At 39.5% G+C, this 72,089-nt stretch overlaps 1 protein-coding gene across 6 annotated transcripts; it reads right to left on the bottom strand.

Annotated features, from left to right (window-relative positions):
* Positions 1 to 15,270: 15,270 nt before the first annotated feature.
* LOC133135165 (nephronectin) lies at positions 15,271 to 51,115 on the bottom strand. 6 transcript variants are annotated; one of them, XM_061251970.1, is made up of 15 exons: positions 51,062 to 51,102; positions 50,840 to 50,910; positions 49,718 to 49,806; positions 42,886 to 42,986; positions 40,122 to 40,172; positions 38,280 to 38,372; positions 29,301 to 29,420; positions 27,816 to 27,935; positions 26,003 to 26,137; positions 25,432 to 25,554; positions 23,515 to 23,904; positions 19,730 to 19,810; positions 18,865 to 18,963; positions 17,632 to 17,891; positions 15,271 to 17,393 (listed from the first exon to the last, which is right to left on the bottom strand). In XM_061251970.1, exons 3-15 carry the CDS (start codon positions 49,768 to 49,770, stop codon positions 17,283 to 17,285), a joined length of 1,737 nt encoding a protein of 578 aa, XP_061107954.1. In that variant the 5' UTR covers positions 49,771 to 49,806; positions 50,840 to 50,910; positions 51,062 to 51,102; the 3' UTR covers positions 15,271 to 17,282. The 6 variants fall into 6 exon arrangements, with proteins under 6 accessions (XP_061107954.1, XP_061107950.1, XP_061107953.1 ...); XM_061251966.1 differs by lacking the exon at positions 49,718 to 49,806 and having other exon boundaries at positions 51,062 to 51,115; XM_061251969.1 differs by lacking the exons at positions 40,122 to 40,172; positions 49,718 to 49,806 and having other exon boundaries at positions 51,062 to 51,115.
* Positions 51,116 to 72,089: the final 20,974 nt, after the last annotated feature.

Raw genomic sequence — 72,089 nt, 5'->3', positions numbered from 1 at the left:
TTAAACACACACACAACATGATTTTCTATCACAAAAAAATCATCATAAAAACAACAGCAGCAATTCTCCTAATAAAGCATTCACACTGTAGTCTGCTCTCTCTGAAGTGCCCTCAATAAAGACATATCCCAAGGAAATGCTTTATCTAACATGAAATTAAACCATGTTAGTAAATAATCTAAGCAAACTCGACTGTTGTACTGTTATCAGGTAATCATTGATTTCTGTATGTTTTTTAGAGTCACCAGCCTTTTTTTTTCCACAATTCAGTGTAATAAAGGTCTGCTTCTTGGCATCAGAGGTAGCTTATTTGTTTAATTCATGTTTTAATTAAACAACTTGTTTTCTCCCATGCTCTATATCAACACTACTTGGTCTTAAATTAGTAATGAATAGTCTACTGCAAGTTCAGTTATTAAAGCTCAGTTACCTGGAAGGTATTACAGTCATAAAACATTCATCACCTTTACATTGTGTCCCAACAGACACTAATTAAACAATGGCAGAATTATTTATAATACCAAAAGCCCTTTATTTCACCTACTGGACAGTTTCATAAAATGCATGGTATTCTGGTCACCAAGTTGCTCAAATATGGATGTGTCATATTCAAGCCCATTCCTAATGAATTCCAAACCCATTTCATTAATATAATATATATTTTTTGCAGAAACATGAGACTTGCATTCTGATTCTGAACAAATTAAAATAATAAAAGTCATAAAAAAGTAATACAAAAATTAATAAATAATAATTCAGTTAATTTTGATGCTGGAAAATTGTGCCGTGATTTTAATTAAGCTTAAATGTAACTAATTAATTTAAAGATAATCTAGTTTTATTTCCTTGAACGAGCCTGCAAGTACCATATTTGGCATGACCATGGTCTAAGTCTATGTGATTGATATTTTTTTTACATTTTTGGGACAGTCAAATTACATAAAAAAATATTCTAGCTGTCTTTTATGAGCACAATTTCCTCACAACCAATCTCCATGATAGTTTCTTCATCAACAAAACCTCTCTTCCCCTTTGTTTTGTGTGCTGCTTTCCAATAGTTTCGCAGACATCCATGGAGCGGGCATTTTGTGATTTTTCTGGCAGCTGTCTGATTAATGGTCAACCATGAATCTCCCTGTTCAAGCACCAGAGCATGGCACTGCATTCAAAGTCAACCGCCTGCCTGAACCTTCACCCAGGAAAACATGCGTCTGATAAAAGTGACATGGGCTGTCTGCCAGGCTCTTTGATTTAAACCTGCCATGCACCGGCCCATGTTTAAACATTCTCAGGGGTCAAGATTTCTGTTTTGTCTGAAACTCTCAGTGCTTTTCCACCACCCCATCTTGGGGGTGGAATGCCAAGAATTATTAACAGCAGCACTGTCTGGGCCTGAAGAGAATCCGCTTTCCCTGGCCGTTCAGCGCTCTGATATTTCTCACCAATATATTCTCATTGTACAGTGTCATATGAAAAAAAAGTTTGCAGTGCTTCTGTGCTTCAGTGTCGGTTCTGATATTACTGAACTGCAATTATAATACATGAGGAATTATTGTCAATATGCGCAAGGTTGAACTCGAGACACTAAACTTTAAATTCCAGAGTGGTGGCTGTTGGCAATAAAACGAGCACTTTCCTGACTTGATTTCCTGAGGCCTGTCAGTGTTTGCTTTTGAAGTGATGAGAGACTGCACATAAAAATCTGGTACAAGGATATAAACATAGCCTTCCCTAGCCTGTATTCCGCTTGGTATTGAAACCACTGATTAGGGCATACAGTTTCAACATGATACCAAGATAACCGAGCATAAATATTGATTAAAGCAAGGTCTACATAGATCAAGGCTGCAATCCATCACCCAACAGCTAATACAAAAGTATAAAATATGTATCAAGGTTTTTTTTAATATAATCTGAGGATCACAATCTTGTCACTCACACACAGTACGGAGACTGATGAGAATGGTATTTAAGAAAAAAGAAAAGAAAAGAACCTCTAGTTACAAATGCAGTCCGCTGATTGAGGCTGTTTTTGGAAAGCCACTACCCACAGTAGGTGTGCAATTATAATCAATGGATGAAACAGTTTTCTGATTAATTCCTGTTTCAGCGAAGGGCCGTAGAGCCTGGCCTGGTGTTTTAAACAATGTTTGCGTGGAGTCTTAGTTATCTAGGAAGATCCAATAACATAAATATTTCTCTAAATTGCTCTGGCTTAAAATAAAGAGATTTGCGTGTTATCAGTAATTCCTGATTCCTGGAGCAGGAAATAGTCATTATGTTTTGTTTAACTGCAGCTTTAAAGTTAGAAGACCAAAACATTATTTGCAGGTCAGTGAAATGCCAGCAGTAATTGTTTAAAGAGAGCTATAGCTCAGTTAATCACTGGATTAACAAAAAGGCCAGCCATGGCTAAATCCTCAAGAACTGGTGGTCTCCGGATAGGAGGTTATGCTGGAGAAATAAGTGCTTGTTACAAGCGTCAGTTCTAAGAATTGTGCTAACTGTTTAGGCTTGTGCTAACTGTAATCCTCTCAAAGAAGATAGCATGGAGAACGTTGTTATTAAAAGCAAATTAAGTAGGTAGTTACAGATGGGAAAATGCTTGGGAAAACATGAGTGGGAGAACCTTGCACACAGACTGTAAGAGGAAGGGATGGCTGATATGCTTCAGCTTTGATGAGTGTCTGTGTCTTTGTAGTCTAGCCGGCTTGTTTGTTTTCCTCAGTACCAAGGTAATTAATCCCCCCATTTAAGAACATGTGTTCCTGTATACAGAGTGTTACGCATTATATCAGCTTAAATATTTTTTTTTATCTACTCATGTAAAACAATACAAAAGCAGCCATTTTGCTCACAACATATTACTTTTCATATCTCTCTAATTTTGGATCTCTAATTGCTAAAATGACACTAATAATGTGCTAATTTTCCCCTGGCAACATTTGACTGCGTTTTAACTGAGACTTCCAGCGCTATTTCTATTTTGGCTGCGTTGAGCTTTTCCCCCTCTTTCTGTCACTTTGGAATGTGAAAAGCACATCAGGGGGATGTTTCACAGGGCCGTTTTAACGCTAATCCAAGATTAAATCACACATTTAACAACCCGAGATCTATGCTTATCAGGTCATGTGAAATATCCACTAATGGGTAAAGGACACATTTTATCATTGTAAAATTATTGGATAATATCTAGTGATAAAAAGACCATACAATTTGAGCTGTTGCTCATGGCTGCGGCTAACTTAATTATAACTTTTATTTCAAAACTAATGCACAATTTTGACCACTTATATTGTACTGTCTTCAATCCGCACAAGTCCTTTAGTTGTCCCTGCATATGTAAATTTGTTCTGAGGCACAGACTCTACCAAAAAGAATGCCTTAATTACTGTAGTCATGGGTAATGGAGAATTTAAGAGCATCCAATAGCAATTTCAGCAGCGGGGAAACATTATTTTTTCACTGTGTATTTGAACCAGTACAAACTGAACCCACAACGTGCCACAACAGTACAGCTCCCCTTCAGCTGAGTTCCTTTTTTGGAACATAAATGCTGCCGGGCATTTTGTTTTTCATTATCTTTTGCTCACTGTCAGATGGTTTAATGACAGCCATGGGTTGCAAGTACGAGGGTATGAATTAGTCTGCTTTCAGTTTTTCTCCCCCATTGACAGCATGCACTTACTACTACACTCAACGTCAAAAAATAGGAAAGGCTGTGGACATCTTGAAAAATATGTTTGGATTTTGTCAGTGTTTGGTTGTGGAGGAGTACAGGAGAAAAGGGCATACAGATAACGTGAACCTTGTGTCAGCATTTATGTTTAAAATAAACAAAGACTGCTTATATGGAGCCAGTGGAGGTTGTCTGCCATGACTTTGGTTGGCCTAACGTTGGCAAATTAAGTTAGAAATGGGTCCAAAATAGCTCTCTCCAGCAAACTCAACCCCCACTCCCAGCAATGCCAGGAAGTTAGCTAGCTAATGTTAGTTTTCTAAATGTTACATTCCAATTCCTCAAAAATCTTAATGTTAACATGGCTCGCTCATTTTGTTTATCCCGTTGAAGTACAGTAAATGACTTTTCACAATGGTTTAATTAACCTTTTGTTGTGTTTCATTATTACAGTTATACAATCATTCTAGCCCAGTGTGAATGAGTATCTCTGTGATTAATTTAGCAATTTGGGTGGATTGAAATATTGTTAATGAATCCTTCTTTTTTTTGTAACACAATACCCAGTAGGCCAGTAGTAACATATGCAGAACTGTTTTGGCGTTTCGTCAGCTTGAAAAATAAAAATAAAAACTCTCAGAAAGATAAGTTATTTATACATCTTCAAGTAATTGCAGGGAACTTTACTTGACAGTTGTTTTTTTTCTTGAATGAGGCGAATTTGCCTAATACAATTACCTTAATTGAGCAAGTGTGTTTGCATTTAAAAAAAATGTATTTCTATGCCATGCTAGAATTTTTTGCCAACATTGCTACTGTTGCTTAATTAAAGTGCATAATTCTGACAATGCTTCAGTGACCTCTCTGTCATGTTTTTCCCTGTATAATGTCCCATGTCTGGTGTGTAATAATGAGGTTAAGATGTTGCCTGTGAAAGCGTCTTTTTTTTTGGGGGGGGGGGGGGTTTCCATGATGACAGTCTGAACCAACCCTATACACCCCCCACCACAACCCCCCAGTTAGTGATTACAAATCCCCCCCATCTGCCTGACTAAAAGAAAATCTCATCAAGTTAGAGAACCTCGGCTGGTTTCCCAGGCAAATGTTAGTAAAATCTCAAATACTTCACCAGAGTAACAATTCAAGCTTGGACTAACTGCTGCTTTGTCAGAAGCTGCAAATAGGCAAAGAGGTGGCGGAATAGAGGGGTGACCCTTTTCATTTCCTGAGACGACTAACAATGTCTTTCAGCAAATTTAACAGAATAGCAGCAGTTCTTGCAAACCACACACACTTATCCTCGCAAGACTCAACCAGCAGCAGGATTCTCTGCACGATTCCTTCTGAAAGCAGACACTTGTCTGAAAGTAAGATTTTCAGAAATAAAACACCTTTTTCATTTAAGAAAAAATATATTTCTATTCACTGTACTGAAATATAGGCCAACGTGTGCCAACTCATTGAACAGGATGGTTAGGTTCTTGTGTTGTCTCATTGTGTATTCATAACCAGTCAGACCAGACTTTGGTTTTCTTATGTTTGGATCTCAGTTCATGCCCCATTCATCAGAGACCTCTGTGATAGACTAGGGGCCAGTTCCACAAAGCAGGATCACTGAGTCAGCCAGATAACTGCACTGAGTAAAACCCCAAATCTGGAACATGCACTGAAGTAAAAAAGATCTGTTCTGGGCAGTTTTCTGGCTCTCTCTGGCCCAGCAGCATATAAAATATGTTCATTTAATTCCAAACACAACATTCTGGTCCATTGGTTGAGAATCACTGAAGAAACAGAGGTCCCACAGGTAGTATGGCATGTGCTTTTACATTGCTCTACATGTTATTTGGCTGATACTTTTATCCAAAGCGACTTACAGTTTATTTGACTAACCACCAACCTTGCGGGTCCCAGTCATGTACCTTAACTACTACGCTACAGGCTGCCCCATACGACCCATGTAGTGCAGCCTCTCCATCTCCCACATAGTACATACTGTACATATCCTGGTGTGATACAGAGGCAGGGGTGTGACCCTGAGAAGCATTAAAGATTAGTGTGCTTGGAGCCACCAGGGTTTTGTTTGCCCAGTAAGTGTGAGGTCATGCTTCCTCCCTTTCATGTCCTGGTTCAGTGTTGTGCTCGGTGTGCGGTCCTGAACCGCATGTGATGATCAGCGGGGTTTAAGGAGCAGGAGCAGGGAGAAATCACATTACTCTCAGATCACCAGGCTGAGTCTCAAACCAAAGCCAACCTCCACAGCCCTTCCATTAGATAGAGCTCTCAGCTCATAGGGACTCACAGCCCCACACTAAGTTTACCAAGTCCATTGTCCAGTGAGTAGTCCTTCTCACCCCTTTCTAATTCTATTTTCTGACAGTTAAATGTTGTGTTTTGAAGTAGATATGGATGCAAATGTCACTGTACTTATGCTCGTACTTATTTCCATGAAATAAAATGTATACTGTAATCCAAGTACAACTTAAATAAATGATTGGCAGCACATGGGCAACTGCAAAAAACAGGCTAGCTAAACTATATTTGCTATGTGTAGCGAAAAACATTGTCAATATTTATCTACATACCTAGTACACAATGGGTATTTCATGGTGGTAGAGACATTGCATTGGATATCTCTAAAAATAATCTGTTTTTGAATCTTTGACTTCCATGATCAATACAAAGCTGCCATGAATGCATCATACTACTTTGAAAATGTTTTTTTGAACCTGTTAAAAGCAAGGATGACTGCAGAACACAGATAATATCCTGATGCACAAACTGAATATCTGAATCTATATATAGCCACTTAAAACTGTTTGAAAAGAGCAACACGGAGACTTAGTGTTACTTGGTGTTAATTAAGTCGGGCACCACCATTTACAACTCTATTTCAGTTTTTTCACCTTACTGCAGGAATCAAGTTGCCATCATCACCGTGAACGGTAATTAACCACAGACTCAGATTCCTTATTTTTCCTGATAAACATCAGAGCAACATTTAACGGGCTGAAATATTATATATTACCATGTATGATATACAGTCAGGTCCATAAATATTGGGACGTCGACACAATTCTCATCTTTTTGGCTCTATACCCCACCACAATTGAAATGAAATGAACAAGATGTGCTTTAACTGCAGACTTTCAGCTTTAATTTGAGGGTATTTACATCCAAATCAGGTGAACGGTGTAGGAATTACAACAGTTTGTATATGTGCCTCCCACTTTTTAAGGGACCAAAAGTAATGGGACAAACTAACAATCATAAATCAATCTTTCAGTTTTTAATACTTGGTTGCAAATCCTTCGCAGTCAATTACAGCTTGAAGTCTGGAACGCATAGACATCCCCAGATGCTGGGTTTCATCCCTGGTGATGCTCTGCCAGGCCTCTACTGCAACTGTCTTCAGTTCCTGCTTGTTCTTGGGGCATTTTCCCTTCAGTCTTGTCTTCAGCAAGTGAAATGCATGTTCAATTGGATTCAGGTCAGGTGATTGACTTGGCCATTGCATAACATTCCACTTCTTTGCCTTAAAAAACTCTTTGGTTGCTTTCACAGTATGCTTCGGGTCATTGTCCATCTGCACTGTGAAGCGCCGTCCAATGAGTTCTGAAGCATTTGGCTGAATATGAGCAGATAATATTGCCCAAAACACTTCAGAATTCATCCTGCTGCTTTTGTCAGCAGTCACATCATCAATAAATACAAGGGAACCAGTTCCATTGGCAGCCATACATGCCCACGCCATGACATTACCACCACCATGCTTCACTGATGAGGCGGTATGTTTTGGATCATGAGCAGTTCCTTTCCTTCTCCATACTCTTCTCTTCCTATCATTCTGGTACAAGTTGATCTTTGTCCCATCTGTCCATGGGATGTTGTTCCAGAACTGTAAAGGCTTTTTTAGATGTTGTTTGGCAAACTCTAAACTGGTCTTCCTGTTTTTGAGGCTCACCAATGGTTTACATCTTCTGGTGAACCCTCTGTATTCACTCTGGTGAAGTCTTCTCTTGATTGTTGACTTTGACACACATACACCTACCTCCTGGAGAGTGTTCTTGATCTGGCCAACTGTTGGGAAGGGGTTTTTCTTCACCAGGGAAATAATTCTTCTGTCATCCACCACAGTTGTTTTCCATGGTCTTCCGGTGTTTTGGTGTTGCTGAGCTCACCGGTGCGTTCTTTCTTTTTAAGAATGTTCCAAACAGTTGATTTGGCCACACCTAATGTTTTTGCTATCTCTCTGATGGGTTTGTTTTGATTTTTCAGCCTAATGATGGCTTGCCTCACTGATAGTGACAGCTCTTTGGATCTCATATTGAGAGTTCACAGCAACAGATTCCAAATGCAAATAGCACACTTGAAATGAACTCTAGACCTTTTATCTGCTCCTTGTAAATGAGATAATGAGGGAATAACACACACCTGGCCATGGATCAGCTGAGCAGCCAATTGTCCCATTACTTTTGGTCCCTTAAAAAGTGCAAGGTACATATAGAAACTGTTGTAATTCCTACACCATTCACCAGTAATCTGCATTAAAGAATTAGAATTAGTTACATATTTGTTGTCTTTCTTAAAATCTATTTTCGGGATTTAGTGGTAAGTAATATCTGTCAGACAGAAGGGAAATCCAGGAGAGTCTCACACCCTCGTCTGACACTCTGTTTGGAGTTTGAGTGATGGGGATATTGAGGTCATGGCTCAGATTAATCTCTGTGACAGCACTCAGAGACTACCTGCTGACATCTTGTGCGTGCTATTGCTAACGGTGTCCATCATTTTTCATAACCTGTGCTCTGGCCAAATTATACGCTCTGTTTTGTATTCTTTTGTTTTCACCTTATCTGTAGTCTTTGGATTGTATTCCAAACTAAATTGAATCATTACTTTACAAACTATATATATTATATTAATAATGTAATCATTATTATTATATATTGATGTTATTGTCATGGATTTAGTATTCACCTGTGGCTAGCTTGTCTTATTCAGACAAATATAGTACAGAAGGAATAGTCCCATATTAGCAAAGTGCCACTACCTATTGGTGGAAAATTTTCCCGAATAATGTGTATTGTTCCATAATGTATATTGTTCTATAATAAAATATCATGCAATCATGCTGTAATAATCCCATCTTGTCTTGAATCATGTTGTGAGCTGCTGGTACTGTAGATTGACTGTATGGGCGGCCTGTAGTGTAGTGGTTAAGGTAAATGACTGGGACAGGCAATACCCATAAGCAGTATCTCTGGTGTCAGCCACAGTTGGTGTCGGCCACAGTAACTGGCACGGAGACCGTGGTGCTCACACGTGCTACAAGTGACGCTTTTAACAAGTAAACAGCCCCGAAAATACCCATATCTACTGTTTCCTGGAATCTTTTTTCACACCATGATTACAACAGATACTGTAGCATAGCCCCTCTCTAATTTGTTTTCCATGAATGGGAGATGAGAGAAGGTTATATCTCCCCGGAGTGTTTTTCTAACCTCCACAATCAACGCTCAAAGCATCTACAGTACAAACGGCTGTCCTGAAACATTCCTGCCACTTATAGTACAATTTACTGGAGCACAATTCTTGTTGAAACTCAATGTAATCCATCTCAATTTGTTACTGCCTGCCCCCAGTGCCCAAAATGCACAATGGCCCTATTACAATGAGGGTAGCACATTGCTAAAATGGAGCAGTTCCAGGAATTCGGGTCACATTTTTGTAAATACTGCACAATAATGCCAAGTTCTAAATCCAATTTACTACAACCACTGAGAGGGAGAAATGTATTATGTCACTTTGTATGAGGGTTCAAAATATATCATGAAAGCATTCGTTTTTATGCTTGTAAGACAAGGGAGAATACTTTCAACTGGATTGCTATTAAAATATGATTAAAGCAAATGGGATAAAATGGCACCTCTGTGATCATTTTTTTATTTTAAGTTATACTGTAAATCCACATTACGAAATAGGTCATCCAGCATAAGCTTGAGCATAAAGCTCATAGCCAAATGTACAAATACTAAATCTGGTGTATAAAGCAGGGATTGTCTTATGCATGTTTTCCTACTGCATACTAGATTAAAGAATGTGCAGTACAGATACTTTTAAATGCCTCATCCTCTTCCTCTGCTGCTCTTTTCTGCTGACGTGAAACGGAGATTAGAAATTATATGTGCATACACAAATATTTGTAAAATTATTTTTCCATATTATTATACTGTAGCCCCTATACCCCCAAATTTAGAAAGTCTAATTATATTTGTAGCTCTGTCCCTGGGATGCAACATCTGTTAATTTGGGAAAGCGTGAACCAGCACTCTTTTACTCTTTTAGGTAGCTAGGTGCTGTTAGCAGCCTCTTCTTCACTGTTGCATTGGTAGGTCACACTCCCCACTCTAACTGATTATTAAACGAGCTGTACGTCTGCAGAAAAGACTTTGCCAACGACAAAAGAGCTCCTTCCCTTAGCAATGCTTCAGTCAGTACTGGCACATTCAAGACCTATGGGGAAGATTTTATGAGAGAAAAGTGCAGCTATTTCTTCAGCAGGATGGTTTTGGACAAGTTGCAAGGGGATGTTCCTTGGGTCAACCGGAAGATCATTCATTACATTGCAACAGAAATTGCAGTCAGATGTTGGGTCAAGGATGGCAGCACAGAAAAGAACACCCTTTAGGAAGACCTTTCTCGTCTGAATGCTCCGGTTGTTGAGGTGTCTTTTTTGCCAAAGAACACTTTCTTTGAGGTCCATGCGACAGTCAGTGCTTTCGCTGAGTGACGATATTGACTGAAGGACCACTAAGGCCTCACTGCAGGGCATCCCGATGACTGTTGAGCAATCCTCAGTGAACTAACTGGATATTTACAGAAACATATATGCAGGGTAATCTGATTAAGCATATAAAATAAATAGGAATGATTGAAATAGATTTAAAAAATCAGCATGTAAAAAATAAAACTGGCCAAAAATAAAGCAGTACTTCTTTAAGTGGAGCTGATTGCAGATAATTAGTTTTCAGCATGTTGTAGCACCACGTATTCCAAAGAAAGACAGTAATTGCTGAAGGCTACAAAGACAAGATCCGAAGATAATTTATTTTGATATATTATAAAAAGTGCAGCTTTTTGCAATGAAGCCAAACAAAAACATCAAACATCACCTCCCTTATTTACATTTTTCTATTCTCTGTAATGTGTCATAAGATATCAAGATTAATTTGGTCTTTTCGTCTTCTGAGCAAAATAAAATTTCTGCTCCTTTCATGGAGTAACTGTTGTGTATTAAACAAGCATTATGTCTTACTGTACATTCATATTTGTCAAACATTATTGACAACCTTTGATTACTGTATTGTCATGAGGCATTATTTTACGAGAATTCACTGTTCGGTGAACCTGTTGCTGCAGCCTGTCAGAAAAGCTGTGTTTGTGGGCTTCTTTTTACGGTATTTCTAAATGCACTAGAAGTAATAGGGCAATTTGTGCATGTCCAAATCAAATGTGCACCTGTCATGCCCAGGTGGCAGTGGAAAGTGCTGCAGATTACCTGCAGATGCGGTGAGGGGGGCATCCGATTTCCGTCATCCGAATATCAGGTCTTTTGTGCTGCTTCTTTAAAACTGCACAGATACTATGATTGATTGTCAGATATAAACACCATTTTGTAGAACATGTTAGAACATCACTCAAATCATCACAAGAACATAAATGTTTGTCAGGTACTTTTCTCTCCATCGACTCATGGTTTGTGTAAGTACTTCTTTCACCAAGGGTGAAAAGGGATAGGATTACCTCAGAGTTTCTTCTTCTCACAGCTGTATGCCATCTTAGTTTGCTTCATGACCTCAGCAGTCACGCGCTGCTTACTGTAGCTGCTAATTTAGAGTGGCCTGTCTGACTTCTGTCATATAACTCCTTTTAAACAAACACTGGGATGACAGGGGGGTGAGAAATCGGCTTCCAGCGCAGCAGAAAGTATGTTTTGCTCAGTTCTTGGTAAAACACTCTCCCACTTCCTGAACACAGGGATGCTCATGGACATTTACACTACAACCTCGGTGTGACCTTGGAATAAGAGAGAAATGGAGCGAATCAAAGATGTATTCCTGTTTGAAAAATGGACAGATCAAACATGCTCTGTCCTGGGAGGGCGTGGGGAAGGTGTAGCTTATGTGATGTCTTTGTTGCAGCGCAACATGTAGACATTCCCTTAGGATGACCTCATCTCTGAATGTTACAGTTGTTTAATGGTGTATGTCTACAGATCTACAGTATGCCTCTACAGTTTACAGTGTAAACACTGAGCCTGTCTTCCATTACCATTTTGTCTCCCTGGGGTTATTAATAAACCACGACCTAGAACAAAACAACATCCCTCATAACCTACAGTATGACTGACAAATAAAGTCAGGCATTTATTTTCATTGAGCTCAGCTAACACCAATATTATCAAGACAAGATGTAAAAATTAAGAACAGGTGTGAGGTTGTGTTAATGAATTGTATTTAAATTGTATTGCTTGTCTGATCTACAGTGAGCGCATCTCACTATCTGTAAGGCTGAGCCACATACTAATGTAGTTAGGGTCTACTGTAGATGAAGCTCAATGGGCAATTGTGGGCCTGATCCACTAGATTTTTTGCATGTGCAAAACTATTAACAACCAATGATAGGTGCAAAACAAATACTGTACCATGACCAATCATTGGTTATGTTACTGGTTTTGTATGTGCTAAAAGGGTTTGCACATGCTAAGTAGGTCCAGCCCTGTGTGTGCCTGAGCTGTAGGTGACAACACAAGTGCAGCTTTACGTATTTGCTCGAATATTCCGCAAGAAAGGGCATTAGACAAGTGGAACAGAACTGACATTGAGTTTCATTGAAATGTGTGAACCATTTGCAGATCAAATAAATTTAAAAAATGTTAACCTTTCAAAAAGAGATAAGCTTTTAAAATACATATAATACATTATACAAATGTAAATATATCTCTCTTCTCAGCTCCAGTGCTTTCTTTTAAGTGTATTCAGACTGGTGGTGATGTCCGGGTACATGCCTGTGCTTGACGTTGATGTCTTCTTTAAGATAATGCTAGTCCAAAGACTAGCATTTCCAAGAGCTGTCCTTTTCTTTGTCTAGAAAAGTTCTTCACCTATTGGCCAGCATTGTAAATGTAAATATTTCTCTAAAATGATACACAGCATCTGGAAATCATGTGGGATGCAGTACATATAATTAACAAACGAGAGGGAGGTGAACAGCACATTTAGATCCAGACACAGTGGTCTGAGGTGTTGGGTTCCATAGGTGGTAATTAGCTGCATAGAAGTCACTAGACAGCTTGAACCAGATGAACATGTCATGTGGGTGCCTTGCTGCCTTCACTTCCTCTGCTTTCTAGAGCTCCACACTTACTGTAATCCAATCAGAACTGTACTTTTATTAAAGTACTAAGGATAGATATCAAAGGTGGATACCAATTATCTCTCATCTGCTTCAATTGTTCCCTGGCTGTATCAGACAAATGATATTGTATGAAACATGAATAGTAGCATATGAAATGCAACCGAGCGTAACAAACAGAATGCATTATTTTCTTTTTAAAGAATACCCAGGATGGGGGATTGGGCAGGATACCTGTAAAACAGGGTCTAACATGTGCTGTCAGAGGTGCTCGACAGGGCGATAAAGATGTGAGTGTTCCCATGAGATATCCACTTTCTCTGCCATATTCTTTTGAAGTGACACGTCTGAAATACAAAATCAAGACCATATATTCTGTGGAAGTCCACAAGGGTAATTTACACAACTGTCTGCGGCCTACAGAAGCCAGAGACACACTGTCTGTTACCATGACAGGTTCTGCATTGTATCATTGGATTTATGGAAGCAGGCCAAAGACACTCTCATGTTTTGGTCTTCTCTAAGAATGGTAGTTGATACTTCTGTACAGACGCCAGCTGAGGATACATTATGTGCTTAATGGGAATGTTACCAGTGCATTATCCCGCTGTACAGATAGAAACATGGATAATATTCAATAGTTCCAATATATTTATTTCCAACATGGTGAAGTTGTGTAAAACAAAAATCAAGCTGGCTTTAATTATATGAGAAAAAAAAATGCTCATTTTACTTAGGGCAGTTGCATCTCTTTTACCTTTGGCAAAGGAAAAACTTTGAACAAGAGATCAGTTGCATAGTCCCTGCCTTCATTATAAGATGTCTCAGGGAAATAGCCCTCAGTCTCTTTCTAGGTCTCTGCTGCTACTGTTTGTGATGCTTTGAAAAATTGCCTAATTTTGAGAACACAAAAGAGCCGGAGGTCTGTTTGTGAAACAGTGCACTGCTCCGCATTTGACTTTTTATGGAAGGAAATGCAACTGTATTCCTTTAGGCTTCCCACTTTTGCAGTACTGTATAAATGTGAGTATCACCAGGGAGTTAAGTGAAGATGAAGTCCTGAGATGTTTTAGATTTTAAAAATGAGTGTGTGGACTGAAAAGTAGTGGTTAGTGAGCAGGCAGAACATACAAAGTGCTTCTGGAGGAAAGTGGAAAATCCAGATGTCAGAAGGTAAGAGGTCTGTGTTTCTTCCACCCAACTTGGACAGCTGATTTCACTAATTAGGTATTCCTCCTGGCTGAAAATCTGTGCTAATTAGCCAATCAAAGTGATTGCAACAGAATGCTGGGCAGGAGTTTTACTTTACTTTCTGGATTATCCAGATCTTTTCAGTACTATACCTGCAAGAAAACTGGAAGGATTTAATCTAAATTCTTTACAAAGCTGCAATCTCCAAAGATATGTATCAGAGACGGATTCTTTGTTCCGTCCTCTGCAGTGAGTCTGTTTTTCTTGCTTTAGACTACAAACCCCAGAATTCCCCAGCCACTGTAATACTGCATAAACTGAATAGGCCAATCAAAAACACTAAACACTAAAATCAAAATGAATGTCGAAAAGTCATAGGAAGTGAATTACCCTTCCGAGGGTTTACGTCCCTAGTGAATGTCTAAACAAAAAAACCTACCAAACTATGCCCATGATGGGAATAGTTTAATAACTTCAACAAATGCATAAAAAGTACTGTGCAAATGGAATCAGTTGAAGTTTTCACAAAATGTTCCAGGCACGTCGGAAGCATTATAAAATGCTGTCACGGACAGAAACAGGTGGAGCTAGCTCAAATCACGATTTTTTTTAACCAGCAAATTTACATTCAGAGAAAGAGCCTCTGGTGGATGGATTGTACACAAGCAAGGCTGATTATTTTTAGCCCTGCTGGATAAATCTCCTGCAATATTATAAGGGGAATTCAGTTAGTTAGAAATGGGCCACTCTTCCATTTGTCAGTAGCATTTCGGTAGTAGTGCAGTGCCTCTTTGTAATTCACCATAAAAATGGTAATTAAAAATAAGGGGAGAGTAACTAAAATAGAATTGAGTTCCATTACCCCATTACTTAAAATATCCATTAAAAAAATACTGGAAATTGTGGTCAATGTTTCTAGTGACTAAAAATAAAAATGCAACTTTCAGTATTGCTTTGTCACACATTAATGTCCCACACTTGTGCCATACAGCCTTGTTCCTGCTGGATTTATTCACTGACTGAACACAGCAGGATAATCACACTTCTTCAATTTACAATTCTTAAAAAAAGAAATAATGATCAATATAATGACTGTACACAACTCACTGTTCTGCTCCTTTCCGTAAGGGACAAGGCATGGACGTTTACTGTAGAGGCATACTGTAGATCTGTAGACAGAAGATGGCTGATGCAGCCAATCGTGAATTCACAAACAGACATTATTAGTATGATTATAGTTCAATTGAAGACCTCAAGGTTAAGCCATATTAATTATTGTAATTTAGTAATAAATTGAAAAATAAAACTGGTTTGCATTTCATCTAACCCTGCCATTTTCATATTTTCGGGTCAGGCATAATTGACAGTGCTGATTGTTAATTACGGCTCTAAATGAAAAGATTGCACGGCAGGGGAAAGTGTAGTCATATGCACTGGCCTATTCTATTTCCCTTGGTTAAACTCTATTAACATGGTCACATATACTGCTAAATGCTAAAATACAAATAATTTCTGCTCAAGAAAATAAGAATTAAGAATAGATGTCTACATGGTTTCAGCCAACTCCATGACAGTCTTAAACAATGAAAACCAACGGTTTCTCATCAGAATTGCACACATTACTACCATGTACCACACATTTTACTTTATATCACAAGAGCAGTGTTAGAATACAGTATGTACACATATGGTTTCCAATAATACACTTTTATGGTATACATAATGAAAATAACTCATCGTCATCATCATCATAAACAGCACCATTAAGACTACAGCACATAGCACATTGGTTACTCCAAAATAGCAATAATCATTCAGTATTTTTTCCGTCTGAATTAGATGTTGATTGAAGAGTAAATTAATAAAAAGACATAGATGACGGATCGAGGAGGAAAGCAAATAATGGCAGCCAATCGTAGCTCATGTGGTGTCTCACCTTTACAGCAAATAGGAGATTGTATTCATGTATTTATTCAAAGAATGAGAACAAACAGTGCCTGCTGATAAACACATACTGTATGAAAACTAAGAGAGTTTCAGAAGATGTATTGGTATTTAGATGCAACACATAGAATATTATAACTCATTATACCTATACCTATGACATTATACCTATAGAAAATGGGGAAGTGAACGAAGTCCTAGTTTATATGTGTCCATCATACTGTTTCTCCTCTGATAAAATTAGCCATGGGTTTGTTTAACAGGCAAACTCAAGTGAAAGATCAAGGCTTACAGATAACATTATTTTGTTTACTTTCAAATAAATATACATTTAAATACAAAACAAACTGGGTCTAGAACTGCATCCTAAATAGTACAAAATAAATAAATAATCTTTTATAAAAGGATAATTAATTTGGCTGTGTTAATCAATAATAATTTATGGCTGAGATGGAATTTATTGTATCTCATTACTTGATGCCTATTGTAGAACATCTATATCCGTCAATTTATTTTGCCTATGTCTTTTGAGTATAGTTCCACAAAACAACTCTTAAAATGAAGTAAATATGTGAGTAGGATGTTCTGAACTGAACATTCTAATGCTGATGTAAGAATCACTACTGGTAACGGAACGCAATGGAGTTCTAGAACACTGACTTTTGAAATATTAAAAAAAAAAACAAAGTAAAATCTTCATCTGGTTACTGTAACTGATTTCACAAGATTTTTTGCAGAGCGAAAAAGCACAGACACCATGTGCCAGCGAATTAAATTCAGCGTTAAGTCTCTGGCACATCCCAGTTCCATGTGCCTGAAGAGGCTTCCTGGTGGTGTGAGTGAATGGACGTTGTGTTTGACTTGAGGAATGCAGCCTCTGTATGGCGAGGGCATGCGCAGGACACAGATGAGAAGAACCAAAGGGGGGAGAGGCTGCGGGAACACCTCCTCTGGGTTCAAAGTCATGTTCTTCTTAAGAATTCCTTCACAGCCTTTTTTTTTCTGGAGAGGAGAGGGTGTTTATCCAACTGTTTGAATGTTTCCAGGCATTCTGTTAAAGTCTCCTCAGATTGTGGTCCTCGGAGCAGGAGCCTTTCATCAGACTGAGGTCGTCCATTGCCATTTCTCCGATCCGTCCTCTCCTGCGCTCGCCCTTCAAGATCACCTGAGAGAAAAACCGAGGACATCATTCAGCCTTTCTCCCTGATAACAAAGACACTTGGCATTGGGAGACAGACCAACTCAGAATACCATGATTAGCCAGCTCTCTTGAGAGAAATGAATGTCCTTGTACACACTGTAACATGTTATTTTGTTTGCAGATCTAAATTGGATCAATGGAGAACCTTGGATGGTCTGTGTGTGTGCTCAGCTGTGGCCGCCCTGGCATTGCGAGCACTCACGCTTTCCAGGCCTGTGTCCCACAGTGTGATCTGGGTATGTCTCCAGCCATGGCCCCCCGTCCTGCCCCACACGGCCGGGCTGTTCTGGGCCCCCTTCTGGACGAACACCTGCAGGGTGCCCACGTGGTGGCCCGACAGCTTGTGCCGGAAGGAGAGGCAGAGGTTGCCTGAACTCCAGGCCTTGCTCAGGGGCAGGACCAGGCGAGCTCCCCTCCCGCTCCTCTTCTCCCCCACCTCAGGGATCGTCAGGTATTTCCCACCTAAACATCACAGCCGGGGAAATCATTATAATCCCGCCCTGTTCAAATAACTGCTTTCTCTTTGGGCCTATTCTTCCTTTTATCCTGCATTTGAAGAATAATCACAACTACTGTTGAAAATCACTGTGAAAACATAGCCTGCGCTACTGCTGCCAGTTTATTGGACAGAGAATCACTGCCTTCAAAAGGGAGATTCTCTCTGAAAATGAATACCATGCCTGAATATTGTCTTAACATGTGTATACCTACGGCAGCCAAATAACAATTCATATTGAAAACAGTGGGAAACATTTGGTAGGACAACACACAAGGTATATGATTATATCCCAACTGAAATATGTCTGGTATGTAATCCAACCAAGTATATTTTGTTGTTTGTATTAATACCTTTAATAACTTTATGAATATTGCATTGCATTCCTTTATGTTTACTGCACAATGATCCATAACAGCTGTTTCATGTTCCAATAAAGGACGTCGCACTGAGCTGAGGCGGGGGATGAGACAGAGGTATCGCCCCATTTCTCCAAACCCAAAGGCAGAGAAAAGCCAGCACTAAATCTCAGCAGGTCCACCCAGCTTAAATACCTCCTGACACGATGAACAATAAACCACAGCCCGGGCCTGACAGTTTTACAGCTTTTCGTGTCTTGTTATCCGCTGGAGCATGAACATTTAGAGAAACACACACTTGGGCACAGAAACATAAGCTGCAATCTGACTTAAACTTTCTTGAGTGAAAGATTTGTTTTGGTACTTCTGAATGCCACCAAGCTGTTTCAACAATAGGCAAAAAAAAATTGCATTGTGGTGTATGTATCCTGTAGGGTCTATGCTCTTTCAAATGCTTATGTTTAAAGTGCAGAATGTCCATAAATGAACATTAAATTCTAGACAAATTGACAAACCCCATGATTACGAATGATCCAATTTCTTTCTAGAAAGGCAACACTGACAGAAATGTAATGTTTACCTGCAGGATTTGGTGTTGTTTCCCAGTGCAAGTCACCTCCCCTGTCTCTGATCCATCCACACATACCGTTATCAAAAGTGCAGCTTAGAAAACTGGCATCTGGAAAAAAAAAAGAAAAAGAAAAAAAAAAGGCTTACCGTAGGATACAATTCACAAACCGTTCTGGCTCTAGCCCGCAACAGCTGTTTGTTTAAAAAGAGGAAGAGCAGCTGAATGTGCCTAGATTGCCCTTAGGGGAAATACAGTATTAATAATGCATTGATATAAAATATAAACTGACTTAATAGGCCAGGCAACAAAATACAACACATTTTGATTTACATAATTTTATGCACGGAGGCAAATTATGACTTTGTCAGTTTAATCACCCATGGTGCATTTTGAAAGCAAAGTCATTGGATCCAAAATGAATCTATCATCACTCTGATAGAATAATCAATAAGAGTAACTGTGAGTAATGCAGCATCAGCATTATGCAAAACCTTTCTATATTCGGCCTATATACTTAGACCTAACTCTGTAGAAATACTGTATGCAAAGACATGTCCTATGGTATTACTGTATGTAATTCTATATTATCCTGAGCAAAGACATTTCCCTGAGGTTCCCAAAAACTAGAGCTGAAATTGGTTTCTATGATTACCGTATTTCACCTTATTACATTTAGTGTCAGGGTAGCAGGCCATTTTATTTGAACATAGACAAACTTTCATGAAGAATACTGACATCTAACACTGCTCAAATAATACAATGTTAAGTTCTCCTCTTACACAACAGAAAATGTAATTCATTCTAATGTATTTATTTATTTGTTTATGTATTTGTTTATTTAATTTAGCTGAATATGTTCAGTCCACAGTCCTACCTGAGTCGTCTTTCGCAATGTTTCCCAATTCAATATCAAAATCTATATCCAAAACATTGTCGTGCCCACGAATTCGAGGAACTGAAAAAAAGAAGAAAAAAACACAAATGTGACATTCGTTATTTGAAGATAATGACTTCAGGTTGCGGACAAATCAAACATTTCAACTGACACATAACAAATGGGAGATAACTGTGGGTGTTAATCAGACTTTTTATACCATACCTCCACAGCACTACATTATGCTTTCTGTGATAAATAGCGGTTACAATTCTGACTTTCACCTGAACCTGTATCAAACTAGAATTTCCTCTGTTGCAGCTAGAAATCATCGCCACTTTCCCAGACTCCTTGTAACTTTAAAATGAGTTCCATAACATGCAGAGGCCTCGTGATAATAGCCCTTAATCAGCAATGGAGGGTAAGAGTGGCACATATTGTTACATCTGATAAACGGAGCTCTTCTCCCTCCTATTAAACTCGCTCAGAAGTACAGTACTCCAGGCCAGCCAATCACTTATGTCCATTTTCTAATTTGGATAATTCAGAGACTGCCTTTGCAGGGGCACCTGGTAATGATCATCTCTGAAGATATATTGTTAGTCCTCCTTATCCATGACTGCTCAGCTTTGATTATTATGAAAGGAGCACAATGGCAGGGATTGCCGGATCCTTCTTGACCAGAGCTCTCATACTATGATGAAATCACTTCCACTTGATGCCCAGCCTCCAAAGTAGGCCGGCTCTATCTATATCTATAGTTTATTGCTGAGATGAGATTCAGAAGGCTAAATTTGCTACCTCCAAGTGCGAGATATCCCTGCCAAGCAATTTCAGAGGGGCATCAGCTGTTACTGATGCAAGAGCTGAGAAAATACTGCCAATCTCGTAGCCAGAAGGCCCTTCAATTCCTGGCTACCCCACAGTAATGCCCGAGACCGGGCCCGAATTTATTCAAGAAGACAACTGATTAAAACTTTGCACTCCCATTGCTTCTGAAGGACAACAATAAAGCTAGAGTGAGGATGCAGAGTGAAGCAGTGGACCTCTAGTTTTATATCCCGACTGCCATTCGCTGGATTATGCAAAGACACAAATCAGCTGGCAGACTACAGATAAGGAAAGAAGCAGCCAAATGCTGCCTCATTCTGCAATAAAAACTTAAGTTTGTATTGTTAATGCTCTGAATGGCACAGTTCCCCTATAAAGTGAAATACTGTGTGTGTGTGCAAGTGTGTGTACGTTCTTAATGATCCAATTTTGAAAGTAGTGATATTTTGATGATTGCCATCTTCACACAAAACCATTCTGTATTAATTATGTTGGATAAAAGACTGCACATACACTGCATTATCAGGCAATTTCAGAAAGACAATATTTATCTCTAGAGCACCTGCTGCTACTTATTTAAACAAAGACATTTTGAGAGATTAAAAATTTGGGCAAACAGACTTTCTATAAATTGTTGTGAACAATTAAATATAAGTGCTGAACACATAAATTTCATAATAATCCCCCCAAAATGTGTGTGAAATGTTGAAACGTTATATATTTGGTAATTGTCGTACCACCACAATATTTTTTAGGGAAAAAATAGAAAACCATGTCCAATTGACTTCATGACAAATGAAAGACACCAAACACTCCCGCTAACCACCAAAGGAAGGGTTAAGCACTAAATGAGCTCCCTGGGAACCGTTTATTCCCCCCCATATTTAAACAAAAAGGTATCAGTGACAGATTACAGGATTTGTGGCTGGGTTTCAGGTTATCATTCGGCTCCAAGAGAGCATGTCAGGCATGATTACAGTAATTGACAAAATGACTGTTTTGTGCCTTATCTTTATTGGTAGCAGAGCTAAAAAAGTCCGGTAGCTTCTACTGCTGGTGCACTTGAGTCACTTCCTTCTAATGATCCAACAAGGATGTAATTACACTGCGGATTTATTGAGATGTGTGCTATGTGTTTATCGTAGAAAAAAACTGGCAGTTATGTTGCTGGAATGTATGTGGAGGCTCAAATGGGTCTTCAGGTAAATTTATATTGACCTAATTGAATCAGTTCCTTTTCATTTAGCATGTGTTACCTAAAAGAAAGTAACATCATCAAAATCCAGTTTATCTTCTTTTGGCATCCATTCAGAAACTCTCTCTGTAATAGTAACGTAAACTCACCGTGTTCCGAACAGAACACAGGGAAGCGTCTGCTTCCACCAGAAGTTAATGCCCGTTCAATGGTAGTTTTTCTCCTGAGGAATGTGGTTGATGATTATGGTTGTTTATTGACCATCATAGACACTAAAACACTGTGATAGTCAATGGTGATTGATGTGAATTTGACTGATACTGAAACTGAATAACGTCCCTGTGTTCGGAAGACTTTGTTAGCTCACAATGGTCCGAACACCGCCAAATAAGCCTGTCTGGTTTGTTAGCAACAGCTTCTACACCACAATGTCACAGTGGAGCACTATTACCATGTCACTGTATGCTGAAATGGATCACATATGTGACTCGTATGAAAATCGTATGAGTTTTTATGAAAATGGAAGGAATTCTACTTTACACACACACAAAAACCAAAGCTGATCTGGAAGTAATTTTCTATTTATTCGTCATGAAAGTTGCACTGTTCAGAACATAGTGACCTAACTTGGTGTTCGGAACATGATGAGTTTATGTAACATTTGAGTCAGCACTTTAGAACCATGTGTCAGAGATGAATTTCCCAGAATCTTCCCTGTTCCAGAGAGAAATACATGCCCTTACAAATCAGACCTGCTAATAGTGAGAAGAAATCAAACGCGACAGGAAATCGACCACAGATAATTAAAATGTTTACACTGGCACCCACTGCAGCTATGATGCATCCAAACCCGACCATCTAACCCTGCCAAACTCCTCCACTAGCCTGATAAACACACAGCCTCTGCAACCCAGACATGTGGAAGAGGAGAGATGTAGAAAGAGAGAGCAAAGTGAGAGGTTGATCAAGCCTCTTCCATTCCTATAATTATCTCTAGTGCTCCCCTAGATAAAATGAGTTCCTGTGTGTACTTTGGCAAGCAGCTAGAAATAGACACACATTGTAATGACAGGAATGAGACAGGCAGGCACCATCTCCATCTGATGTCTTTCAAAGTCCAGCTTTTTCTTAAGCGGAAAACAGAAGACGATACCACAAGTTATTCTCTTCATCTTGTACTGTAACATTCACTTAAATCACCCTTTCTGTTGGGCAAATCACACCTTTCTGGAAACAAGAATCTTTTTACCAGATGTGAGAATAAACTTTAGGGCCATGAATGAATTTCTTGTGTATACACACAATGTGCATTTTTATCATTGTGGATCTTCTTCACAGCAACACATAGAAAAAAAATCCATATGAGTATCTCTACAAATGAATGCAATTACATAATCAGATGGTGATTTGACAGAGCCAAGCTACACATTCCTGTGGCCTTAATTAAATAAAAAATGTGCCCTCCTATGAGTTCTAGCATTGAATTACAATTCAGTGCAAGTGCTAGCTTTATTTCTTCACACAGGTTGGCAAGTTCAGCAGTTGCAAAAATGAAATTGCTATAACTCTTGTTATGAGAAAGAGAAACACTTTTTGCTTATGTGTAATTCGCATCAAGTCAAGGATGCATTCTGTGAAAAGCCACACTCTGCTGAGCACAATAAATACTTGGAGAAAACAAGTGTGCAGGTCTCTGAATAACGCCCTCAGAGCCCAGTGTCGTGCATGAGACGTGACCGTGAATAGACGGGGCTCTTACTATGCACGTCGCCTCGCGGTTTCTGGGTGATCTCGTTGTGGATGCTGTCGTCCGTGGTGGTGACTTCCGGGAGCGGAGGCTGACGGGTGGTGGTCAGTGGAGCCTCTTGTACGGGCGTGGTGGCGGTTGGCTCACGCGTGGGGGGGACGGGTGCCCTGTGTGCGGTTATGCGTGGTCTCTGGGTGGGGGCAGGGGTTACCCTCTTGGGGGGCGCAGTCATTGTTGTCGTAGGTCGGGTCCTCCTGGCTACTGTCGATGTTCTCACTGTGGTAGTTGTAGTGGAAACGGTGGTGGTTCTTGGATCATAATCAGGGACTCTGTTACCATGGGAGATGTTGATTGTGGGAGTTTTTCCTGGCCTGGGGGGTTCAATAATCACTTTGGGAATGGCTGAAAGAAAAGGAGAAAATTATTTATTTATTTATTTATGTATTTATTTATTTACTTAGTTGCTGTTTCTGAGAATTCAGGACCCTGTTAAATTCTTACTACGACAAAGTCTGCATGCTCCTAATCTGGGTGTGTCTCATAAACAGTCTTCCACAATCCACCAAACCTCATTAAGTGATGTCCACTGTATCACCCTCACTCTCCTTCATAAATAATGGATTCAGAGACACTGAATTATGAGCCCGTTCTGCCATGGTTTGACAAGCAATACTGACAGTAATTTTCAGCATCTGCTGGAACAGACCTAAGACACTCATAAAAAAGGTGAAGCAATTCGCCTATTGACTATTCAAGGCACAAGAACAACAGTCCCAACATCTGTCTGTTAATGAGGATGGAGAAAAGGGAGAGAATGCTAATTCCTTTAGAGCTAAATGTTCCCTCGCCTCAATTTACCACATTCAAAAACTGATTATTTAAAAGGCTTTATGTCCCAGCTGTCAGTGTCACTCAAAACCTACCAATATGGAAAAACTTACTAAACTGAATATCATTATATTCCCCTTAGTCTAGTGTAGAGTAAATGTTATACTACTCTTCAAATGAATTTGATCACCTTGGCAACATAATGATATAATTAAATATAATATGCTGTGAGCTACATTGTTCATCAAAGTGAACTGAAAATCTGAATAGCACCAGCATGCTGATGTCATGGAGGGGATGGTTTCACATTCAGTGGGCCCCTCTTAGAAATGTCAGGACAGACAGCAGGGTGAGTGACAGGGGTTTAATGCTTGAAATTCTCTTGGCTTTCAGAGTGCACAAGGTGACTTTGATACATAGGATACAAATACAATATTGTAATGCAATCCCTGTGGCTACCGCAACATGCTGATTCAACAGCGCACAATCTGAGGTGTTATATATGAATATATTTCAACGCAATGATTTATGAAGAGTTCTGTGAAAGTGCACAAATTGCACAGATATAGTGCAATTCTCCAAGAATCTATGAAATATTATTTTACAGATGCACCTCAATGAGTAGCTGAGACTAGTCCATTCTGGCCCTCAAATCTAAATCCAGCTCTGGTTTTCTTTTCTGCTGGGTAATTAGTGTCACTGATTGGCCAGGTGAAGGGAGGGTAGAAAACCAGCAGTCCTCGACCCTCAAGGACCAGGAGTTTCAGAGCCCTGATCCACAGTATAGAGTGTGATCCACTCCCAGCTTTTATGATTGATTTTATTAAATACTGGAATTTTGAGAGATTCAAGCCCCTTTTTTTTATCCGGATGGGGGATAAATAAATCTTGTAAATAGACCGGGACTCAACACAGATAGGGGCCAACCACTATTTATGCTCTACACTGTACTGAAGGCATTTAGTGAAGGCATGATTGACAGCTTCCAAGGAGGATACACACTTTCGGCTTGGCATATTGATTTCACTTTCAAATTCCCTGAGAAAAATAGAGACCAGAGGAGCCTGGGCCCCTGGAGGCCCCAGAAAGAGTTCTGCTCACCTTTACAGTCGAAGCCTGTTCCACGGAAGCCCGCCTTGCACTTGCACTTGTAGGAGCCTGGCGTGTTGTAGCACATGGAGAAGCTTCCACAGCGGTGCTGGGCGGAGACGCACTCATTCACATCTAAAACAACAAACAGGCCTGAGCATGAATCTGCCTCCAAACCCCACCCACATATATGGGGTGACATGGCTCAGGCAGTAAGAGCAGTCGTCTGGCAGTTGGAGGGTTGCCGGTTCGATCCCCCACCCGGGCTGTGTCGAAGTGTCCCTGAGCAAGACACCTAACCCCTAAATGCTCCTGACGAGCTGGTCGGCGCCTTGCATGGCAGCCAATCGCCGTCGGTGTGTGAGTGTGTGTATGAATGGGTGAATGAGAAGCATCAATTGTACAGTGCTTTGGCTAAAGGCGCTATATAAATGCCAACCATATCCAGGGACTACATTTCCCATGATGGATCATTTATTTACTCCGACTGGGCAGTCAGGCATCACACAGAACGCCTATCTACAGCAGAAAGAGGAACCATTTTAGGAGATAAAGAGTGAGAGTCTCGGATGCCCCTTGTTACCGATGCACTGGTATTTTCCATTGATGTACTGCAGCTCGAATCCCTCGTGGCACTTGCAGATGTAGCTTCCGAAGGTGTTGACGCACTTTCGGAACCTTGGACACACGGCTTTGCCGGTTGCGCACTCGTCCACGTCTGAAAAACACGTTTGCTTGTTATATGTCTTCCTGACGGAACAGCTTAAGAGGTTTTTTTTTCTTCTTTTTTTCAAGGCTTACCTACAATTTCTCTCTTGAGAGGTAATCTTGAGAGGTAAGCTGTTTGAGCGAGGGCTTGCATTCACTCCCGAACGTTCTCTCAGAACACTCTGTGGATTTATGATTTACTATAATAATACACGTACTGTATATCGTGACTGAAGGGAAATGGAAATTAATATAGGTAACATGTTTTATTCAAAGAAAACAGAAAAACACATTTTTCAATGTGAACCAAATTGCACCAACTTCGAAACGTATTACCTTGAGATAAAATTATGGTTATGAAAGTATATGTTTCTTTCAGATGGTGTCAAAGGGAGAGTATGGAAGTGTAGTTGTCGGGGTAAAGCAGAGGTACAGTACAGCAGTTTTAACAGGGATACTTCCGGCTCAGTCTGATTAGGACTGGAGAAGTCACATATGTAGGGAGTTTTTCACCCATCACCCAGAACAATTGTTCCCATTAAAATCTACACCGTTATAATCTATCCACCTGAGGCTCAGAATAATGGAACTTTGTCCCTAAAAATGTTACTGTTTACCTAAAATGTCAAAAGACTACAAAATCTAAAGCCATATGAAAGTAACCTTTTGAAAAAAAGAATGTTTTTCACTCCAAATGATTCAAATATACTACATATTGCTCATTACATTAATCAAAATTATAGATTTTAATTAAAAAAAGATCTATACATTTGCCTTGAGAATTATACAAAAATACGTACCACAAAATAGTTCTCGACGCCATTCAATGACCAATCTACATCTCATTTCATTTGATTTATGTAGCACACATTTTACATCTCAACCCAATCTTGAGAAAAATCCCTGAGGAAAAACAAGCAAACAGCGATACTGTACCGAAGTGTCACTGGGGCCTGCCAGTGATCAATGTCTGTACTTAAACATGGAAGGTCATCTGTTCAATTTGTCCCAGTCTCTCGGTGAAATATTGATCTTTGTTACTGAAGTAGCAGAATAGGCATTCCTGAACCCAGGCCAAATTAATCTCACTCTCTAATTCACTAAGAGACATTGATGCACATTACATACATTAAAAAATAATGTATGCTATATTTAGGAGGTACAATCTGGAATCTGGAGACACAGCAAGAAACAGAGTTTCAAAAGCCCCCCCATGAGATAATCCCTTCACTTCAGTGATATAGCCACTTGACCTGGCGATGTGAAATCTGTAAAACTATTCTGTTGAGAACACTATATGAAATAATACTTAATTGACTCCATTAATGAATTAGCATGTTATTCTGTCTAAAATGATGTTGGCTGGGATATGGTTTCTGGACAGGAGATATCTTCTCTGTTATATCACATCTACGTGGCAACTTTTAGCTTTGGTAAGAGTACACAAATAATAATTTGTCATAATAACAAAAATAATAATAATAAATGCTGATTGGTATGGTTTTCCATTGCACTAATGAAATGGTTTTTAAAAATACTTCTCTAGATCTGCAGTTGAATGTTTATATCCAAACATTGTTCATGAAATAAATAAGCCCATTAAAAATTAATTAGCCCCACACAGAGTTTTTTGGCACAGTGCACATTAACCGATGACATTTGTGGAAGTGTTATTGTTTTGTACATACCCACACAGGTCCTGCTGTCAGGCCCCAGCTGTAACCCTGGCGACGGGCACTGGCAGCGTACCTCCCCCTTCATCACCTCACACCCGTACTGGCAGTTTGCCATGGCGCAGGTCCGGGCGTCTGCACACAAACACACAAAATGGTGGGCCAGAACACACACAGTATACTCCGAGCTTTTCACCACGCCTTCACCTCAGTAAGAGAAAAAGGCTTTAAATAATACCCCTTTTAAGAGTAGGGTTTCTTTTAATGTTTTTTCAAAATTCTAAGTTGGTGTTTTTCGAGCTCCATTGCGTTCAATAACTGAACGTTGTAATGACATATTTGTGATCCTACTCCTTAAAGGGTTATTAAAAAAGGACAGTAGTTGACCAAAATTAACCTGGCCTTACTGACTAAAGATGCCAAACTTTATTAGGTTCCTCCTTTCCTGAGAAAACCTCCCACACTCCGGTTCCCTCCCCATTCCTTTCCTCATATGTATCAGGAAAACACAGCACAGAAGTTCTGCTTCTGAGAAGACTACAAAACCAACAACATTTATTTAGTTATTATAATAATTATTTACGTAGTTATTATTTATTTTACCACTTCGCAACAATACCTTTCTAGCTGTATTGTAAATAGGCTAGACACTTGTGCATGTAAAAAAAAAGAAATTGATTAAAGACATTTTCACAAGAACACATTTTCAACATTTCCACAACCTAAAAACCACCTTGATACATATTGCTGTGTCAAGAGAGAACGGAAAATTTGGCTTTAGCACTCACAAGTAGTTCACAAGCAAAAATGACCCTGTTCCTTGACAACATCACATATTCCGACACAGGGGGAATACCAACATTTCCCTTTGGTGAAGGGAAAGAATGGAGCAGATTAGTTGAATATTGAAAAGCACTTACAAAAATACAAATTGTATTTTTTTGTTGTTTATTTTATCAGATATATCCACACTTTAATTCCGCAGACAATCTAAACTCAATGCCATGCGATGAATAATGAAAAAAAACGGGCCTGCAGGCAGTAACATCAACCAAAGCTGCAGAAAAACTTTTGTCGCTTCACATTCCACTCTGCTTCACCATTAGTGGTTTCTACAGAGAATTATAAAAATACTTTTTTCTGTCATGATGAGAGTGCGGATACTCTTTGTTAAGGAAAAATAAAAACTGTCTTTACAGTAAAAGCGAATCTACACTTTCCAAACGTGTGAATACCGTGTGTCAAGTACACATACTTATTCACCCCTTGAAGCTAGAAGTAAGAATTGTGTTACACAGAAGGTGAAATTTTTCTCTCTTTTATATTTTTCAATTAAATCCCCTACAGTCAGCCTAAAGGGGTGTACTGGGTCTTTGTTTGTCAGTATTAACACATTTGCTCATTAGACGCTTTTTTATGAATAGGGGTATGATACCAATAAGGATGATACATTGGTCACTAAGCAAACCAAGGGAACTGCGATCAGACTGAGTGACTCACTTCCACACGTTCCGTCGGGCATTAGCATGTAGCCGTTCAGGCAGTAGCACTTGTAGCTGCCGTAGGTGTTCATGCACCTGTGCTTGCAGGGCCGTGGCTTCACTCCACACTCATTCAGATCTGCAGACAAAGGAGCCAGGGTTAGATTCTCATAATACACAAAACAGGGCTACTGCTTCAGAACAAAGAGCAGTCAAAATTCACCACTGACACACACCAGGCCGCGTGCACGTGTGTGTTTCTGCATATGTGTATGTGTGTGTGTGTGTGTGTGCATGTCTGTGTATGTGTGTGTGTGTGTGTGTGTGCATGTCTGTGTATGTGTGTGTGTGTGTGTGTGTGTGTGCATGTCTGTGTATGTGTGTGTGTGTGTGTGTGTGTGCATGTCTGTGTATGTGTGTGTGTGTGTGTGTGCGTGCATGTCTGTGTATGTGTGTGTGTGTGTGTGTGTGCATATATGAGCGTGTGTGTATGTGTTTGTGTGTGTTTGTGTGTGTTTATGTTTGTGCGTGTCTGTGTGTGAGTATGTGCATGTACGTGTGTGTGTGTGCGTGTCTGTGTGTTGGCCAAGATAAAGAGGAAGGCTAATGGCATAATATGAAGCTATAGTCTGTTATAAGCACATTGCATTTAATTTTTTTTTTTGTGGGGATGCACAATCAACAATCTAGTAATTATCTGTAAATGATGATGAAGCTCGTTCAAGTTTTCATTCCTACCTTCAATACCACTCTTCAATACTTTAACTCTACAGTTAAATTCAAGTTTGAGAGTCAAGGTAAGCATGAGTACACTGTGCTGAACTACACCAGGAAAGAAGATTATATATCGCAAAATGATGTACTGAAGTGCCCTACCAAGGTAGCACAAAACAATTATTAAATGTTAGCTGAGAATATTTTATGTAGAACGGAATAACCCTTTAGAAAGGTCTGACTGAGTCCAACGCCGCTAACCAAGATTATTCAGAATTCCAGACTGAGGTCGAAAAGAGTTCAAGCATCAAAGGAATAACATCTAAGATTTCCGCCATACGTACTCCAGGCCCTATTTTGGAATATGAGGACCGCGGGGCTATTAAGAGCACCACGCAGACATAGGATCGCAGCTAAAAGCACGGTTAGGAGTGGTGGCCTAGCCACAGTATATCATATCAACTATATAAGTTAAACAGTCAGTTTCTAGGCCAAGCGGGCACTCAGGTTTCCACAAGGTAGCCGCAGCGCTATGGAAATAGATCCAGCTTAGTGTACATGCACAGCCATGGTGTGGCCCGTGTCACGCCGTGCTGGCTCCTGAGAAATGTCTGGAATGCAGCAAGATGTACTTCACAGATGTTTATATCTTAAGTAGATGGATATCGATTCTGAAATCTCAGTCGTTGCTCTGCATTAATGTTTGTTTTCTGGTTCGAAACTTTACATCTGTATTCAAAGCAAATTTCCCGAAGCTGTCAAATTATATCTATCATTTTATATCCTTCACTGTCTTTGTAAATGAAAGACGTTCTATATAACGTCCGCCCCAGACTCGGCTGAGTCACGCACAATAATTATATAAACAAAATGATGCATTCTCCTTGATGTGAAGCGCTACCCTTCAAATGGCAAACAGCTGCAGTATTCCAGCGAATCATATGCAACAGGGCATTTTTGACATGCAACCCTATGCTCCCAATACCTGACATTACACTTACACATTCAAAGACCTGGCAGTACAACCAGTCATACTTTATTTACACCAGGAAACCTCACGTTTCTGCTCTTCCTGCCCTGCCTATTCCAGAAGGCACCAGAAATGTTATTGGGGTACGTACGCCCTCCTCAGTTGTTCATGTTTGATGGGCTATAGGATATCTGCCTCTGTTTCATTTCTGAAGCTAAGGTCATTTCAGAAAGGTTGTGTGACTGACAGCTAGCCGCGGTAGCTCAGCCTTCAGCGGCTGTTATTCATGCACAGAACAGTACCACCGTCTGGGACAGAGCCAATTACTTTCTGTTGAGTCACCTGAGAGCACTGCAAACAGGCAGGGAAGGCTGAGAGGAAAGCAGTGGCGCTTGTGTGTAAATCTAAAATATTGAGTAGAAGAATGTCTGACTTCTTAGTAGACCCCATGTTTTCACAGGCAAACTGAGGTTCATTCAGATTCATTCTGGATATTTTAATCATGCTAATGTATGATTAAATCATGCTTGGTGCCAAATAGTATGGCTGCTCATGTTTACGTCTTAAGTCTGTTAAGACTATTACCTCCTGTTTAAGTCTTTCCATGAATTTTTTTTCTTGTTGGGAGCGATCTGCTTTTCAATATAGACAAGTTAGACTCCTTGTGCATCACAAGGTCTGAAGCTTAGATTACTGTCGGGCATATGGATCATTATTCCATATGGTTTACTGATTCATATTCAGCAACACATCACATGCAATACCGTCGCAATGAATGGTATTCAGTTCAATGAATGATAAACAAACAAACATAAATGCATGCATCATGGTTCTGTCAAGGCAAATTAGACTTATTCCAGCAGATTATTAAAACAAAAATTATAATTAGATATAAATAAAGTAGAAATATACCGGAAGAAAATGTCTGTGTCTGTCTGTCTGTCTGTCTGTCTACCTATCTATTTAATGGTGTTCTGCCATTGAAGTGAAATGGCAGATCACCATGTGTGTGATATGCTGGGGATTCGAACAACAAAAACAAACGAGCATGAGGAATACGGCCTCAGTGTGCTCCAAGCAATGCAGCAAGTGTTCCTCTATGAAAAACAAGGCAGAGGAAAATGTTTTCTCGAAATAAAAGACTCAGCTTGCAGATTTTACCACCACTTAACAATGTGTTTCAGCGGAATGCATATCACTTTCGGTTTTCACCCTAATTATATGCTTATAAAAAACATTAGGTGAGTTTTCTACATGTGGTTCTGAATAAAATATCTCCCAAGATACAGCTGCTTTGGAAAGGCAATTTAATTTGACGCGTTCAAAATGTTTAGAGTTTAATCCATTCCGTCTTCGTATGCCTGCTTGACACTATTCTGCTGAGTGTTTTGTTGAGGCATTCCATGTTATCATAAATCATGTTCTACAACATTTTACAGTAGATATTTAAAATCAGATTCATGTCTGCTCCTAAGAAACGTTCATCCTTACAGCAGCATGTGAATCACAAGTGCTGAGTGTAATTAAATAGAACGCACAGAATGCATTATACGCTTAGAGACATTGCAAATGGCCTCACACAGAAATCTAATACATGGCCATATACTGTTTGTCTCTATATAAAAACAAGACAGACATATGTAATACATATATGAGATGTATGGGATAGTACCTTAAAAAAAGAAAGAAAGAAAGAAAGAAAGAAAGAAATATAGAAAAAAAGAGAAATCCTCACATCACAACTTGTTGTGCCTGAACATCTAACAACACAACCCTGTAAAAAGAAAGTCAATAGTCAATTAAAGGACAAAAACAAGGTATGTACCAATGTATCTCCTGTGCCTTTTAAAAGGAGTAAGACCAGAAATCACAGAGCAGTAAAGGTGCGTGCAGTAGAATATTTATGGCCTTTAACCCTTTAAGGTGTGAGGTCACAAATACGTGATTAGAATGTTCTTAACTGAGCGTTCTAATGCTGAATGCTGTAACAATCGCTACTGGTAACTGAAAGCAATTTTGAAAAGAAAATCCAAAAAACATTAAAAAAGAACCTACTCTTCAAAGGGTTAAAATGTACAGTAAGAGACTGAATAAAAAACAGGCTGTCCAGATAAGCAAGGAAACATCGATGTCATGTTCAGGCATGGTGTTCTGGTACAGATTCAGATCTGCTCGGAGACGGGGGGGGGGGAATTCAGACTGAGCCATGTAGGGAAGGGGGTGGGGCACGGGGCTTGTGGTCTTAAATATCTCACCCTCTGGAGAAACCCCTTCTGGCTAGTGGACTGCGGAAAAAAAAAATGGGGGGTGACTGTCCTGTATCGGGGGGGTATATACAATAAATCACACAGGAAGAAGGGAATCAATTGACAGAACAGACATTACCTTCCAACAGATTCCAAGAATGTGAAAACCCATTAAGCTTCAAGCGAATACACAGTGAAAATGCCTCAGTCACTATGATAGTAGGGGAGAAATAAACGACTGTCAAAATGGTCATTTGTTTCACACCATGCACATCATAATACTTGTTTATTCAATGTATCCCAAATTGGTGAAATTGTGGTAGAAGTGATGCAGGATGTCACCCATCTGCGCTCTCGAAACAGATGTGTTACAAATAATGCACATTTCAAAACACACCTCCATGTCTAATTACAGATAAAACAGTCTTAAAAAGTCTTTCTTTCTAACACAGAAATTGTATATTTGTAACGCAGAAGTAGTAACACTAGTGACACTAAATGTGCTAAGAGTACCACAAAGGGATATTAACACATCCATTTTGGGAGCATAGTGTCATTCACTGTATGAATCATAAAACTCAGTTACTAGCCAAGTGTTCTTATGCTAATGTTGAATGCTGATGTTGCAACATCGAGGACACAGCACTTGCATGGTGTATTGGGATTGTGATGCAAGTGGATGTGAGCAATATTAGTTCCTTGTCGCTGCCTCCCAGAGGATTCTGCTGATCAAAATAAAAGGACCTGTGAAATTTTCACCTTCAGCTCAAGATAATACCTTCAACTTACTACTTTTTAAATTCCAACAGAACAAGACCATAGGCTCATTAGGGTCCCAATTTAGCAGATATATTTCACGCTTACCAACAGACAGGAAGACAAGGTGAAGAACGTCTTACAAGGCTAACGAGCTGCCGTGCATTAATGTTACAAATACAGACCCTTGTAACTTCACCTGACAACTATGTTAGTCTCTGTCCAATGCATTGTGACCGCACTGAAAAATATACATTACCTTGAGCAAAGTCAAGCTTCATTAAACTTGTATGCAATTATGTAGCGGCCTGTAGCCTAGTGGTTAACGTACATGACTGGGACCCACAAGGTCGGTGGTTCGATCACCGGTGTAGCCATAGCCGTTGGGCCCTTAACCCTGCATCGCTCCAGGGGAGGATTGTCTCCTGCTTAGTCCAATCAACTGTACGTCGCTCTGGATAAGAGCATCTGCCAAATGCCATTAAGCTAATGGCATAAGTATGTACACGGGCCATTTTAGTTGAGTCTCAGGTCAAATATGCATCATGGTGAGGATGACAAAAAAAGACATTCAGTTTGCAGATGAACAGGCACACAAATAGATATCATCCCCTAACCCAAAAACAGACAGCACTTAAGTAGCTAGAAATTGATACCAATGGGAAATGAATGTCCAGAGCCCTGCTCCAGTTCAGTAAGACTGCAGATTTTAGCTAATGCGATGAGAGCAGAAAGGCTAATAGCGACGCTAAACGGCTAATAGCCTGGGGTCAGGGGAGAACACTTCAAGAGCTAATGATCAGGGATGTGGAAAACAGCTCTGCGCTCTGTTAAAGAGCCGCTTTAGATCGTTGCTTTATTTCCCATGAGGAAAAACGAAATAATGACATTCCTTATCAGGCTTTTAATAACAATAAAAATAAATGAAAAAAAATGGCTGCCTGTTCATTCAGGGAGCAGAGTGATAATCGGCTGAATCACACGCAGAAAGAATCACCTAATTAAAACGGTCTGATGAGGGAGAGAATAATGAAGTCCCAGCCCACACCACTCTGACTGGATTAGCTTCTTAATGAGTTTATTTGTTCTGAGAAACTGGGCCCACTTGCTCTTTAACACATAGTTATTTAACCCTTTGAAGAGAAGGTTTCTTTGGAGTGTTTTTTTGTGTTTTGCTTTTTCTTCTAAATTCAGTCTGTGCTCTAGAACCACATTGCTTTCAACTACCAGTGACTGTTACATCAGCATTGGAATGTTCAGGTACAGGATCTGTCACATTTTTGTGACCTGCTCAATCAAAATCAGTTGCATTGAGCCCAAAACGTATTTTGAGTTTTAGCTTTCTAACAATACCAAAGCTATCGCTCTACTCCAGATATCAAGGACGTTGTATCCTGTTGCATTGTGAGTGCCACCAAACCATGTTTCTGGGAAACACGGCTTTAAAGTTTAGTCAAGGGAAGTACGTGAGGCTGGGAGACTACCAACACTAGGCTAACACTGGCTATAACTTCTCATCTTATGTAAACCCTTTAAAACTATATTCACATTTGTGATCTTACACCTTGAAGGGTTAAAGGCTAGCTAGGTTTGTAAAACAGTTATGACCTCATAGCCAAGAATGACCTTTTCCACATAAGATGGTATACACTGTGAATTTCAAATCTCAAGTGATATAATATGGTATTATAGAGCATTATTGTACATGTAACCTGACACAGTGTTCTGTATCTGCTTGTGTGCTATCACCCTTTCAATACACATCAATGACACATCAGCTGGGGGAATACTAATGTTACAGTTATACAGGCATGTAAGATGCAAGATATTTTCATTTTTGGAAGCCAATGAATATGCCACTCAAATGGCTATCGCTGGATATGGCTGAAAGGCATGTTCGTTTCAAATTAGTTTGCAGTTTAAGCAGAGCATGGCCAAAGCCTTTATACTCTGTGACAAGGGATGTCTGAATATGCAGTGCTCATATATAATATTCTCTCGACAGACTTCAATATGTTTTCCTTCGCATATGAAAACACTTCTGCAAATGCAAATAATGGAATGAATGCAGTGCGTAGACTCCATTAACCCCAATTAAGCTGTGAGAAAAGCTGGAAAATCTGTCCAGGCAATACCACAACAGGGTAACCAACGACAGCTCAAACAAATATCACTTTTAATTAGAGGGTATCCAATTTCTGTTCAAGGGCAGAGATTACTGTTTCAAGTACCCAGACGCATTGGAGAGGATGTATATTAGGTTTAATCGGTGTCTGCTTTTCCGAGCTGTATTTGCCCATCACCACACTCTGATTACAACCCATTCTAATATATTTTCTTGATTTTAACTTACTGCAGGTCCCTGCTGTAGATGGTTCTTTTAAAAAAAATACCATAATACTCATGCACTGAACTGTTTAGTCCGCTTCGGTGTAACATGGAAATGACACAATCAGATTCAAAAGAATATTTAACGACTGAATTTCCCTTTATAATGCACTTGCTTTCCTTTCCGTAACCGGATAAAATCCTACTACTCTAATGAAGTTGGACAATGAAACTAGACAGGCTGACTAAACTAAAGTAAGATGTATTCATTTTTCCGATACACACACACTGATCAAATTGCTATTTATCAGTATCACGTCTATTGTGCCTGAAGCTCATCCATAATTCAGAGACAAATTGATATAATCATGCCTATCAATCATTATTTAGTAAGTACAATTTGATGTCATGAATTTACATATCCAACCGTAAATGAAAGTGAAGCTAAAGTTCCAGCAGGAACTCCTTGCTGTGTCTCAATCCCAAATTCGGCTCCCCGACAGGTAATCGTCCAATTAATATCAAGGGGTGCGGTTAAAAGTCACTGTTTCCGTCCCTGCTGTATTTGATTGCTCTGATTTCTGCTGCACCTCAGCCCCCAACAGCTCTGCCTGAGGTGGACTGCCATCTCCCTGCACGGTCAACAGGCAAATACACTCACTGAGCACATTATTAGTAGACCCGTACACCCAGAAACGTTAATGCAAATATTTAATCGGCCAATCATGTGGCAGCAACTAAATGCATAAAAGCATGCAGCCATGGTCAAGAGGTTCAGCTGTTGTTCAGACCAAATGTCAGAATAGGGAATAAATGTGATCTAAGTGACTTTGACCGTGGAATGATTGTTGGTGCCAGACAGGGTGGTTTGAATATCTCAGAGACTGCTGATCTCCTGGGATTTTCACATACAACAGTCTCTAGAGTTTGCAGAGAATGGTGCGAAAAATAAAAAACTTCCATTGAGGAGCAGTTCTGCAGACAGAAATGCGTTGCTAATAAGAGAGGTCAGAGGAGAATGGCCAGACTGGTCAAAGCTGACAGGAAGGTGACAGTAAGGCAAATAACCACACATTACAACAGTGGTATGCAGAAGAGCATCTCGGAACACACAATACGTCAGACCTCTTAAGTATCTCTTCAACCTCTTCAGACTAAAAACACACCTTTTCAAACTCTACCTTAGTCCTCCCTCCTGATGTCCCCCACCCCCCTTTCTGATACCCCTATCCCTCTTGTCTAACCCCCCCCAAAAAAAAGAAATTTGCACTTATGATGACTATATGTTTAGAACAGCATTTCATGTGTATTTTCCGAGTTATGGATGTGATGCTTTGACTTGTGGAAGAACCTATGCACTTGTAAGTCGCTTTGGATTAAAAGCGTCTGCCAAATGACGTAAATGTAAGTAGATAGGCTGCAGCAGCAGAAGACCAATACGTCTAAAAAAGTCTAATAAGTACCTAATAAAGTGCCCACTGAGTGTATATGACGTCAATGTAAGTAGATAGGCTGCAGCAGCAGAAGACCAATACGTCTAAAAAAGTCTAATAAGTACCTAATAAAGTGCCCACTGAGTGTATACTGACGAGCAGGCCCCCGTAAGGGGTGCGATTAAAGCTGCACATCTGTGTGCAAGTAGCGTTTCAAATTAATGAAAGTGTTCCCATACGTACAAGGTTAATGACTCAACTGCTTTTTAAACACTCGCTACCATGAGCGCGCCTATTGGTTTCCTTGTTCTGAAATCCACATGGGGTGTAATGGTAAAGAGAGGCTCAGAGAGAAAGTCATTATTTATGAAGGAGAAGGAAGAAACTCTCATCTCTCGTTAGCATCACCCTGCAGTATGATGTTTGTATAACGAGCAGAGTTGATGTGCCCCTAAACGGAGAGAAGTTCATCACAGATTGTTGGTCGTGTAAACACACAAGCTGCTCTCTCAAGGAGCCCCATCACAGCACACACACTGCCTTTGGCCTACCTTTATTGCAGGTCTTCCCGGTGAACCCTGGGTAGCACTTGCATTTGTTCGGTCCGACACACTCCCCGTGTTTACAGCCATGCTGGCAAAGGGCTGTTAGGATGCCAGAAAACAGAAGCATGAGTTAAGCAATTTAATGAACTGTGAATGATAATGAAAATAAAATGGCTACTCCAGCATCCACTCCCAGTCAAAACAGACGTTTTTTGTAAACTAAAATATGCCCTGGACAAAAGAAAATAGAAACAGAATAAAATAGAAAACGTATATGTTGGATTAGAGCATTTGTTTGTGCATCTTGTATCATATGAATTACAGAGGTACAGTATTAATACAGTATGTAAAGACTATACTGTAAGCTAGAAGCTGAGAGTCAATAGCCTCCCTTAATGTTCCCTGCGTGGTAAAAAAGCGTGGCTTTCTTGGGGAACGATCATCCCTTTAAACTTAGAAAACCATAAATGAGCCAGAGTTTGTATATTTCCTCAAGGAAATTATCTCTTAATGTTCAGGGGTATTATGTCAATACCTGAAAACACAGGTGCCAACTTCTCTCCTTTAACTGTGTTAACAACTACTCAAGACAAGTGTTACAGTCAAACATATCACAGGCTTTTAGCCAAGTATTATAATTACCATTAAAAGATTCATTATGTATGTTATGACGCACAATTTGAGCAATTAACTAGCTGCAAAAAAATATCCATCTGAAGCCACTTCTTACATTAAATAAAGCAAGGATCTTGGGCTTTAAGTATCCAGATAGTCTTGGAAGATTCAGCCAAGTAAAAAATACAGTACAAAGGCACCACATACCCATCGCTTACCCTTGATAAGAACAGGTACAATATATTATTATTCTACATATTTGTATTAAATGAGGCTATCCTTGAAGAGCCGTAGTTCTGGTAAAGGAATATATTATGTGGCATTGCTGTGTGAATTTAAAAAGGCTGCATGATGCACTGTAACACTGTATAAAACCTTGCCAAAAAGTCGCAATCCTATGTACTTTAGGAATAGGTAGCTCACGCATATTTTTTTTTGTATCAAGTCTTGTGACTTGCTGTTGAATCAAGATGACGCACTATACAAAAAAATAGCAGATATTATATCTTTGCATCTTGTTTTGGCAGGTGCATGGAGAAATCACGCTCTGGGGGGAAATGCATCTCCTGAAATTCACAGCCAGCATACAGGATCTGATGTCGGCAGTCTAAAAGGACCTAGCCCATGTTGCTTCATCACATGCTTCTTGTTCTAAAATTGGCAGCTTCCGCAACACTTAGAATACTGCTGGTTGGGGGATAGGGCTGTACAGTGGCATTCTCAGAGCATTACTTGCCTCCACTGCCCTCTAAACATTCGAGTGCCTGCTGGAAGCCATTACCTAGATTGTGCTGGGCAGCAGTTCTGTCCTATATTTAAAGCTGAATAATAGAATTCAGCGACGACATATTAATTTTCACTCTCAGCGTGCGTCTTCACGCAGTGCTTCCTCACTGAATGCTAAATTGTTGAATTGTTTTACGAACGCACCTACAGTACGTCACGCGGACTGCACACGCTGGGAAATGTAGCCTCAAACTATTGTCCCCCTTACTGTATGGAGAGAAGCTGATCCGTGATTGAAAAGGATCACAGAACACAGGCATTACACAAAGCAAGTATTCACATTATGTCAAGACTCACGCCTTAATTATTCAGTAAGAAGGATTCGAACAGAAGTAGCATTTGCTGCTGATACAGGTATAGGGATTGCTAGTGAAGGACAACATTTTAAAACAGCGTTATCGCAGCACAGTTAGGAGTCTGTTTCATGAAGAAATGTGTTGAGCTGACCTTGGGGCAGGCACCTTATCCCGACTACCCTGTGCCTTAAGATGAAGAACGCTGCAACACAGATGTGAAAAAGAAAAAAAAGAAAACATGCCAGGCATTTGAAAAAAAAGACACACATGAAATCAGACTATCGTTAGTCTATCAAGTGACATGCATCCATGAAGACCAACAAACACAAAGACTCACAGAAACATCTATGCAAAAATAAACACAATTACTCATGGCAAACACACAATATTTGCAGTGCTAATAACGTGATATCTCTTCAAAAATGTAAAAATAATTTGAAAACTACATATTCATATAATAATATAATGTAAATAGCTGAATAAAACATAATGAATGCATATGTCTCTGGCTTATTTAACAGCTTGTCCAATACATATCAAAATGAACAGTATTTTCAGCAGGAAAGGGTCAAAATATTATAATTAATATCTTCATATTCTTCAATTATTTCGAGCACTGAAGCAGTTGCCAAATTGTAAGCAAAAGACCTGGTTTTCAGATCTTTAATTTGAGAGAAAAAGAATAAAAAAGACCTAGGGTGACCATGGGTGACCTAAAGATGTTTCATTTGACAAAACACAAAATGTATCGATGCCATGCATGTCATTCCAGACAAGTGGTTTTTACATTACAGATCCACTCAAAAGTAAATTAGCTAACCACTTGGAATGAGCTCAACAGTTGCGCCTGTGTCTGGCTCCAGTCCACTCTGATAGCACAGCCCAGTCTGCTTAGTAATGTAAGGGCCAGTTTTCTGAGGGTATGTTTAAGAGCCTTTTTCTGGGGAAAGTGGTAGTAAAATGGAATACAGCATACAGCATCAACGTGTTGGTTTTTTATAGGAATAATAATATAATATATGTATTGTTGTAACACTAAGTTATATTGATGAATTGGAAAAAAATATGTTCCGTGTAAATAACACAGCCCCTTCCCGTACCCCGGAGAGCTTGATAAATTCAATTATGACACGTGGGGGTGGGATTGGCCATAATGCCCTTCAGTCCCAACAGCCAAGCGGGAAACCTGCATGCCAAAGCGGAGCGCGGTATCCTCTGCCAAGAAATCCATCAACGTAATGTGGCTCTGGCACGCCACCCTATCACACTGGCAAATTCCATTCAATGCAATGAGTTCTTTGCTGGTTCCATCTTTCAAAAGAGCTTCACGCTGGGATATAATTATAATAACCCCCCCCCCCACCTCTATCAAATGATGAAAGACTAAAGTCTAAAGCCTAGGTCAGCTGGTGAGAAGCTCAAAGGTGCTCTGTCAGATGTGACATGGGCCTGCTGACTCAAATGGAAAGGCATCTTGGTCATTGTGTATTGTGCGTATACATGGTAATGAGCCTCTCCATCCTCTGGGACTGGAATAACACGATTCACTCATTGACCAGCCACCCTAAAGCAGGAAAAGTACTGTCTCAGACATCTCTCTGAGAGTATTAGGCCATTCTGATGGGACTGGCAGGGTAAAGCGCTTTTTTTAATACACCAGTCAGCACAAAAGCACAATGCCGGGAAGAAAATATTTAAAAGAATATTGAACATGAAACAAGAAGAGAGGACATGACTGCAACGGTCAATAACACTGGTGAAATAACGGCATTAGTTAAAGGTCCAGGATGACTAGATGACTAGACTAGATCCAGACCGTTTCTGAATGTACAGTATGTACAGTAAAGTACAGAATGTACAGTAAAATCATGTACAGTACACATAAACTCTGATTAATAAATGAAAATGTATATGGAGCAGCCATGCATGGATCATACATTTTTCTGAATCTTCCACATTCAATGCGCATAAAAGCACCCTCAGAAATGACTGAACAGAATTAAATCCACCTTTGTTCTTTTCCCCTTTAACGATAAAACCCTCCATTTAAACAAATGCTTCTAAAGCTACAAGTTAAATATGAAAACGTAATTACAATCATTCTTGTACATGCATATTGAAAGAATACTAGCTGTAGAACCAGGAAATATGAACTTTACATCGCTGAATCATTCACAAATTCTGCTCTCCTAGCATCTTTCATAGCTTCGTGATTATATGTTTTGCTTCTGAATGCAAAAAAAGAGAATGCATTTTTAAGGGAAGGCATTTGTGATCAGAGCTATCATTCTCAGTCGCGGTTACAGTGCAGTGCGGTTGCATCTCTCGGGGTAATGATAAGTAATGACACTTTCTGAAGCCTCAGGGGATTTTCCTCTGTCAGAATGCAGTTATGCTTCACAAATCAACTGACAGCCCAACACACCGAAAGCTTGCTGAGTGCAGGAATACATTTACTTACTTATTCATCGTTCTTTGCTGCTCAGTATGAATCAGTCTTTTCCTACCTAAGTATCCCCCTGTTTCAATCCTGGCGACGTTACTGCATGAGGCCCAGAGTGTGTGAGTCTGGCGGCACTGTTATGAAGAGTAGATGATAAGTCCCAGTGCCTGTCTCTGGCCTAAGTGTTTCCATTATGAGGGTGTTTTCACAGTGATACTATAGTGTAGAGCAGGGATACTCAATCTTTCCCACAAACGGCCGGTGTGGGTGTAGGCTTTTTGTTCCAACCAAGCAGTTGCAAACCTGATTCTGCTAATTAACCATTAAGTCCTTGTTAAGGACCTTGATTAGTAGTAACTGCCTGGCTGGAGCAAAAGCCAGCACCCACACCGGCCCTTTCTGGGAGAGATTGAGTATCTCCGGTGCCCAGCTTCACAGGGGCCTCACTTCCCGCAGCGCAGACAGGACTCACGCTCACAGTGGCCCCAGGAGCGCCGGGCCCAACCCCAGCAGCAGTCGATCCTGGATCCATAGCGACACAGTCCATTGGAGGAGGCCATCTGCCTGGGCCACCTGTTAGAGAAGACCTCCATCAGCTCACAGCCAAAACAAAAAGTCAAAACATTTTCACCCATTTAGGTTAAAACTAGGTTTAACATCCCATATCATTCCAGATTCACTTTGCCTGCCCAAATGCCGTGGTCGATTACTATCTGTTCACGACACTACCCAGCTTTTTTTCTCTATTCTTTTCAAAGAAGCTTCACATCAAATATGGCCATGAAGCAAACAGCAAGGCCACCAAGCAATGGCAAATTAAAAATGTTCCACCATGAGAAATGAGATAAAAACTCAGTGAGATTAAAGGAATTCACAGAGGGCTCAGTCACAGTCTTCAAGGTTTCCCTGTCAGGACATTTCCAAGGACTTGATTTCTATTAGAAAATAGACTTCACCCTTCAAATAACACTCAATTTAAATTTAAATAAGCACCGCCGTATTAATATTTCAGTTCTGTATTTACACAGGCAAAGCATGCGGACAGGAACACAGTTTGTTCACCTCAAAAGTAGAGTTACAGTCCCTGGAGGTCATGAAGAATAGAATAGTAAAACATTAAGATGAGATTGGCTAAAGAAGCAAAACTGATAGAATCTGTGATGGTACCCGCAGAGTCCTCATAAAGCTTTTGAAGTATCAGGCCTACATAGAAAACCAATCTCAATGGTGAAGAAAAACAAATGAATTAAATTTATAGCATACACGTTAATATCTTCACATAACTAATTTTAGACAGACAGCTCATCAAATTACAATCTGCCAGTCTATTATGTGGAATGGTTGTTTTAAAAACACTTATCACTTGTCACTTGTTAACACACTGTAACTATGTGGCTCCTGTGATAATCTGCTAAGGCCATTTAAGGTTATGTTTCAGAAAAAGTACAGAAATACTTAAAATGATTACCATTACACACTGACTATCTGGATCACACATTGGAGCACATATCATCTGTTCCAAGACATTAGAGCGTTAAAAACCATAATGTCCCATGAGTTTGTTTAAATGAAAACAGGAAAAATATAGCTTCCAGGACATTTTCCATCTATAGAGTATCACTTGTGTTTTGCCTGACAGCCATTTAATAGATAAATAAATAAATAAATATCTCCCATTCCCTGAGAATGACAGTTTGAAAAGCACTGAGATAGCACTGAGCACAGCACTGGTCAAGGTCTGCGGCTAAGGAGAGCAATCAACCTGCGGGAGCTCCCCTACTGCGTCACCTGCACCCACTAAGAGCCCAGCTGAGACCCAGAACCACTCTCCCCGAGGCAAAGGCCTCCACTTCATAAATAATGGCTGTATCTATGAAACTCATATAGAGAATATGGTCTGGGGAGATATGTAACATATGGCATTCGGGGAATGCCATTAACAAGGTTCATTAAAGTCTTCATAAGTACAGTTATCCAATAGTTAATATCTTTCCTGGCATCTAGCAGATGCTCACAGCCAGAGTGACTTACAATGCAAACACTAGTGCTAAGATCAGGAACAAGTATTCACACACACACAGGCACTCAGACACACACACACACACATGCACAAACACACACACTCACAGACACACGCATATGCACATACACACACATGCGCACATGCACACACAAGCCCACACGCACACATACACACTCACGCGGACACACACAGACAGACACATGCATAAACACACATGCACACACATACGCATACACACATGCAAGCACGCACAAACACACACAAACAAACACACACACAACCAGCTCCTTCCGTCAAAAGAAAACAGATTTAAGCCTTATGTTACGGAGAACACCTGCGAATCAACAGGCCGGCGGTAGCGATTTTGCGGCTAGCCTGTTGCAGGATCCGAGCGCATCAGAACGGGGGATGCAAATGAACTCCTGAGTGCGGCTCATGAAGGACGAGAGGGATTCGTCACGCTCCGGCGGAGCAGACTGTAACCTCTGAAAGGCACCGGCGCGGGCGTCAAAATCGCCATGAATGCCAAATAAGACACACACCATCGGCTGAGCAATGACAAGCGACCGCTCCATTTACTCTGACAACAAGACTGTCACAACAACATGTTGTTTTTTATGCCAAAACAAAGTACAGACTCCATTCAGCAGCTCCTCACTTAGCCATATTGATGTCTCTATATGGGTGTATAGTTGTGTTTCTTGATGCTTTTTCTAATAAAGTTTAAGAGGAACGGGGTGAAGACAACCGACTGTTGGGTTTTACTCACAACAATACATGTCTCAAGTAGGCCTTCAGCTTCAGTGGTTCTGTATACAGTATGCTTCAAGCTTTCATTGTATATATTTTATCGTGTTTGCTTTAGGTCTGCAGGACAACTCAGGATATAGATCATCTTTACAGTGTACCGTGATGAAATGGGCAACGGCCCAATTCAGTCACACACTTGCCCCCACCCCACCCCATTGTACCCACATAGCAGCTCCAGAAATTGGTTTGACCGCCAACAACTCCAAGCCTGCACATTGTCAGTGACAGCACCCATGACATAAATTTCACAGAGGAAGGTTATAATTCTGGCCAATGTTCTCATCGTTCAACGCGATGCGGATGAAGAAAAATTGCCGTTTTGGCCCTGAAATTCAAATTTAGCACACGCAGGCCGTATTTGATTTCATGTATTCTCGAGAGGATAGATGGACCCGGCTATATGCTTGAAAAATCAATCAAAACAGCACCATGACCTTGTATATTTATATGGACATTAACATCTGCATTGGGAAAAATACTCAGCAATCAAAACTGAGTGCAAAACAGGAATCAAGACAAAAATTACATGAGGCTTTTCATTGAAAATAGAGCTCCAATAAATCCTTGTTTGACACTGCAGGATGCAGTGGTCAGCATGAACAAAACTGCCAAAGTAACCAAATACAAACTGTGAAAGATATTGTTAAATATATTTTCTCACATTTTATAATGGCTGCACATAATTCAAATTTAATATCAACAGTTTTCAGGTAAGAAACCCATGAAAGAGGATTTGTTTATGATTTGCAGTAGATAGTATTTTCAATATGATATCTTATTTAATATGTTTTTTCGATGCTGAGACAACTAAATGCCACAAGACTGAGTTTTGATGGAAACACAGATGCAGCGGTGATAACATTAAATAATGACCTGGAGGCACTCATAAAATGGTTTAATCTCCAGTAAACACATTTTACCACAAACCCAATGAATAAAATATATAGGCTATGCCATTAGACTACAGTGTACCACTGTCTTACAGCATTGTCAGTGCCTTAGATGAACCCTGGCCAAGGATCAAGGTATCTTAAAAACTAACATGTCAGTCTCATATCAAAATGTGTTCCTGATCCAACCTCCTGATCTCAGATTCCTTTCCAATGGCACAAACAGCCCTACCCCATGGCAGGGGTAGTGAAACGTTTTAATCTCAAGTTCCCATAAAATGACCACTCTCTAGTGGAAGATGCGCTCAGTAAAATGGTTCACAGTGGTTTACAACTTATGCAGTCTACAATGCAGTGGATACTTAACACACTAGTATAATGGAAGCATACCTGAAAGGTGACATCAACATTACACAATATACCTATAGATAAAATGCCTAGGTCATAGGTGTATTTATTGAAAATAAATATTATATACAATTATTTTGAATGGCTTTTTATTTATTTATGCTTAGGCTACTGAACGAACAGATATTCCACAGTGAACAGGATATGCAGTAACTAATTTTTTGACAGATATTCTAAACACGAGTACCGCTGCAGTACTGCAATGGTTTAAGACATTCATATATGGGCTCGATCCAAGTATGAGGAACTGTCATTATTAATTTGCAGGTAGGTTCTCGAAAATGACAAGTATGCCTCGCTCCACGACAGAGATATATTAACAGCAGCAACAGCGTCTGCCTTCTGCCTCCAGTCAACACGAACTAATTAAGCGACGAACGTGAAACAAGTAATAGCTGTCTTTGCATGCGTACTCAGTTTACGTCAACAAATATATTTATGGAATCAGGTTGCATAGGTTAAATTAGTCTAGATGTAGAGGGAAAAAGTTATGATAAAAATTATTATTATTATTATTATTATTATTATTATTATTATTATTATTATTATTGTTGTTGTTGTTGTTGTTATGTCGTAAAAGGACAACTTGACACATAAGCTCCAACATAGTCTCTTATTCCAATTTTTTTATGAAGTAGCCTACACCAGTTTTCTGATCACACGACCCAGTGAACATTCAACATTTGGTTTAAAAGTGAAAGTTTTCCAATCGTAGTCAGGCTATACCCGGATAAAACCTGAGCTATATTGGGCTTATGTCAAAAAGTCTCTCAACCTAGATTTCCACCCCTCTAGACGTCTACATACACTGGCTTTTGTTCACCCAGAAGCGCAATTCTGTACAAGAGTCACACAACTAAGTAATGGCAGTAATAACCCATTCATGCGATATAAGAAAATATTGTATTTGAGTTTGGATTGTGGTGTCATATTCACACTTACGGCGACAATAATTTACACTACATCTATGGCTCTCTGCTAGGCTTTGACACCGGCTATACTTGTATTTGAGCTACTTGGCAGTACAAATGTTGCCACTCACGTATCAGCTCCTGATAATATGCACCTATGTTTAAATACGCATTTTATGGACCTTATGAACGGGTGTACCTGTCTATTTATTTGTATTTATAATTAGCCTGTATGACAGTATAGATACATCCAGAAGCAAGAAAAGATTTTTTAACTGTCGTGTTTGTGATAAGAGTATATCACTCCCATGCTTATGGGATAGCATGGCTTTGTTCTAACGTTTATTCTTAGCATCCATAAGTCACAGTTTAACATTTAATTTGCCCCAAACAGCTTGTCTGCGCGTTGTTTTAATTTCAGGGTCCCTAGTATACATCTAGTAACAGCATATTTACTAATAAGACAACCTTACAGTTAATAAACTCCTACCGTATATGCTTAACAGTAAGACCCACAAATATCGTTTCACTTCACAGTCTACTACGCTTTGATTTAGTAATTGGCCATTACGCCGAACTGATCTTGTCCCTTACCCGCCGTCAAAGTCCGCACTTGATCCGATACAGCAACTGTACAACAGCATGAACTTTATCCATAATTCCATGTCAATATGTATTGTACTGTACATGCACTTTATGTCCTCTTAAAATCCAAATATGGGGTCACAAAATGAGCCTTTATGTTTCAAATGTTGTCTTGAAGCAGTGAAGAAAGTGAGCTCCAACGGTTTTTGTCACGACCAACACCGGAGATTTGCTGGCGTCCTTGAGACAGACAATTTACTATGTTTCGGTGCTGAGGAAACAGTTCGCCGCCTCTGGGAAAAAAACCAATATATGAGGAACGGAGTGCTCTCTGCCGGTGTTAAAGAGTCGTGCACTTTTTTTCTTCCCTCCGTAGAAGTTATTTTGCAATATAAAGAGCAATCGGATGCAGTTCCATCTGCTTGGTAAATAAACGATTTCCACAGCTTCTGGTAATATCCGGTTGATGTTCGACTTTCTAGTATGCTTTCCCCAATGGCTATAATTAAGATTAATGTTTCCCGATTTCGCCCGCTGTGCTCAAGCGCCAGCGTCGGTCGTAAGACATTGAAGCGCAGCTTTCTTGCACGCGCAGCAGGTTGTGCCGTGCGGAGTAGAAGAAAGTGTTCCTGCTTGAATTATAGCGCGCCAGGTGCATTCCATAGCAGCTCAACCCACCATTACACTGACAGCTACAAGCAGTGTTTGATGTTCTTCTAAACACCAATTCCGAATTCTTGCATTCTTGTGCAGCTGAATGGCTACACGTGCAATGTCAGACCGAAACGTTCGCCTAATAAACTAATGATGACCACAAGATCAATTTCACAAGCAATGTACGGAATGAAATGCATGGTTTTAAAAAGAGTAGGTTTTGCAAATAATTTTAGATAATGTGTTTATTCTCTACTCTCACTGCATATTTAAAGGCGATTTCCTTCGATTTGCCTGCTCCAATCACCAGAAGGGCATCGTTTCTCTCCATTCATTTATTTATTGATTACTTGTTTAATGTATATATAGAGGATATTCCTGTTTATTGTTAAAGATGAATGATGGTCATATTCTCTGTTTGATTTCTCGTAAGGCCTCTATTTTCTAATATGACATATAAGCGTTTATGCATTATGGCTTATGCATTTTCCATTAAACACATTTTTATAAAATAAAAATAAAAACATGAGCAGAAAACACAGCATAACAATTTAATAAGAGTAATCACATGATTGCAAGGATAGGAATCATTGTGAAAACAAAACACTTCCCTATGAACAATGAAATAAACAGGTCCTTTCTAGAAAGCTTACCAACTAGCTGGTGCATTTGCACTTTGATGAAAAAAATTATATCTTCATTTAAATTGCTTTTTCAGATGTAGGTGGCCACAAGGGTCAACATTCCCTTCCCATAATGGGAATGTGTATGTTGCATTTAATTCCCAGACACAGGGTTTTTTTTCTTTTCTTCCCATGTCACATGCTTATCACTCTCAAGCCCTTTGTTTATTTCCGAGTTCACACAGACATAGAGGAGGGTGAGGGCATAGAATGTGACGTTTCCCGTTGGTGATTTCCCTGCTCTTGGGAGTGCTGTTGTGTCTCTGTTCCTTCATGTTGAGACAGACAGCTTGCACTCACAGAATTCTGATGAGAACTGATGAGCCACGCTGCTATTTACCTCCGAGCCTCCGCGCTGCTTTGTCTTATCACCTTATGTGGGGACACAGGCATCTTCCACAGCCAATGACAGGCTCTGACAGGGGATGCCTGGAATAGAGTTCTGAATCTGTGAGTCATAACTGTGATAAGAACTTTTCTCTTTCTACTTTTTTGTAGTCAAAGTATATATATATATATATATATATATATATATATATATATTTTTTTTTTTTTTCAGACAAAAGAGACTTCAAAACAAAATGGTGGTGATCATGTACTTGTGTAGGTAATGTGCTCCCCCACTTTATTCCTGGCTTCAGCCTCTAAAATACCAGTATCCGTGTATACTTTGAATGTGTTTAATAGGGTACAATTGATAAACATTGTGTTCGATATGAGAAGAATGTTGCATGCAGAGGCCTACCATTTTGAATAGAGCCCAATTAAATTTGGGAATGAAGAGGATATGATTTTCATTTGGAATCTTTATGGAATAAATGCATAATACACAGTCCACAAAGCTAAATGTCCTGCGTTCAATTTACACTGAGAGAACAGATTGTGTTTTGATAGAGTATTTGTTGAACCCGTATAGAGTCTGATAGAGTTGTACAAAAGTAAGTTGTGTGATGTAGAAATGTGTTGCTCTGGATTTTATTGTTATGAATGTTGTCCACAGAGTGAAATGTAAAGCTGTCTATAGGATGATGTACAGTCAATATTGCCCTTCATATTATGCAGGAGTTAACTGCCTCAATGTTGAATGCATGTTAGTTATCAGCATTATTCGCAATGTTTATGCAAATGTATCTACATTTATCCTGATTTGACAAACTAAGCCACTGTATTTTCATATTTGAGCACTTAGAAAATATGAATTTGTTATTTTTCTCACCAGCAGCACAGGTCTAACAGTGAACGTGTATCACAAGCAGCATCATTGTAAAAATATCTGCTAAGTCATTATCACAGCCATTAACAAACAACTATTTTGGGAACAATCCGGCTGGGACCTTTAAAGTGTTGTTTTGGTGGGCTTTAAAAAGGAAATAATATGTGTGTGGGCAGGGGGGAGCAGCTGGATAGATTACTGTACCAGAGTAATGAAGGTAAGCCTCACAGAAATATGCACAGTACTTACTGACAGAATTTATGCATGACATCCCAGACCAAGTCCAATTCTAGATCAGTGCAGCAGCCACCAAGGAGCAGCTGCAAGGACAAAGAGCAACAGCCTGGCACAGTTTAGTGATATTACAGAAAAAGTATTGTCAACATCAGGAAATGAAATATTATTTACTGAAATTCGGCACACGTTTTATCTAGTAATAAGAAATTCAGCAGTTGAAGCGGGAAGACTTACACACAGAGAGCATGGCACCTGCACTACTGTCTTCTTCATACCCATTCTATTATTTGGATCCTGCAACAAAACTGTTATATTTCAGTCATTCCATTGTGTCCCTTTGGAAATGTATACCAAAAGCCTCAAGTAAGTGTAAACATGAGCCAAAACATCCTGGGAGTTGCACACGCCATTGGGGGGATTTCTTTGGCTGAGTACCCAACAGCATCACAGAATACCACCAGCATGCAGCTGTTTACAAAATGGGAACAGGTATTTCAAAACACGTCTGGGCTTGTGTTTACACAGAACAGAAATTTGCTATAGATCAGACATACACATTAACACCGGCTGGGTTCAAGAGGATGAATGCTGTTGTCCTCACTGGGGCAGAGTCAAGGGTATACTGAAGAAGACACAAATTAACAGCAAGCTGCTGATTGGAAACTTGTGGACTTAAGAATGGTTCATTTAGAGATATCAGAAAGAACTTTTTTTGTCAATGATTCAGGAAGTGACATTGAAAAATGAATAACAATGTTAAATTGTATGGCATACAATATTGACTATAATGCCTTAACGCACACAGCAAAGGTCAGCTCGGCAGACCTCTTGGAGAATAATCTAGAGAATACTCTTTCAGGCCACATAAGTTCTCTCAGACCAAAGTCTTTTTTCCTTTCTACATTCTTGGTATTCAGAATTCTCTTCCCATATGAGTGAATTAAATTCCCATATGAGTGAATTTGTATTCGCAGTTTGCACTGAGGTGTGTTTCTGGGAGCTAGGCTATTGATCGAAAGAAAGCCTTTTGTAAGAAATGGTTGGTCAATCTTAGAAAGAAATATACTGAACCATTAAATTATTCACCATTATGATATGATTATTTTCAGGGCAATAGCTCCCATGCTGGTCACAATGTTCAATTTGGCTATTCTGGTCTAGTTCAAGGGACCAATGAATGTAGTCAGTTGACTATAGGCAGCAGAATTGTATCACTATATTATTATTCATAATTATCATACTAATGTGAAATGATTTGTTCTTTCTTTAGTCAATAATAAAGGCTCAGTGCTGGAACTCAGGGTAATGAAAGGCAAGTGCATAATAATGTGCACCATTTTAATACAACAGGGAAGCTTGTTTTAATTGATACAGCTTAATATACACTCAGCGAGCACTTTATTAGGTATTTAGTAGGCTTCTTATTTAGACTTATTGGTCTTCTGCTGCTACTTAGAGGTTTCATGAGTTGTGTGTTCTGAAAAGCTCTTCTGCATACCATTGTTGTAATGTGTGGTTATTTGCATTCCTGTCAGCTTTGACCAGTCTGGCCATTCTCCTCTGACCTCTCTCATTAACAACGCCTCAAGGCTCTGTCAGTTTTTTTGCACCATTCTCTGCAAATGCTAGAGGGTACATGAAAATCCCAGGAGATCAGCAGTTTCTAAGATACTCAAACCACCCTGTCTGGCACCAACAATCATTCCACAGTCATTTAGATCACATTTCTTCCACATTCTGACATTTGGTCTGAAAAACATGTCTGCATACTTCTATGCATTTAGTTGCCACCACATGATTTGCACTAACAATCTGGTGTACAGGTCTACCTAATAAAATGCTCAGTGAGTAGAATAGAATAAGAGCATGTCAGGTATTACTGCATATTCAAGCCTCATCATTGTCACTTTTAACCGATTTCCCCAGAAAAATAAATGCATCTCTGGTCGTGCGGTTTAAGGGATTAAACACGATTCCTTAGTATTTTGTATTAGAACGACTTCGTGATTACGACAATGTTAGGCCTATTTCTTGTACATGTCACTGTGCGAACATCATTAAATGTGCAGTTGAAATAGTAAGCACAATGTATCCAATCTCCTTGAATGTGCACTATCATTGTTTCTTTAACAAAGCCTACAGTAAAAGGAAGGACAATGTTAAAGATTAAATTAAAGATTTATCCCAGGAAATATATATTTTTTAAATCTGATATTCACCAGTTTTTAAAATGAAAAATCAAACAATATATTCCGAAAATGATGAGTTTTATGTATATGTAACTTCACATGGAAAAGTATTTCTTTTTTTACTTATGTATTTACACATTTATGTATTCATGTACTTGCTTATTTTTGTGACTTGTTTGGAACTACACAGACAGTATGTTCTATATGTCTGCTTTGGGGTATGTTCAATTCACAGCACATTCTCACAACCAAATTGTAATGTTCTTAAAGCATTTTGATGTGGGAGTTTGAATATGTTACCCAGGCTAAATCCCAGAACAGATAAAAAGCACTTTAATTGTTTGTGTTGGCAGTCCATCCACCACCCCCACTCCTCATACACCCACCCAAAAGCAGCAACTTAAAGGAGGATCTCATTTAGCATTGTAGTTGGTAGTGACCTTTCTGCCATGGGACTGGTATGTTGTGGGGGGTAGGAGGAGTCTTTTCAAAATCAGACTTTAAAATTTGCTTTTCTCGGTCCTGTATAATAATTACTGAGTTCTGGCCTCAGTTCAACAGTAAGATAAGAATCTCCACATGTTCACTTATTTAATGTGAAATATTGAATGTACTTTTTTGTAATTAATATTAGCCACAGATTTCACAATGGCACTTTTTTTGGTCTCCAACGGCAATAATAATAATTTCATATTCCCTAATCTACAGACCAGGTAATAGGGCTTGGGTCAGCTGTGACGTCCACAATGACCATTAACAACAGGGAACTGGCAATTCTCAGCACACATGAGAAAAAGAAACTCCCATACAGCCTAGAACAGACTTGCCACGGACCCTTTTGAAAAAACCTCCATGCTATCATTTGTCTATGTTGCAGACTGTAGCATTTGTATATTATGTATACTGTAAAATGTAATGTGTATTAGTCAAAGAGACTAGTCTCAGTGACATGGCTGAACTCTTGAGATAACCCAGGGGTGGTAGCTGATTGCTTCCAGTTCAAGTTCAGTAAAACCAAACACACAGATGGAAATACTCCAAGAATAACTGGCACTTCCCTAGTGTAGTTTCATTGAAGGCAGAGTTCTGAGAGAACCCTGCACAGAAGGAGTAGCAAGCAAGTCCATACAAGTTTCAGAATGTAGTCAAAGGATAGCTGGAGACCAAACATTTCCATAGTGGGCACACTATATCCACTACACTGGCTTGTTCCAGTCTCATAACATATAAATAACTGCAAGTGAATGTCATGTATTCACAATCCTTTGCCTCATTACAGTAATAAACTTAAATTCACTCACAAATTCAACAAACTCAACTGATTAAATGCTGCAGCAGTTTCAGGAGTGCAGACAGGGGCCTTGCTTGAGTAAAATAAAAGTTTATGACACGGAGAGAGGATGCAGTAGCAGCTCCAGGAGGCCCGGCAGCCATTGCAGATTTAATATGACAGATTAGAGGCTACTGTCAAAAAATATGGCTGAAAGAATTGAGTTTCCATTGAAGGATTGAGTGGCCATTGCAGTGAGAGACAGTGATTTGTTGATTGAATTGCTAGCTATCCTGTAACCAGTTTAGTCTCTCCAGCAGTTTTGCTGGCTGTACCTTTCACTGACGGTGCTCCTTGGCCTTAAACAGCAAGCAATTATTTATGGGGCCAGAATTTCATGGCTGTTTTACACTTGGCTCTGGACAACCAAGTGGAGCCACATCTGAGCCCACCAGCGTGGTTCTGGCATACATTTCAGCGAAAGATAGATGCACTGGTGTATCTGCTGCTGTGAGGTTAAATTGGGTGCAAGTGCTACTATGTAGAACTGACTCAACCGTAATGAGTGCTTCGTTAAGAATTGGTACAAGTGAATTATGCAAATGGAATATTCTGGAACATGTTCAAATAACTGCACTTTGATGAGGTGAAACCTGTTTATTAGAATCAGACTGAAGGCGAACTACACAGACCAAATTTGAGTTAAACTATAGTCCAATTGATTTTCACATGAACTTTCTGTTTGTTTGTTTGTTTTTAATTAATGAAAATGCAATGAAAAGAAATTGAAAATGCATTAAAGCAGCTCCATTATTGTTTGTGTAAGGAATCTTTGCTGGCTGTATAAAATTGCATACCGGCACACATTAACCCTTGTATGTAAAATTGTACTGAGCTTCAGATACTTCGTCTGAAAGGATCATATTGTTTGAGCTTCACATCAGACAGGTTCTGAAGCTTAATGAAAATAATTTCAACTTGCCACTATAGTCACTGCATACCAACATTGGTGTGAGGTTGTGGTTAAAGACCAGAGAGATTGCCGGTCCAAGCCTATTAGGGCATTGTTAGTCATTTCTCATTTATGTTCAGCCAGCTAGGTCATTTTAGACAGTAAACATACAAACTCTGCCAATTAGCCAGCTGCAGAACCGTAATCAGGGAGATGGTGAGAGCACTCCACATCATGGATGATGTTTGGGCAAGAGACAGCAGCTCACTTCTACTCAAACAGAAACCACAGTTTCTAAAGTATCGTACCTTGTAAATAACATTCAGTGATGAAGCTGAGATGTCCATTTTCTCAGGAGAGTGATTTTTTGTGTGCCTGAGAGAGAGGCTAATCTATGGACCCAGCTGTGGAAGCATCGGTGCAGGTGGAGGCCCAGTGCCAGTATGTGGAGAGGCACTGTGGTGCCAGGCAGCCAGGAGGGATTTAAACACCCTATAACTCTACCTCCACATTTCCTCAGAACATTTCCAGGAACTGCTCCAATTCCCTATGGAAATGGCTCACTATTCATGCGCCTTTGCTGCTATCACAGAAAAGCCAAGTATCATATTTTATGGGAACATTCTCTATTGAAGCCTTCATGTATCAGCACACAGAATTTCACACTTAAAATAAAAGCTACCACAGTACAGTCTTAAGACCAGTGGCTGTGCATCAGACCATGTCCATGACTTATTGGAACATTTGGCAATGTCACATAACTGCAAAGAATCCCAGTGCATTTCATGTGCACTTAAATTAAAAACGTCACATAGTCTTGCACATAAACAGAATTATCACTCATTTCCCTCCTAGAAGGCATTTTAATTCCCTTTAAAGTTACAGCCAATATACTGTAGTCACACCTTTAAAAAAGACAGGATTAAGGTTCCAAATCTATTACCTAAAATTGGTTTCAACACTTTGAAGTATTTTAAGGCGTACTGCACCTCAAGTCCATTTCGAGCCCATGACAAGGCAAAACATAATATTTTTTGACCCGTTATTCTACAGGCATAGATAAACCTTCCAAACCACAGCATCTCAGACTACATTCTCCATAAGCAAATAGGAATTAATTCCTGTAATAAGGGAATAGAGTGAAATTACCATCCATATTTTCTTCCCAACTAAATGTAAATCTAAACATATCAGATATGTTTGCTTACTCATATACTGTAAGTAAGTCAACCAATATTAAATTATTTTTAAAGACATCTTTGCTGTGAGAACTGCTGGCTGAGGTGATCAAAAGCAAAAGAGAGTGGAGTGGAGAGGACCCCAAAACCATCCATTTGTTCAACAAAGAACTTGTTCTCTTTGTCTGCCCTTGAAATTCCTTGCTTTAACAGAAATGCTGTGAGTTTAAAGTGCCTGTTCACCCAAAAATGAAATTAAAGTACTGTATGTTTCCACTTACCCAGAGTACTGTCTATTTCTTCTATATACTTAAAAAACATGAAAAGCCTTTATTGTATAGCTTTATTGTATGCTTAAAGGTCAGCATAAAATGTGAAATAGAAGAGCTTGATGTAAAAATAAAAGAGACTCCACATTTCTTATTGGGTAGATGATCTCAAACACAATTTATAAGGAAAGAAAATACTGTAGAATATAGACAGAGGATATAAAAAACATATTAGACAAAGTGTTACAACAGGCTACAGAAACAATGTAACATTAAACAATTATTTAAACTAATACCTTCGACCGTAGATTTTTATACATTGCTGTGTTTTGCACGAAGAACATTCACAGCTGCACTGTATATGAACAAGAATATAATGGTTTACCGAGGAGATATCGAACTATAAATACTATTTTAATTCTCAAATCAGTGATTCTTACTAATGTAAAACCATGTATACAAAAGAGGTGGTTAATAATCATGTTGACCTGCCAATGTTTCTCCCACTTTGAAAGAGCACAAGAGACTCTCTTGTGCGACCTCAGAGGAACTATAATCAACCAGGATGTCACGCTGTGGCAGGTGTTGCCACTCAAAGTCCTCTGAGCCCGTCATAAATTTAATTTCAGCTGTATCATTATCACACTTCCCATTACAGCATCATTGAGATCTCCCACAGCATTTATCATGGTAGAAATGAAACTGCCTGTTACAGCAGATTTGTGCAGACTTGGGATTCACTAGGTTTGTAGATGGGTTCATGATGGAATAACATGGTCGGCTGCTGACTGATCTATCCTGCAAGGTGTTCTGATGCATCCCCCTACCAGTGCAGTGACACACTCCATGTTCTGGCATCTAAAACATTCCCCAAAGGTCACCAAAGGGTCACTTTGACTGTTCCCAGGTTTGCTGGGATTGTACTTGTCTCGTAACAGTAACGCTAGGAACTAGTAGGAACTTCTCAATGGAAGTGAGCTGGCCAAAGTGTACATAAGGTGTGCTCCCATGACTCAGCTGAGGCAGGGTGTCCCCAAAGAAAATAATTAATTGAGTGGTGAATCATGGTATACTCATAATACAGTGTACACCTGACCTGGTAAAAACACCACTATACAGAGCCAATATTGCTAAATAGCACCACAGCCTTTCTCTGCTCCTCCCATAGAGATCTGAGTGTGAGGTTGTATTGATTTACCTCTGGTGGAGGTGCGGTGGCTCTGGCTAACACCTGGGGGACGCTTTCTGACGGACAGTGGAGTGAACAGCAGAGGTGGCTGGTAGGGCATGCTCGCCAGCCCCAATATGACTCAACGGAATTTACATCAAGGACAAGGGCAAACAAGTATAATTAAGCTTTCAGAATTTCAAATGCTGATCAAATCAGGCATACAATTCTGTTTAAAAGGGGACTGCATTTTCAAATTGCTGCATATTTTTTAAATGTATTTACCAATTTTCTCTTAAAACACACACTGCATATGAAAACATAACTGCGCTGAATTATGAACACCTAATTTGTTGTCTAACTTGTTTTGACAAAGTGAAATAGCGATGTTTATGGAAGCATTGAGTGGTTATAATTAAGGGAGGTTCAAACATAGGACTTTAGTCTCAGACAGTAAACAGCCTCATCACTCTAGTTTCAGATGGATGCGAGGCTTTCTAGAATGAGTCCTTACCCTGGAGCTGTACTTTTGTAAGAGCACATCGTCTTCCCAGTACAAAATGTCTATTGAATTTGTTTTGAGGGGAAAAGACTGATTCTGTTAATATCATAAAATGCACTTTATCTTGGGGTTGATGACTGTGAAACAAAAAGTATTTGTGAACTATTGGCCATAAATGGTCTTGCTTCATTAATTGATGCACAAGTCAACAAGTTAAAAGGTCTAGAGTTGCACGATTTGCATTTGGAGTCTGTTGCTGTTGCTGTATGCTGTAAACAGCCACTACATGTGCTACAAAATACATAAGTATTATTGTTATTATTATTATTATTATTATTATTATTATTATGAAAATGGGTAGTTCTGGAGGATTTGAAAAAGGCCTGCAATGTTACATCACTTAAAGTCTGAGCTTCTAAAAACATCCTTCATATTATTGAAATATTATCCCATTAAAATATGATCATGCTTCAAATTGTAGTACATTCAGTCAATCAGAATAAAATGTAAAAAGTGTTTGATGAACATGGCATGGTATTTTTTTTAATTCTGAAAATTTTAATGAGACACATTTCTTAGAGAAACAATTTGCTTGCAATGCACTGCAATGTCAAGGCCACCGAGGGGAAATGTGCAGATTCCATTAAATTATACCACATAACGTGGGTAACGTGGGCTGAGAGGACTCTACATCTAATATTGCAGCAGGGCAGCGGAACAACAGAAGTTTGAAATTCTTGAATAATCACATAGAGAAAACAAATCCATATGCAAAACAGCCTCAAAAGTACAATACGCGTAATAGGGGGCACTGGGGTCAGAACTGCTCCAGAGAATGATTTGTGTGTGGGAGGAATACTGCCCCAGAGAAGTGTTACGCCTTGCTCTGATCTCCTCGCTCCGTACTCTATGGCCAAAAGTTTGAGGAGTTGTCTGATCAGAGGTTATTCATGTGGTTCGTAACACCGCTGTCAAGGTTTCTCAGCTACAAAAGCAATAAGGTACCTTGTGGCAGCAACTTGACACCAGAAACACAAGACTTAGCGAACCAGTTAGCGTTACATCAAAAATTCTGTCACATTAAATACTGTAATTTCACTGCCTCTCATAAAGTTGCTACATTTCCACCAACATCTGTTTTATTCCCTTCCATCAAGGAAAGAAAACAAGTTTCCAATATTACTGCCCTCACCTTTGGTCAGTTTCAAAACCGTCAAACAGATGGTGTTCGCAACTTAAGATCACATTGCATCTCATGCTATAGTCTTGCAGATGTAGCCATATTCCCCTGAGACCAGACAGGAAAAGTTTAAATATTTACGTTATGTGACAAAACACAAGTGTCAGTGAAAATATATATTTTTTTAAAAGATCTTATTTTCCTTCATTGTCCCTTGTGGTGAAGGTTCCAGCATTGTAGAACATAATCTTCAGATTAAGACTCATGTCGCCTATAATTTTTAAGTGACTTGTGTGTCGGCAGACAGCCAGGTATGGTGCAGTAAAGTGTACCCATCTTTCCTGCGTAGAAATAGATCCACTCAGAGCTGGACGCCGTACCTCTGTCGTGTCAGGTGCACCCTGCTACCCAGGATATTTTTTTATCATCACAGGCCCAGAAGCTGAGAGCAAACCCATTACACAGGGTGTCAAGAGGGGTCAGGGTGATGGAGACTCAGGGCAGCGAGAGAGCGCACGCTACCGCAGCGAAAGGCCTCTCCAGAGACTCAGCGAGGAGCAGCGTGAGGAGGACGCGCCTTATTAACTCAGATCGCGTCGCTCGCCTCCCCCCAACGCCCCACGCCGGCGCTATCTGGCTGCTACGGGTTCAGAATGATAAATCACTGCTGATGAGTGTTTAATTGGCCCCCGCGTCACACTGTAATATCCCCTGTGGGCTAATATCAGAAACCAATATCCACGGTTTGCCTTTTCACAGGACTTCAGGGAATTGCTACATGTATAGTGAGGTCCAGAGCGGCGAAGGTAACTATTATTGTTTCATAATGGTATTATTCAATACTTCATATTTTTCATTATTGTGAGACGACACCTCAAACACTTCTCAGGAACTACTCAGAAAGGAGTACATGCATATCAGTTTTGCCGTATCAGTATGGTGTTTATAATAAAATCTCCATTATGGATAGTATGTTCATTTATTACAGACTGATAGTCTAGAAGTCCTCTTCTCATAATTTTGTGCCGGATTCTGGTTTCTCTTGACCTCTTTTGTGGTGAACTCAGACTAAAAGTTATGATTAGAAATAATACACCACAAATATAAATATCAAGATGAATATGAAAGATTAATGTGAAAATTCGTATGTAAATGTATTCCTGTTCAGCTATGAGGCCAAGGGGCTTCATTACAGCATTCATCATGTGACTGTCCTGGAAAAAAAGGTATGCAGAACCTTCAGCAGCTAACAAGAGGAGAAAATTTAGCAAAGAAGTAAACCTGATTCAACTGGAAGACTGCAGTTTATAATCAGGCTAGAAATTACACAGTAATCTCCACCCTGCAGTACCCAGGCTTTGAGGTCTCGGGAAGGAAGGCTGATTTGGTGCTGCCTGGTGAGAACCTGATGCAGAACTCCAACCTGAGCCACAGGTTAACAGAAAAAGAAAAAGAGAAAGATCGCTATTAACACATTCACAGCTGAGCACCTCAGTAAACTACGTACTGTACATCTTTGGCATGGATTCATGCTTTCAGTGACGGTAAATAGACTGTATTTATATAGCGCTTTTATACAAAACACTTTACAATTCATGCCTTTCGTTCACCCATTCACACACACCAACAGTAAGCAAGGCACCAACCAGCTCACACGCAACACATGCTTGGCATCAATGCTTTTCATTGTACACTGTCCCTGATAAATAAATCATTTTAATTTAATACAGGAAATACATAACACGCCTGGTAGAGTCAGAAATGAAGAGTCAAAGCATCTATCGATATTATTCATAGAACTCATTTTCAGCCAAATTGACCTTTTTCTGTTTACTACTGCAAATCATCCCTCAACTTTAAACTTTCAGGATAATACCACTGTTTGAATGATTACGCCATGTGTACGGTGAAAAGGTATTGCAAACCTTTCCTCCATATCTAGGAGAGTGTTTTGAGCCAATTACCTTCTTGTCACAAGCTTTAGTGGTGGGTACAGCATCACATATCTCATTGTTAGACCCTGAAATTTCATCATTTTTCTTCACTAAAAATCCTACATTTCTAGAAAAATGGCTATTGGGTACTGGTGATAAAAAGTGGGTCAAAACAATCTTCAAACATGTCTTATTTAGAATCTGAAATAATTATAATAATATCTTACTTGGTTCAGATTATAGACTGCTCCAAAAATGTTTGAATGTGTAATATTCGCCATCTTGAATAAAGCAAATGTGCAAATGTGCTAATTTACATTTTTGTCAGAATTTATCTTTTCAAGTCCATACCTCATGCTAATTGAAGTATGTACCTCTGAAACGATCTGGAAGACCAAAGATGCATTTTTGGTGGAACATAACCTTAAGGGAAGAATTGTCATCAGTTTCTCAGGAACTTTTTCTCAGGAAGACATTTTCATCACCCCTGATTGAACCCCTGAGTGCCTGAGAGGGTATGCTCAGGACAGTTTCTATTCTCTGGAACAGAGCAGTCCCAGATCAGCTCCCAGAGACATTTTGTGAAAATGTGAGCCAAGCTTTATGATATAGTTGAAGTTGGTACCGCTGTCTTTTTTTGCTCACAGGGATTTGCCGATGCACCTTAGCAAGATACTTTATGGGCAAGCATTTAATAAATGGTTGTTGATATCTTGGAGATCCAAACTAAAAAGTGATGCTTGGCTCTGCTCACAAAATTACATTATTCCCTCCTACTACACATATTTCTATCACTATAAATATTTCATGATAAGAGATAGGTGCATTTGTAATGTTAATTTATCAATTTCATCAACATATCTACAGTGGAAAGATTGTCTGCAGCTTTCTCAAAGTTATGCCAATTATTCCTATCCCTCAGAATTATCCAAACTCTCCGGTCTCAACTGCCTAATAGAATGTGCCTGTTATTCTAAGCATTTCAATCCAGTTCTGAAAAACAAACTGGGTTTGGATGCCCATACTGAACCACCAGAAGAATCCTATTTACCAATTACATAAAGCAAATAAATGCCAGCATATCTTAAAGGAGCCATGTTGTCAAGTGCATAAACACTTTGTATGTGACAGAAATATAAGCAACAGGTTTCAGTTATAAATCACTTTTTTTCTGCCTGTAGTATCTTAGTAGTAGAATTATCTAATACTGAAAACCAATTGACTTTCAATTGACTTCTATTTTCCTGTTGATGAAAGCAAACTGCACAGTGGTGCGCATGAGGCACATCATGATGTTTATCAGGATTCTATAGAGAAGAATGCAATGGCTGCTTGTTTTATTTCACAGTAACTCATGCGGGAAGGAAAGAGAGATAAGCTGATAGTGGAAAACGGATAGCAATCTAGGCCCTTTCTTTTTACCAGCTTCAAGGTGCCTGGTTTTCTCAAGGTCTTAATACCATCACTGGTGATTTAAACTGTTCTTCCAATGTGCATGAATGGTTACAAATGAAGCAGTACAAACCTGCACTGCTTTTCCCCACAAATTGATCCCCAAACATATTTCACAATATTGCAACAGAGCCAAGACACCAAACTTAAAAATGCATGACATCGCTGAGCTGATAGCCATAAACGCATCTGTTTCATTGCGTATAAACATAAAGGCATACACAAAAGGCCATGTACATACTCAGGTACCATAGCACAAGTTTCCATTACACAAAAGGAAAAGTTATATTTTCATGTTACAGAAACAATGCCACTGTAAACAATAATATGATAGACGGAGATACGGCGGCATACAGTATAGGAAATGAGCCATCTGCTGAAGCCTCTCACAGACAGCCCACACAATGCAGAGAGATAAGAATGAAGCTTGGCCTTTGGCCACCATGGTGCCCATGAGCAGAACTTTTCTACTGAACCAATGCGGAGGTCATACAGTAGAATACTGTAGGCATACTTATGATAATGATGACAGAAGGACAGCAGGGATATTTTCCTCCACTGGCCACCCACGGGGATTGAAGGCTCCTTCTGTTGAATAAATACAAAGTAAATCTCCATGTTTTGATCCAGTCTCAAAATCTCTTTGGCAAGCACTGAGCAAGCATCTATGATATAAACATACAGTATACTGTACATGAGCTATGACTAACTATGATAAGCTAACATAAAAATGATCTGCTTCTGCAGAAGGCAATATGTGTGTGTGAGTGGGTGTGTGTGTGTTCACATTCATGCGTGTGCGTGTGTGTATGCGTGTGTGAGTGTATGTGTGTGTGTGTGTGTGTGTATATCCGTGTTCATTTGTGTGTGTGTGTGTGTGTGTGTGTGATATTTCTGCCGCATGTGCATTCAAAGCGCTGTGGAAAGCACAGCAAGTGTTAAGCCAAAGCAAACTTTGGCAAGACATTCAAGAAAGGTGTTAATTACATTGAGGTTTCTTTTCAGACGCTACTGCAGTACTGGTGACCATAAGGGCCAGGAACACAGACTGAATATAAACCACAAATAATAAGACAATCTCTCTCTCCCTTTAGTCCTGTGTACGCAGTATTTCAGCTTTATTTCAGTTAAGTCTCGCTGAATTCTTTTTTTATTTAATTTATTTGCCATTTTTTAACAGATTGTCAGAGAAATGTATTGAACAGGACTTGAATTGAACACAAAGGCCCACGGTCTCGGGGAAGATATGAGCCTCCTCAGTCACATTTTAAGGAAACACAAATTACACAGCTCAGGGTAAGGCTTGGTGTTGGATTTCACATTGTTAGGAGCACCTGTGTTTGTCTCCATCTATATTAAACAGCACATTCATCAAGCTTATGACATGCCACAGACGACATATCAACCATCAAAGAGCTGTGTGAATACAATATGGGAGCAAATCCATGTGATTGAGTAAATCCATTGTTAAGTTAAATAATTAAATAAATAAAATGTCTGTCTCTATTAGGAATACCTCTAAAAATAAGCAAATAAGCACAAGTATGTACAGGGCAGCCTGTAGCATAGTGGTTAAGGTACATGACTAGAACCGTAAAGGTCGGTGGTTCGATCCCCAGTGCAGCCACAATAAGATCCGCACAGCCGTTGGGCTCTTGAGCAAGGCCCTTAACCCTTAGTCTAATCAACTGTACTTTGCTCTGGATAAAAGCATCTGCCAAATGCCATTAATGTAATGTGTGCGAGCACATTCATGCGTGTGTGCAGGTGTGATGAGTGCGCTAATTGTATGCAGTGCTTATAAAGAGCTATATTCCTTTATATACTGTTTTCCTGATCAGTCTCATCACAGAGGTTCCTTAATCTCTCAAACGTTATGGTCTTATTCAAAAGAGCAGAATTTATGACAAACCCTTAAGGACGTTTCAGTCACATCACATCAATTTTCAACATTTTCATCCATATAGTCCCATTTCCATTTATTCACTTTGTCTGCAGTCCCAAATTCCACCCTGTGCCAAAAAAATAATCATGCATAAAAAAAATGTGTGGGGTTATGAGCCTCCAGAGCTTAAATATTATAATTTGTAAAATCAAGCATCACAGCTGACAAAAATGTGACAGAGAAAATATTTATTAAAAAATATGATTTTATTTTTTTATTGAGAATGTCCTTTCTTGTTTTGTATTGTATCTTTCAGCATAGTTTATAGAATATATAGTTCTTCAGATCTCAAGGGTCTCATGTCCCCTACGGGGCACAGAAATATATTGCCAGATTTTAGGAGAATATATGGGCACCGTGTGGAAGGAAGTTCTCTAAGCCTTCACGCTTTTAACAACCTGACCTTCCTCAGTACTGCAGGCTTCCTCTGAAATTCTCCCTGTGTCCCCTCTCTTAAAGTTTATCCGACCCAAATTTAGCTTTGTGAATGAAGTTTCAGGAGCTGTATTCTGCTTTTCATTTTCTTTTCACCGTCTATTGTTTCAGGCATACTAACTATGGCATTCCCAGTGACAGACAAATTGAACATTGCTTCCATCATCTTTTGTTACTAAGACTTTTTATACGTGCAGTACGTCTTGTCATTGCATTGTTATCCTGGTTGTACAGTATGACTGCATTGTCTGAGAAAACTAAAATGAAAGCAAAGTGCTCAAAACATCCTCCTTTATCAGTGCAACATAGCAACAGTCTGCCTTGACTTTCTGCAAAGAAGTGGAAAAACTAAATTTTCTATGCAGTGAGTGAGAAGGTGATGAGAGCAGACATATTAGAGATGATAGAGATGGAGAAGAGGACTGAAAATAAAACAACGTTGAGCAGCATCTCAGATCTCACACCAGTTTTTGACATACGTATTATAAGACTTCTGTCTAGGCAAAAGACCTTCACAGCATGTGCAATGCCAAGAACACTTAGTTTTACAAATATTTAGTAAAAGCATAGATGGATCATGTTTGTTTATGGCCTGTGTTAATACAATCCGTTAATTAAACGATAGCTGTGTGCAGGATTTCATTTAGGCAGAAATGTTTAATGCTCTCATCCTGGAATATGTTAGTTTTATTTTTGTATTTATATCTTTTTACTTCCTTATAATTGTTTATGGCATTTGGCTGGTATTTACATTACTGAGCAAAATTCCAAAATTTTATAGGTTTATATACAACCCGGCCTGTATTGAAGAGGTTGCATTATTTTATTTTTGCAACCAAAAATGAAATAATATTTAAATATGAAGGCATAAACATGTATTTTCTGAGCGGTATTTTGCTAACTTTGCAGGATGCTCATCAGTGCTCAACCCCTGAAAGAATAGAATTACAAATCAGAAATGTCAGAAGGGAAAGATGAATGAGGATAAGAAATCTTTACTTTGAGGATAAATTAACACACCAGTATAGCTGAGTAAGTAAATATGTTCTACTACTGTAATGTATGGCAAAACACAACCCCACCCCACCCCCCTTCTATCTAGCCAATCTTCCACAAACTCCTCACATTCAGTGAGTCTCAAGCACTGCTATTCAGCTCATCACCAGTGCAACTTTTCCACTTATCTACTGCAAGACCTGCCATCTTCTTTAGTCATAAATCCCCCTTTTCTCTGAAGGCCATAGCTGTCAAGTAAAGAGCTGTGATGCTGTGGTCTTCATTGCAGTCATGTCACCCTCCCCTACATGCAAGGCTCCACCAGTAAACGGCCAGCCAAGCAGATCCATCCTGCCAGCTGCCCCCTCCAGGATTAGTGACTGTCTGGCTGTGCCCCAGGCTGTGCCTTTGGAACGGGGCTTCATTGCTAAATCTAAAGGGCGCGTGGTCTCCCAGACTCCTGCTGGGGACAGAGATAAAGGAATCCGCAGCCAGATCCAAGGTCATTAGGCTTTCCATCACAGAGAAGGTGTGCCTGGGGAGTGCCATATTCCTGGAGCTCCTCCTCACCTCTCCTCTCTCCCAGCATCACTAGAATTTCAGCGCTATAACTGTCTCTAACAGTCGTGTTGTAAGGTGGGTGCTGATATAAGCTTTTATTTCCAATAATATTCAAAGCTGATGAAAGATATAGAACGGTCAGGGTACACTTGTAAAATTCAGAGTTCAGAGCACCAGCTAGAGCTTCTGGAGCACAAGATCTATTTTGATACAGCTGCCATTGTCTCATATGTAGTTTGCTTCCACATCTGTGCACTACAAAGGAACTTGCTTTTAACATCAAAGGTATAATTGTCCAAATGTTTCCTGGTGAACTTGTATATGCCAGACTACTTTGTGAAAAAACAGAATCACCCTTGCGGGGTGCTATTAAGAACATATTCCTGGTACAGTGTACCAACTGTGAACAAAGATGTTTGTGCAGCAGTATTGGTGTTGAGAGAGAGTGTCGGGTAGAGTTCACACACTTGGTATTCAGTCAACATAACATGTGGTGTGCAGACAAGAGAACAAACTGTAGGCCATCGCTAACCAGCCTAGGGAGTACCATACTTCTGGAAATCTGAGAAATGCAGCAACATATCATTGAACGCATACACACAGTTAAAAGCTGGCTTCAGCATTCCTGTCACAGATTATTGTAATCCTTTCTAATGGCACAGTACAAACAAAACCAAAAAAAAAAAAAAAAATGGAAGAAAATGTGTAGGAATGAGCAACCAAGACAGAGTGGTCTCTGTAATGAGGCTATGCACTTAATCAGATCTGCAGATATAAAATAGAAAAAAAAAGTTGTCAAGAATTAAAAGATTCATTGAGTATTTCTATCAGCTAACTTTCTTCAAAGTCGTGCTCTGATGATACCAGAGTTTGGGTCGGTGTTCAATGTTAGGCCTTTGTTGTCAAAGTTCATTAATTAATTCATTCATTCATTCATTATCCTAACCCACTTATCCTGAACAGGGTCACAGGGGGGCTGGAGCCTATCCCAGCATACATTGGGCGAAAGGCAGGGATACACCCTGGACAGGTCGCCAGTCCATCGCAGGGCACACACACCATTCACTCATACACCCATACCTATGGGCAATTTAGACTCTCTGCATGTCAGCCTAACCTGCATGTCTTTGGACAGTGGGAGGAAACCCACGCAAACACGGGGAGAACATGCAAACTCCACACAGAGAAGCCCCGGCCGACAGGGATTCGAACCCAGGACCTCCTTGCTGTGAGGCAGCAGTGCTACCCACTGTACCATCCGTACCTCAACTGAATAGAGTCCACACAGCATATTCTAATTTGTCATTCTGCTGTTATTTATTTCCTATGATTTCCCTTCACACAGGAAATGCTATACACTCACAAGCAGTTATCCAGCAATTCATCAACAGTTTTTCAGCTTTGACCTTTTCCCAGGCTTGTAGTATTTCATCTTTTATGTTCTGTGATCGTATTGTCCTGGAGTCTACAAAATAGATTTTAAAGTACAGAAATCTAGACAAATTCAGTTCCAGATTCACCTCCATGAGTTAGCTTATTTTCAAATGAAGGGTTGACTGTACTACGGATGATGTTTAAATGAGGTTTGGTCCGGATCACTTTCACACCAACCCAGCTTTTTGATAGGTTCGGCCAGGATGTCTTTCACACCAACCCAGCTTTCTGATTGGTATGGCCAGTATGCCATTCACATGATGTTAGCTTTTTGATAGGCCGCGGAAAAAATACAGCATAATTTCAGTTCAGAACTGAATTTCTATCTACTTGTAATGTTATAGTGTGGTGCATCTCCAGCATAGTCCTTTGTACAGGTATTCATGGGGGATAAGCACCTCACAATTTAGACGAAGCCGCAAAGTGTTCTTAAAAATCAAGCTTAAATGCAAATGGAATTCAGTATAGCTGAAAATATCCTATTTACAGTGACTGCATTGTACATCATTCTAGATACAGTACCCTGCCAACCAATGATTATTGTGAGTAAGCGTCGTATTCAATTGTTGGGTTTGTCACCTTTTCTAAAGATTTTTAAGTGATTCCAGGTTCTGGCAAATTCTATACTGTCAGTATGCAGAGGATTTCATCAGCCTCAGACACATATAAATTCCACAGAAGCAAAATTCCATGCCTTTTCATAGTCTAATTCTAAAAGTTCTCATTTTAAACATTTCTTACCGTACAGTACAATACACGGTGAAGAAATACAGACTGCATTTCTCTGCTAATGTTAAAAGCACCATGCTAAAATGATGAATATATCTTTCTCTTTGAAAGATTCCATATTGCCTGTGAATGAATATGTTGCCTTAGTCTACAAGCCTTAAGGAGGAAATTGCCCCTTTGAGATAAAGCTTATGAAAGCTTCTCCCTTCCAGATCCCAGTCCCACTGCACTGGTATCGGATATAGCTTTGTGAGCGCATAATGAGGAAATTGATGGTTGTATAAGACTAGTGTAATAGGAATTATGAGGATCCAAAAGCTTTATAAGTGTTTGAATCCCTTTCTATTGAAGGGAAGACCTGAGTTGGGGCCCCTAGTTACATATGTTTGTGGAATCAGAAACAGGATCTCATAATCATATGATACTTTATGAATTGAATTTAGGTGATTAGTCAGAAATTAAACATTAAACAAATCGTATAGCTTTGATTATGATAATGTTTATGTCAGAATGTAAAATAGAACATTGGATAAGATTAGTAATCATTTCACATTTCAAATAAAAAAGCACTATTTACAGTATCTGTAGATAATGGTTGCTTAGTGCAAGGCCTCTGCAGGTTTGCTGAATAGAGACAGACCAATGCAAGGCCTGACAGAATGATCCACTTTCCATTGGGGTGTCTAGCTCATTGTGAAAAACATGGTTTCAGCATTTCTTGAATAATTCAGAAAACAACATGCTAAAATGGAAAAAGAAAACATCCCACTTGTCCACTTATATCAGGCTCTTTACTATTTTCCCTTTCTTACCTGACAAATTGCCTTTCGATGTGCTGACTAAAATAGATTTCAGATTGAAACTGTACAAAAAATTCTGGTTATCTTTTGTCTCAACACTCTCTTAAATGGGAAAATCTATAATAATAATAATAATAATAATAATAATAATAATAATAATAATAATAATAATAAAAACGTTGCTTAACATTGCTTAACAAAGTGTTTAGTTTTTTTTATTATGAAACTCCATTGGCCAAAATACATTGGCCAAGGAATTGTTCTTAAATGAATGCATGTTGGCAAAAAGTAAAATATAAAAAAGTTATGATCATCTGGGAAGTAAAATAGAAACTCTGAGGCCTTCTCTCAAGCAGGTTTTGTGTGGGGTATCTCTGAATCTTCAATAAAAGAACATAACTGAATGATGTGACTTGAGACACACACCCTCCCCCCAAAAAAACACAATCCCCTGTAACCCTATAAGACCTGATACCAAGCACCTCTGTGATACATTCTGTGATTACTGGACAATATGACCATGGAAACACAGTCCATCAGAGCCTCCTAGTAGACTGGACATAACGGAGCATTTCTGTTGTTGTTTGTTGTTCTGTCAAAGATCACTTGGGTCTACAAATCTCCACCTTTGAGACCAGAACAAATATGCAAGAAAGAAATCTCTGGTCACTGGCCCTTGTACGCATATTGGACGTATGATTGTATCCCAGCATCCACTGCTTCATTTAAGCGCACTGACAGATTTTCCAGCACTATGAGCAATATACCATTTTGTGTGAAGTCAGTCCAATGACACTGTTTATCGGGATGATCTTAATAAGCAACTGTATTTGCTGAGTAAGCGCTTGCAGTTAGTAGCACCTGTCAGCTGTTAGTCCAAAGCTGCAGCCATTATAAAGAGGAGGCACATCTATCCATCTCTGTCAGGAACTGTCTAGAGGAGATTTATCTGTCAATCTCCTACAGGAAATGTCTCTGTCATTCCAACCAGGCTATACCATGATGGACTGTATCAAACGCAACGGGGATCAATTCAAAGAAAAAAGAATTTGTTCAGCAGACAAAATGGACGATAGCTTCCTGCTCATATGATTTATACTCTGATTATCCATGATTTATGCATCATTCCCCGGCACTCAAATGATTCTAGGTGTGTTTAGTTGTCATCTATCTAAAGGCAAAATAATGATTTCCGCTTTGTGTAACAGACAATTACAGCCCTGGGCACTGACAAGCTAGATGCAATCTAAGACTGGTCTTTCATGTGATGCAGTCTGGCTGCTAAATTCAATGTGCAGAGATAATTGAAAACTCCCCAAACAAGCATGTTCTGGTCATGAACATGTTCAGTTTAGCTGTAGGTCACCTCCTCCGTAATTCTGTAATTTACACCACTACATTATGTGCTCATTATGAATACCCCACAGAATAAAGCACATCATTTGCATACCTGTCTGCACACCATCCACAGTTACAATTAGCAGTTATGTTTACTGGTTGAAAAGGTTCTCAAGGTAATACAAAGGATGAATATAATAGTAATACATGGCTAATATCTGTAAAATGGCTTTGCACTTGTTTTTGTCCATACACCTGCATGCACACATGCACACGCACACAGTAATATCTCATGCTATAATATAATTGTAGGGAAATTACCATTGAAGTAGGTCTTTGTAAGTTCTACATGCAATGCAGAATAGGTGTTTGGTTATTTGCCATTATGCACTATCCTCAGTGCTCAGTGGTGGAATGACTTGCCTACCACTGTCAGAACAGCAGAATCCCTCCCCCTATTTCGACGCAGACTCAAAACCCACCTTTTCAAACTCTACCTTAGTCCTCCCTCCTGATTTCCCCTGCCCCTCCTTTCTGATATTCCTATCCTTGTCTAACCCCCCCCCCAAAAGAAAATATGCACTTATGATGACAACTATGTTTAGAACAGCATTTCATGTGTATTTTGCTAGTTTCTGGATGTGATGCTTTCACTTATGGTAGAACCTATGCACTTGTAAGTCGCTTTGGATTAAAAGCGTCTGCCAAATGACTAAAATGTAAAATGTAAATGCACACAAAGGGTGCTTTCAATAAATAAATAAAAACACTGTTCATATGAGCTCTGACCATGGGTGATCACTAATCATGCATTTATTCATTGACCAAACAACACTGCACCACCAACAGTGCTGAGGACCTACGGTATGAACTAAAGCTAAAAGTAACATGCTATTTCTACAGTGCTTTCCATGACCTTCACCCATGTGT

Source organism: Conger conger, chromosome 8 (genome assembly GCF_963514075.1).
Source record: "Conger conger chromosome 8, fConCon1.1, whole genome shotgun sequence".
Lineage (NCBI taxonomy): Eukaryota > Metazoa > Chordata > Actinopteri > Anguilliformes > Congridae > Conger > Conger conger.
This window is presented reverse-complemented; position numbering and strand designations above follow the sequence as displayed.

What these genes read in the sequence shown, in the direction of transcription:
- LOC133135165 (XM_061251966.1), bottom strand. Translation starts at nt 51,106, where the DNA reads ATGGGTATGAAGAAGACAGTAGTGCAGGTGCCATGCTCTCTGTGT. An exon ending in GATAAGGTGCCTGCCCCAAG is followed by an intron (nt 38,373 to 40,121) that starts GTCAGCTCAACA and finishes GCATCCTAACAG; the next exon opens with CCCTTTGCCAGCATGGCTGT. An exon ending in AACAACACCAAATCCTGCAG is followed by an intron (nt 17,892 to 18,864) that starts GTAAACATTACA and finishes TGTGATGTTTAG; the next exon opens with GTGGGAAATACCTGACGATC.